Source organism: Rhopalosiphum padi, chromosome 3 (assembly GCF_020882245.1).
Source record: "Rhopalosiphum padi isolate XX-2018 chromosome 3, ASM2088224v1, whole genome shotgun sequence".
NCBI classification, from domain to species: domain Eukaryota; kingdom Metazoa; phylum Arthropoda; class Insecta; order Hemiptera; family Aphididae; genus Rhopalosiphum; species Rhopalosiphum padi.
This window is the reverse complement of record NC_083599.1, coordinates 43,848,106-43,920,194: the sequence shown is the minus strand read 5'-3', so window position 1 is coordinate 43,920,194 and position 72,089 is coordinate 43,848,106. Positions and strand designations below refer to the sequence as shown.

The 72,089-nt window shown below is 26.7% G+C and overlaps 3 protein-coding genes across 4 annotated transcripts; 1 reads left to right on the top strand and 2 right to left on the bottom strand.

The window, feature by feature from the left end:
* Nucleotides 1-23,054: 23,054 nt before the first annotated feature.
* Nucleotides 23,055-34,707, bottom strand: LOC132926561 (homeobox protein PKNOX2-like). The gene is made up of 9 exons (XM_060990931.1): nt 34,297-34,707; nt 31,153-31,311; nt 30,922-31,093; nt 29,606-29,830; nt 28,039-28,312; nt 27,384-27,526; nt 27,006-27,147; nt 26,833-26,934; nt 23,055-24,838 (listed from the first exon to the last, which is right to left on the bottom strand). Exons 2-9 carry the CDS (start codon nt 31,260-31,262, stop codon nt 24,732-24,734), a joined length of 1,275 nt encoding a protein of 424 aa, XP_060846914.1. The 5' UTR covers nt 31,263-31,311; nt 34,297-34,707; the 3' UTR covers nt 23,055-24,731.
* Nucleotides 34,708-38,749: 4,042 nt separating this feature from the next.
* Nucleotides 38,750-43,312, top strand: LOC132924464 (MKRN2 opposite strand protein). 2 transcript variants are annotated; one of them, XM_060988797.1, is made up of 5 exons: nt 38,750-38,911; nt 39,877-40,065; nt 40,440-40,517; nt 40,613-40,819; nt 42,978-43,312. In XM_060988797.1, the coding sequence occupies exons 2-5, from the start codon at nt 39,938-39,940 to the stop codon at nt 43,204-43,206; spliced, it is 642 nt and encodes a 213-aa protein (XP_060844780.1). In that variant the 5' UTR covers nt 38,750-38,911; nt 39,877-39,937; the 3' UTR covers nt 43,207-43,312. The 2 variants fall into 2 exon arrangements, with proteins under 2 accessions (XP_060844780.1, XP_060844781.1); XM_060988798.1 differs by having other exon boundaries at nt 38,753-38,878.
* A 337-nt stretch (nt 43,313-43,649) lies between these two features.
* On the bottom strand, nt 43,650-54,369 carry LOC132924465 (uncharacterized). Its single transcript, XM_060988799.1, has 3 exons — nt 54,206-54,369; nt 45,719-45,885; nt 43,650-44,383 (listed from the first exon to the last, which is right to left on the bottom strand). Exons 2-3 carry the CDS (start codon nt 45,864-45,866, stop codon nt 44,034-44,036), a joined length of 498 nt encoding a protein of 165 aa, XP_060844782.1. The 5' UTR covers nt 45,867-45,885; nt 54,206-54,369; the 3' UTR covers nt 43,650-44,033.
* Nucleotides 54,370-72,089: the final 17,720 nt, after the last annotated feature.

The window sequence follows — 72,089 nt, the reverse complement described above, 5'->3', positions numbered from 1 at the left end:
CTTTTTATGGAAATATGGATTTAATTAAAGGTGTTTTTTAGATTCTTTTAGGAACTTGATTAGAATTAACGGATATTTAGCATCATTTAAGATTCAATAGGTAGAAAAATAGAAGACTCATTTTAACGATCTAGTAACAAATGAATGTACTTCGGAATAACAAATTCTTCACAGGAAAGTGAAGATTTCCTTGATTTAGAAAAATCCAATAGCATCCGTTATATTACAGATGACGAAAATAGAAGAATGAGGTAGAGACTTCCAGTGATTTATTAGATTTTCTGAAGAATATTCACCGGTTTCCATATCGGTGTTACGGCTTTTTATGGAAATATGGATTTTTTTAAAGGTGTTTTTTAGATTCTTTTAGGAACTTGATTAGAATTAACGGATATTTAGCATCAGTTAAGATTCAATAGGTAGAAAAATAGAAGACTCACTTTAACGATCTGGTAACAAATGAATGTACTTCGGAATAACAAATTCTTCACAGGAAAGTGAAGATTTCCTTGATTTAGAAAAATCCAATAGCATCCGTTATATTACAGATGACGAAAATAGAAGAATGAGGTAGAGACTTCCAGTGATTTATTAGATTTTCTGAAGAATATTCACCGGTTTCCATATCGGTGTTACGGCTTTTTATGGAAATATGGATTTTATTAAAGGTGTTTTTTAGATTCTTTTAGGAACTTGATTAGAATTAACGGATATTTAGCATCAGTTAAGATTCAATAGGTAGAAAAATAGAAGACTCATTTTAACGACCTGGTAACAAATGAATGTACTTCGGAATAACCAAATTCTTCACAGGAAAGTGAAGATTTCCTAGATTTAGAAAAATCCAATAGCATCCGTTATATTACAGATGACAAAAATAGAAGAATGACGTAGAGACTTCCAGTAATGTATTTGGTTTTAGCGAATTACATGATTTCAATAGCATTCGTTATAATTATGCGGTAGAAAAATAGAAGAATCGAATAAAAAAGAAATGGAAACAGATGAATGTACTTTGGTTAAAACCAACAAATGGAAAGTGTAAATACTCTAGAATAAGAAGAATTCAATAGAATCTAATATAATAAAGTGTTAGAATAATAGAAGACTCAAATTAGGACAAACTGTAAACAAGTGAATGTTTTTCGGAAAGAACATCTACTGGAAAGCGAAGATACTCTTGAATTAGAAAAATCCAATAATAACCATTATATTAAAGATGTCGAAATATAGAAGAATGAAGTAGAGACTTTCAGTAATGTATTTGGTTTTTTTGAATTATATTCATCTGTTTCCTGGTCATATTTATTTGATTCTTAATTTGTCTACCATATAATCCTTATTATATTATCAATAACATTGTTTTAAATAAACAACTACAAAAACGTAACAAAGTAAAGGAATGCTCAAAAAACTACTTAAAAATTTTTTTACATATTAATTAGATTTTAAATTACATGTTTACTTTGTATTAACTAAATGTAATTCCAAATATAGGTTATGATCATCTACTCACTGACGGTTGAAGTCAACAACAAACAACATAAAGTCGAATACATAATAAGCAATGGAATAGACGATTATGGTAGAGACTTCCAGTGATGTATTTGTTTATTCCGAACAATATTCACCGATTTCCATATCGTTCTTATGGCTTTTTTATGGAAATATGGAGTATTTTTAAGGTGTTTTATGGTTTTTATTAGAAACTTGACTAGAATTTGCGAATATTTAGCATCAGAGTTAAGACACAAGAGTAAGATGACTCAAATAAAAACGAACTGGAAATCGACGACTGTACTTCGGAAATACAAACTGCTGGATAGTTTAAATTATCTAGAATTAGAAGAATTCAATAGCAATCGTTATAATTATGAGGTAGAAAATTAGATGAATCAAATAAAAAAGAAATAGAAACAGATGAATTTACTTTGGACAAAACCATCTAATGGATAGTGTAAGTACTCTAGAATTAGAAGAATTCAATAGAAACTAATATAATAAAGAGTTAGAATAATAGAAGACTCAAATTAGGACAAACTGGAAACAAGTGAATGTTTTTCGAAAAGAACATCTACTGGAAAGCGAAGATACTCTTGAATTAGAAAAATCCAATAATAACCGTTATATTAAAGATGTCGAAATATAGAAGAATGATGTAGAGACTTTCAGTAATGTATTTGGTTTTTTTGAATTATATTCATCTGTTTCCTGGTCATATTTATTTGATTCTTAATTTGTCTACCATATAATCCTTATTATCTTATCAATAACATTGTTTTAAATAAACAACTACAAAAACGTAACAAAGTAAAGGAATGCTCAAAAAACTACTTAAAAATTTTTTTACATATTAATTAGATTTTAAATTACTTGTTTACTTTGTATTAACTAAATGTAATTCCAAATATAGGTTATGATCATATACTCACTGACGGTTGAAGTCAACAACAAACAACATAAAGTCGAATACATAATAAGCAATGGAATAGACGATTATGGTAGAGACTTCCAGTGATGTATTTGTTTATTCCGAACAATATTCACCGATTTCCATATCGTTCTTATGGCTTTTTTTATGGAAATATGGAGTATTAAATAGAAACTAATATAAAAAAGAGGTAGAAAAATTGATGAATTAAAAAAAACGATCCAGTAACAAATTAATGTACTTCGGAAGAACCAAATTCTTCACAGGAAAGTGAAGATTTCCTTGATTTAGAAATATCCAATTGCATCCGTTATATTACAGATGACGAAAATAGAAGAATGAGGTAGAGACTTCCAGTGATTTATTAGATTTTCTGAAGAATATTCACCGGTTTCCATATCGGTGTTACGGCTTTTTATGGAAATATGGATTTAATTAAAGGTGTTTTTTAGATTCTTTTAGGAACTTGATTAGAATTAACGGATATTTAGCATCATTTAAGATTCAATAGGTAGAAAAATAGAAGACTCATTTTAACGATCTAGTAACAAATGAATGTACTTCGGAATAACAAATTCTTCACAGGAAAGTGAAGATTTCCTTGATTTAGAAAAATCCAATAGCATCCGTTATATTACAGATGACGAAAATAGAAGAATGAGGTAGAGACTTCCAGTGATTTATTAGATTTTCTGAAGAATATTCACCGGTTTCCATATCGGTGTTACGGCTTTTTATGGAAATATGGATTTTTTTAAAGGTGTTTTTTAGATTCTTTTAGGAACTTGATTAGAATTAACGGATATTTAGCATCAGTTAAGATTCAATAGGTAGAAAAATAGAAGACTCACTTTAACGATCTGGTAACAAATCAATGTACTTCGGAATAACAAATTCTTCACAGGAAAGTGAAGATTTCCTTGATTTAGAAAAATCCAATAGCATCCGTTATATTACAGATGACGAAAATAGAAGAATGAGGTAGAGACTTCTAGTGATTTATTAGATTTTCTGAAGAATATTCACCGGTTTCCATATCGGTGTTACGGCTTTTTATGGAAATATGGATTTTATTAAAGGTGTTTTTTAGATTCTTTTAGGAACTTGATTAGAATTAACGGATATTTAGCATCAGTTAAGATTCAATAGGTAGAAAAATAGAAGACTCATTTTAACGACCTGGTAACAAATGAATGTACTTCGGAATAACCAAATTCTTCACAGGAAAGTGAAGATTTCCTAGATTTAGAAAAATCCAATAGCATCCGTTATATTACAGATGACAAAAATAGAAGAATGACGTAGAGACTTCCAGTAATGTATTTGGTTTTAGCGAATTACATGATTTCAATAGCATTCGTTATAATTATGCGGTAGAAAAATAGAAGAATCGAATAAAAAAGAAATGGAAACAGATGAATGTACTTTGGTTAAAACCAACAAATGGAAAGTGTAAATACTCTAGAATAAGAAGAATTCAATAGAATCTAATATAATAAAGTGTTAGAATAATAGAAGACTCAAATTAGGACAAACTGTAAACAAGTGAATGTTTTTCGGAAAGAACATCTACTGGAAAGCGAAGATACTCTTGAATTAGAAAAATCCAATAATAACCATTATATTAAAGATGTCGAAATATAGAAGAATGAAGTAGAGACTTTCAGTAATGTATTTGGTTTTTTTGAATTATATTCATCTGTTTCCTGGTCATATTTATTTGATTCTTAATTTGTCTACCATATAATCCTTATTATATTATCAATAACATTGTTTTAAATAAACAACTACAAAAACGTAACAAAGTAAAGGAATGCTCAAAAAACTACTTAAAAATTTTTTTACATATTAATTAGATTTTAAATTACATGTTTACTTTGTATTAACTAAATGTAATTCCAAATATAGGTTATGATCATCTACTCACTGACGGTTGAAGTCAACAACAAACAACATAAAGTCGAATACATAATAAGCAATGGAATAGACGATTATGGTAGAGACTTCCAGTGATGTATTTGTTTATTCCGAACAATATTCACCGATTTCCATATCGTTCTTATGGCTTTTTTATGGAAATATGGAGTATTTTTAAGGTGTTTTATGGTTTTTATTAGAAACTTGACTAGAATTTGCGAATATTTAGCATCAGAGTTAAGACACAAGAGTAAGATGACTCAAATAAAAACGAACTGGAAATCGACGACTGTACTTCGGAAATACAAACTGCTGGATAGTTTAAATTATCTAGAATTAGAAGAATTCAATAGCAATCGTTATAATTATGAGGTAGAAAATTAGATGAATCAAATAAAAAAGAAATAGAAACAGATGAATTTACTTTGGACAAAACCATCTAATGGATAGTGTAAGTACTCTAGAATTAGAAGAATTCAATAGAAACTAATATAATAAAGAGTTAGAATAATAGAAGACTCAAATTAGGACAAACTGGAAACAAGTGAATGTTTTTCGGAAAGAACATCTACTGGAAAGCGAAGATACTCTTGAATTAGAAAAATCCAATAATAACCATTATATTAAAGATGTCGAAATATAGAAGAATAATGTAGAGACTTTCAGTAATGTATTTGGTTTTTTTGAATTATATTCATCTGTTTCCTGGTCATATTTATTTGATTCTTAATTTGTCTACCATATAATCCTTATTATCTTATCAATAACATTGTTTTAAATAAACAACTACAAAAACGTAACAAAGTAAAGGAATGCTCAAAAAACTACTTAAAAATTTTTTTACATATTAATTAGATTTTAAATTACTTGTTTACTTTGTATTAACTAAATGTAATTCCAAATATAGGTTATGATCATATACTCACTGACGGTTGAAGTCAACAACAAACAACATAAAGTCGAATACATAATAAGCAATGGAATAGACGATTATGGTAGAGACTTCCAGTGATGTATTTGTTTATTCCGAACAATATTCACCGATTTCCATATCGTTCTTATGGCTTTTTTTATGGAAATATGGAGTATTAAATAGAAACTAATATAAAAAAGAGGTAGAAAAATTGATGAATTAAAAAAAACGATCCAGTAACAAATTAATGTACTTCGGAAGAACCAAATTCTTCACAGGAAAGTGAAGATTTCCTTGATTTAGAAATATCCAATTGCATCCGTTATATTACAGATGACGAAAATAGAAGAATGAGGTAGAGACTTCCAGTGATTTATTAGATTTTCTGAAGAATATTCACCGGTTTCCATATCGGTGTTACGGCTTTTTATGGAAATATGGATTTAATTAAAGGTGTTTTTTAGATTCTTTTAGGAACTTGATTAGAATTAACGGATATTTAGCATCATTTAAGATTCAATAGGTAGAAAAATAGAAGACTCATTTTAACGATCTAGTAACAAATGAATGTACTTCGGAATAACAAATTCTTCACAGGAAAGTGAAGATTTCCTTGATTTAGAAAAATCCAATAGCATCCGTTATATTACAGATGACGAAAATAGAAGAATGAGGTAGAGACTTCCAGTGACTTATTAGATTTTCTGAAGAATATTCACCGGTTTCCATATCGGTGTTACGGCTTTTTATGGAAATATGGATTTTTTTAAAGGTGTTTTTTAGATTCTTTTAGGAACTTGATTAGAATTAACGGATATTTAGCATCAGTTAAGATTCAATAGGTAGAAAAATAGAAGACTCACTTTAACGATCTGGTAACAAATGAATGTACTTCGGAATAACAAATTCTTCACAGGAAAGTGAAGATTTCCTTGATTTAGAAAAATCCAATAGCATCCGTTATATTACAGATGACGAAAATAGAAGAATGAGGTAGAGACTTCCAGTGATTTATTAGATTTTCTGAAGAATATTCACCGGTTTCCATATCGGTGTTACGGCTTTTTATGGAAATATGGATTTTATTAAAGGTGTTTTTTAGATTCTTTTAGGAACTTGATTAGAATTAACGGATATTTAGCATCAGTTAAGATTCAATAGGTAGAAAAATAGAAGACTCATTTTAACGACCTGGTAACAAATGAATGTACTTCGGAATAACCAAATTCTTCACAGGAAAGTGAAGATTTCCTAGATTTAGAAAAATCCAATAGCATCCGTTATATTACAGATGACAAAAATAGAAGAATGACGTAGAGACTTCCAGTAATGTATTTGGTTTTAGCGAATTACATGATTTCAATAGCATTCGTTATAATTATGCGGTAGAAAAATAGAAGAATCGAATAAAAAAGAAATGGAAACAGATGAATGTACTTTGGTTAAAACCAACAAATGGAAAGTGTAAATACTCTAGAATAAGAAGAATTCAATAGAATCTAATATAATAAAGAGTTAGAATAATAGAAGACTCAAATTAGGACAAACTGGAAACAAGTGAATGTTTTTCGGAAAGAACATCTACTGGAAAGCGAAGATACTCTTGAATTAGAAAAATCCAATAATAACCGTTATATTAAAGATGTCGAAATATAGAAGAATGATGTAGAGACTTTCAGTAATGTATTTGGTTTTTTTGAATTATATTCATCTGTTTCCTGGTCATATTTATTTGATTCTTAATTTGTCTACCATATAATCCTTATTATCTTATCAATAACATTGTTTTAAATAAACAACTACAAAAACGTAACAAAGTAAAGGAATGCTCAAAAAACTACTTAAAAATTTTTTTACATATTAATTAGATTTTAAATTACTTGTTTACTTTGTATTAACTAAATGTAATTCCAAATATAGGTTATGATCATCTACTCACTGACGGTTGAAGTCAACAACAAACAACATAAAGTCGAATACATAATAAGCAATGGAATAGACGATTATGGTAGAGACTTCCAGTGATGTATTTATTTATTCCGAACAATATTCACCGATTTCCATATCGTTCTTATGGCTTTTTTTATGGAAAAATGGAGTATTTTTAAGGTGTTTTATGGTTTTTATTAGAAACTTGACTAGAATTTGCGAATATTTAGCATCAGAGTTAAGACACAAGAGTAAGATGACTCAAATAAAAACGAACTGGAAACCGACGACTGTACTTCGGAAAGACAAACTGCTGGATAGTTTAAATTATCTAGAATTAGAAGAATTCAATAGCAATCGTTATAATTATCTGGTAGAAAAATAGATGAATCAAATAAAAAAGAAATGGAAACAGCTGAATGTACTTTGGATAAAACCAACTAATGGATAGTGAAAGTACTCTACAATTAGAAGAATTAAATAGAAACTAATATAATAAAGAGGTAGAAAAATTGATGAATTAAAAAAAACGATCCAGTAACAAATTAATGTACTTCGGAAGAACCAAATTCTTCACAGGAAAGTGAAGATTTCCTTGATTTAGAAATATCCAATTGCATCCGTTATATTACAGATGACGAAAATAGAAGAATGAGGTAGAGACTTCCAGTGATTTATTAGATTTTCTGAAGAATATTCACCGGTTTCCATATCGGTGTTACGGCTTTTTATGGAAATATGGATTTTTTTAAAGGTGTTTTTTAGATTCTTTTAGGAACTTGATTAGAATTAACGGATATTTAGCATCAGTTAAGATTCAATAGGTAGAAAAATAGAAGACTCATTTTAACGACCTGGTAACAAATGAATGTACTTCGGAATAACAAATTCTTCACAGAAAAGTGAAGATTTCCTTGATTTAGAAAAATCCAATAGCATCCGTTATATTACAGATGACAAAAATAGAAGAATGACGTAGAGACTTCCAGTAATGTATTTGGTTTTAGCGAATTACATGATTTCAATAGCATTCGTTATAATTATGCGGTAGAAAAATAGAAGAATCGAATAAAAAAGAAATGGAAACAGATGAATGTACTTTGGTTAAAACCAACAAATGGAAAGTGTAAATACTCTAGAATAAGAAGAATTCAATAGAATCTAATATAATAAAGAGTTAGAATAATAGAAGACTCAAATTAGGACAAACTGGAAACAAGTGAATGTTTTTCGGAAAGAACATCTACTGGAAAGCGTAGATACTCTTGAATTAGAAAAATCCAATAATAACCGTTATATTAAAGATGTCGAAATATAGAAGAATGATGTAGAGACTTTCAGTAATGTATTTGGTTTTTTTGAATTATATTCATCTGTTTCCTGGTCATATTTATTTGATTCTTAATTTGTCTACCATATAATCCTTATTATCTTATCAATAACATTGTTTTAAATAAACAACTACAAAAACGTAACAAAGTAAAGGAATGCTCAAAAAACTACTTAAAAATTTTTTTACATATTAATTAGATTTTAAATTACTTGTTTACTTTGTATTAACTAAATGTAATTCCAAATATAGGTTATGATCATCTACTCACTGACGGTTGAAGTCAACAACAAACAACATAAAGTCGAATACATAATAAGCAATGGAATAGACGATTATGGTAGAGACTTCCAGTGATGTATTTATTTATTCCGAACAATATTCACCGATTTCCATATCGTTCTTATGGCTTTTTTTATGGAAAAATGGAGTATTTTTAAGGTGTTTTATGGTTTTTATTAGAAACTTGACTAGAATTTGCGAATATTTAGCATCAGAGTTAAGACACAAGAGTAAGATGACTCAAATAAAAACGAACTGGAAACCGACGACTGTACTTCGGAAAGACAAACTGCTGGATAGTTTAAATTATCTAGAATTAGAAGAATTCAATAGCAATCGTTATAATTATCTGGTAGAAAAATAGATGAATCAAATAAAAAAGAAATGGAAACAGCTGAATGTACTTTGGATAAAACCAACTAATGGATAGTGAAAGTACTCTACAATTAGAAGAATTAAATAGAAACTAATATAATAAAGAGGTAGAAAAATTGATGAATTAAAAAAAACGATCCAGTAACAAATTAATGTACTTCGGAAGAACCAAATTCTTCACAGGAAAGTGAAGATTTCCTTGATTTAGAAATATCCAATTGCATCCGTTATATTACAGATGACGAAAATAGAAGAATGAGGTAGAGACTTCCAGTGATTTATTAGATTTTCTGAAGAATATTCACCGGTTTCCATATCGGTGTTACGGCTTTTTATGGAAATATGGATTTAATTAAAGGTGTTTTTTAGATTCTTTTAGGAACTTGATTAGAATTAACGGATATTTAGCATCATTTAAGATTCAATAGGTAGAAAAATAGAAGACTCATTTTAACGATCTAGTAACAAATGAATGTACTTCGGAATAACAAATTCTTCACAGGAAAGTGAAGATTTCCTTGATTTAGAAAAATCCAATAGCATCCGTTATATTACAGATGACGAAAATAGAAGAATGAGGTAGAGACTTCCAGTGACTTATTAGATTTTCTGAAGAATATTCACCGGTTTCCATATCGGTGTTACGGCTTTTTATGGAAATATGGATTTTTTTAAAGGTGTTTTTTAGATTCTTTTAGGAACTTGATTAGAATTAACGGATATTTAGCATCAGTTAAGATTCAATAGGTAGAAAAATAGAAGACTCACTTTAACGATCTGGTAACAAATGAATGTACTTCGGAATAACAAATTCTTCACAGGAAAGTGAAGATTTCCTTGATTTAGAAAAATCCAATAGCATCCGTTATATTACAGATGACGAAAATAGAAGAATGAGGTAGAGACTTCCAGTGATTTATTAGATTTTCTGAAGAATATTCACCGGTTTCCATATCGGTGTTACGGCTTTTTATGGAAATATGGATTTTATTAAAGGTGTTTTTTAGATTCTTTTAGGAACTTGATTAGAATTAACGGATATTTAGCATCAGTTAAGATTCAATAGGTAGAAAAATAGAAGACTCATTTTAACGACCTGGTAACAAATGAATGTACTTCGGAATAACCAAATTCTTCACAGGAAAGTGAAGATTTCCTAGATTTAGAAAAATCCAATAGCATCCGTTATATTACAGATGACAAAAATAGAAGAATGACGTAGAGACTTCCAGTAATGTATTTGGTTTTAGCGAATTACATGATTTCAATAGCATTCGTTATAATTATGCGGTAGAAAAATAGAAGAATCGAATAAAAAAGAAATGGAAACAGATGAATGTACTTTGGTTAAAACCAACAAATGGAAAGTGTAAATACTCTAGAATAAGAAGAATTCAATAGAATCTAATATAATAAAGAGTTAGAATAATAGAAGACTCAAATTAGGACAAACTGGAAACAAGTGAATGTTTTTCGGAAAGAACATCTACTGGAAAGCGAAGATACTCTTGAATTAGAAAAATCCAATAATAACCGTTATATTAAAGATGTCGAAATATAGAAGAATGATGTAGAGACTTTCAGTAATGTATTTGGTTTTTTTGAATTATATTCATCTGTTTCCTGGTCATATTTATTTGATTCTTAATTTGTCTACCATATAATCCTTATTATCTTATCAATAACATTGTTTTAAATAAACAACTACAAAAACGTAACAAAGTAAAGGAATGCTCAAAAAACTACTTAAAAATTTTTTTACATATTAATTAGATTTTAAATTACTTGTTTACTTTGTATTAACTAAATGTAATTCCAAATATAGGTTATGATCATCTACTCACTGACGGTTGAAGTCAACAACAAACAACATAAAGTCGAATACATAATAAGCAATGGAATAGACGATTATGGTAGAGACTTCCAGTGATGTATTTATTTATTCCGAACAATATTCACCGATTTCCATATCGTTCTTATGGCTTTTTTTATGGAAAAATGGAGTATTTTTAAGGTGTTTTATGGTTTTTATTAGAAACTTGACTAGAATTTGCGAATATTTAGCATCAGAGTTAAGACACAAGAGTAAGATGACTCAAATAAAAACGAACTGGAAACCGACGACTGTACTTCGGAAAGACAAACTGCTGGATAGTTTAAATTATCTAGAATTAGAAGAATTCAATAGCAATCGTTATAATTATCTGGTAGAAAAATAGATGAATCAAATAAAAAAGAAATGGAAACAGCTGAATGTACTTTGGATAAAACCAACTAATGGATAGTGAAAGTACTCTACAATTAGAAGAATTAAATAGAAACTAATATAATAAAGAGGTAGAAAAATTGATGAATTAAAAAAAACGATCCAGTAACAAATTAATGTACTTCGGAAGAACCAAATTCTTCACAGGAAAGTGAAGATTTCCTTGATTTAGAAATATCCAATTGCATCCGTTATATTACAGATGACGAAAATAGAAGAATGAGGTAGAGACTTCCAGTGATTTATTAGATTTTCTGAAGAATATTCACCGGTTTCCATATCGGTGTTACGGCTTTTTATGGAAATATGGATTTTTTTAAAGGTGTTTTTTAGATTCTTTTAGGAACTTGATTAGAATTAACGGATATTTAGCATCAGTTAAGATTCAATAGGTAGAAAAATAGAAGACTCATTTTAACGACCTGGTAACAAATGAATGTACTTCGGAATAACAAATTCTTCACAGAAAAGTGAAGATTTCCTTGATTTAGAAAAATCCAATAGCATCCGTTATATTACAGATGACGAAAATAGAAGAATGAGGTAGAGACTTCCAGTGATTTATTAGATTTTCTGAAGAATATTCACCGGTTTCCATATCGGTGTTACGGCTTTTTATGGAAATATGGATTTTATTAAAGGTGTTTTTTAGATTCTTTTAGGAACTTGATTAGAATTAACGGATATTTAGCATCAGTTAAGATTCAATAGGTAGAAAAATAGAAGACTCATTTTAACGACCTGGTAACAAATGAATGTACTTCGGAATAACCAAATTCTTCACAGGAAAGTGAAGATTTCCTAGATTTAGAAAAATCCAATAGCATCCGTTATATTACAGATGACAAAAATAGAAGAATGACGTAGAGACTTCCAGTAATGTATTTGGTTTTAGCGAATTACATGATTTCAATAGCATTCGTTATAATTATGCGGTAGAAAAATAGAAGAATCGAATAAAAAAGAAATGGAAACAGATGAATGTACTTTGGTTAAAACCAACAAATGGAAAGTGTAAATACTCTAGAATAAGAAGAATTCAATAGAATCTAATATAATAAAGAGTTAGAATAATAGAAGACTCAAATTAGGACAAACTGGAAACAAGTGAATGTTTTTCGGAAAGAACATCTACTGGAAAGCGTAGATACTCTTGAATTAGAAAAATCCAATAATAACCGTTATATTAAAGATGTCGAAATATAGAAGAATGATGTAGAGACTTTCAGTAATGTATTTGGTTTTTTTGAATTATATTCATCTGTTTCCTGGTCATATTTATTTGATTCTTAATTTGTCTACCATATAATCCTTATTATCTTATCAATAACATTGTTTTAAATAAACAACTACAAAAACGTAACAAAGTAAAGGAATGCTCAAAAAACTACTTAAAAATTTTTTTACATATTAATTAGATTTTAAATTACTTGTTTACTTTGTATTAACTAAATGTAATTCCAAATATAGGTTATGATCATCTACTCACTGACGGTTGAAGTCAACAACAAACAACATAAAGTCGAATACATAATAAGCAATGGAATAGACGATTATGGTAGAGACTTCCAGTGATGTATTTGTTTATTCCGAACAATATTCACCGATTTCCATATCGTTCTTATGGCTTTTTTTATGGAAAAATGGAGTATTTTTAAGGTGTTTTATGGTTTTTATTAGAAACTTGACTAGAATTTGCGAATATTTAGCATCAGAGTTAAGACACAAGAGTAAGATGACTCAAATAAAAACGAACTGGAAACCGACGACTGTACCTCGGAAAGACAAACTGCTGGATAGTTTAAATTATCTAGAATTAGAAGAATTCAATAGCAATCGTTATAATTATCTGGTAGAAAAATAGATGAATCAAATAAAAAAGAAATGGAAACAGCTGAATGTACTTTGGATAAAACCAACTAATGGATAGTGAAAGTACTCTACAATTAGAAGAATTAAATAGAAACTAATATAATAAAGAGGTAGAAAAATTGATGAATTAAAAAAAACGATCCAGTAACAAATTAATGTACTTCGGAAGAACCAAATTCTTCACAGGAAAGTGAAGATTTCCTTGATTTAGAAATATCCAATTGCATCCGTTATATTACAGATGACGAAAATAGAAGAATGAGGTAGAGACTTCCAGTGATTTATTAGATTTTCTGAAGAATATTCACCGGTTTCCATATCGGTGTTACGGCTTTTTATGGAAATATGGATTTTTTTAAAGGTGTTTTTTAGATTCTTTTAGAAACTTGATTAGAATTAACGGATATTTAGCATCAGTTAAGATTCAATAGGTAGAAAAATAGAAGACTCATTTTAACGACCTGGTAACAAATGAATGTACTTCGGAATAACCAAATTCTTCACAGGAAAGCGAAGATACTCTTGAATTAGAAAAATCCAATAATAACCGTTATATTAAAGATGTCGAAATATAGAAGAATGATGTAGAGACTTTCAGTAATGTATTTGGTTTTTTTGAATTATATTCATCTGTTTCCTGGTCATATTTATTTGATTCTTAATTTGTCTACCACATAATCCTTATTATCTTATCAATAACATTGTTTTAAATAAACAACTACAAAAACGTAACAAAGTAAAGGAATGCTCAAAAAACTACTTAAAAATTTTTTTACATATTAATTAGATTTTAAATTACTTGTTTACTTTGTATTAACTAAATGTAATTCCAAATATAGGTTATGATCATCTACTCACTGACGGTTGAAGTCAACAACAAACAACATAAAGTCGAATACATAATAAGCAATGGAATAGACGATTATGGTGGAGACTTCCAGTGATGTATTTGTTTATTCCGAACAATATTCACCGATTTCCATATCGTTCTTATGGCTTTTTTTATGGAAATATGGAGTATTTTTAAGGTGTTTTATGGTTTTTATTAGAAACTTGACTAGAATTTGCGAATATTTAGCATCAGAGTTAAGACACAAGAGTTAGATGACTCAAATAAAAACGAACTGGAAACCGACGACTGTACTTCGGAAAGACAAACTGCTGGATAGTTTAAATTATCTAGAATTAGAAGAATTCAATAGCAATCGTTATAATTATGAGGTAGAAAAATAGTTGAATCAAATAAAAAAGAAATAGAAACAGATGAATTTACTTTGGACAAAACCATCTAATGGATAGTGTAAGTACTCTAGAATTAGAAGAATTCAATAAAATCTAATTTAATAAAGAGGTAGAAAAATAGAAGACTCGTTTAAACGAACTGGAAACAGATGAATGTACTTCGGATAAAACCAACTACTGGAAAGTTTAAATTATCTATAATAAGAAACATTCAATAGCATCTGTTATAAATATGAGGTAGAAAAATTGATGAATTAAAAAAAACGATCCAGTAACAAATGAATGTACATCGGAAAAAACAAATTCTTCACAGGAAAGTAAAGATTTCCTTGATTTAGAAAAATCCAATAGCATCCGTTATATTACAGATGACGAAAATAGAAGAATGAGGTAGAGACTTCCAGTGATTTATTAGATTTTCTGAAGAATATTCACCGGTTTCCATATCGGTGTTACGGCTTTTTATGGAAATATGGATTTTTTTAAAGGTGTTTTTTAGATTCTTTTAGGAACTTGATTAGAATTAACGGATATTTAGCATCAGTTAAGATTCAATAGGTAGAAAAATAGAAGACTCATTTTAACGACCTGGTAACAAATGAATGTACTTCGGAATAACCAAATTCTTCACAGGAAAGTGAAGATTTCCTAGATTTAGAAAAATCCAATAGCATCCGTTATATTACAGATGACAAAAATAGAAGAATGACGTAGAGACTTCCAGTAATGTATTTGGTTTTAGCGAATTACAAGAATTCAATAGCATTCGTTATAATTATGAGGTAGAAAAATAGATGAGTCGAATAAAAAAGAAATGGAAACAGATGAATGTACTTTGGATAAAACCAACAAATGGAAAGTGTAAATACTCTAGAATAAGAAGAATTCAATAGAATCTAATATAATAAAGTGTTAGAATAATAGAAGACACAAATTAGGACAAACTGGAAACAAGTGAATGTTTTTCGGTAAGAACATCTACTAGAAAGCGAAGATACTCTTGAATTAGAAAAATCCAATAGCATCCGTTATATTACAGATGACAAAAATAGAAGAATGACGTAGAGACTTCCAGTAATGTATTTGGTTTTAGCGAATTACAAGAATTCAATAGCATTCGTTATAATTATGAGGTAGAAAAATAGATGAGTCGAATAAAAAAGAAATGGAAACAGATGAATGTACTTTGGATAAAACCAACAAATGGAAAGTGTAAATACTCTAGAATAAGAAGAATTCAATAGAATCTAATATAATAAAGTGTTAGAATAATAGAAGACTCAAATTAGGACAAACTGGAAACAAGTGAATGTTTTTCGGTAAGAACATCTACTAGAAAGCGAAGATACTCTTGAATTAGAAAAATCCAATAGCATCCGTTATATTACAGATGACAAAAATAGAAGAATGACGTAGAGACTTCCAGTAATGTATTTGGTTTTAGCGAATTACAAGAATTCAATAGCATTCGTTATAATTATGAGGTAGAAAAATAGATGAGTCGAATAAAAAAGAAATGGAAACAGATGAATGTACTTTGGATAAAACCAACAAATGGAAAGTGTAAATACTCTAGAATAAGAAGAATTCAATAGAATCTAATATAATAAAGTGTTAAAATAATAGAAGACTCAAATTAGGACAAACTGTAAACAAGTGAATGTTTTTCGGAAAGAACATCTACTGGAAAGCGAAGATACTCTTGAATTAGAAAAATCCAATAATAACCATTATATTAAAGATGTCGAAATATAGAAGAATGAAGTAGAGACTTTCAGTAATGTATTTGGTTTTTTTGAATTATATTCATCTGTTTCCTGGTCATATTTATTTGATTCTTAATTTGTCTACCATATAATCCTTATTATCTTATCAATAACATTGTTTTAAATAAACAACTACAAAAACGTAACAAAGTAAAGGAATGCTCAAAAAACTACTTAAAAATTTTTTTACATATTAATTAGATTTTAAATTACTTGTTTACTTTGTATTAACTAAATGTAATTCCAAATATAGGTTATGATCATCTACTCACTGACGGTTGAAGTCAACAACAAACAACATAAAGTCGAATACATAATAAGCAATGGAATAGACGATTATGGTAGAGACTTCCAGTGATGTATTTGTTTATTCCGAACAATATTCACCGATTTCCATATCGTTCTTATGGCTTTTTTTATGGAAATATGGAGTATTTTTAAGGTGTTCTATGGTTTTTATTAGAAACTTGACTAGAATTTGCGAATATTTAGCATCAGAGTTAAGACACAAGAGTTAGATGACTCAAATAAAAACGAACTGGAAACCGACGACTGTACTTCGGAAAGACAAACTGCTGGATAGTTTAAATTATCTAGAATTAGAAGAATTCAATAGCAATCGTTATAATTATGAGGTAGAAAAATAGATGAATCAAATAAAAAAGATATAGAAACAGATGAATTTACTTTGGACAAAACCATCTAATGGATAGTGTAAGTACTCTAGAATTAGAAGAATTCAATAAAATCTAATTTAATAAAGAGGTAGAAAAATAGAAGACTCGTTTAAACGAACTGGAAACAGATGAATGTACTTCGGATAAAACCAACTACTGGAAAGTTTAAATTATCTATAATAAGAAACATTCAATAGCATCTGTTATAAATATGAGGTAGAAAAATTGATGAATTAAAAAAAACGATCCAGTAACAAATGAATGTACATCGGAAAAAACAAATTCTTCACAGGAAAGTAAAGATTTCCTTGATTTAGAAAAATCCAATAGCATCCGTTATATTACAGATGACGAAAATAGAAGAATGAGGTAGAGACTTCCAGTGATTTATTAGATTTTCTGAAGAATATTCACCGGTTTCCATATCGGTGTTACGGCTTTTTATGGAAATATGGATTTTTTTAAAGGTGTTTTTTAGATTCTTTTAGGAACTTGATTAGAATTAACGGATATTTAGCATCAGTTAAGATTCAATAGGTAGAAAAATAGAAGACTCATTTTAACGACCTGGTAACAAATGAATGTACTTCGGAATAACCAAATTCTTCACAGGAAAGTGAAGATTTCCTAGATTTAGAAAAATCCAATAGCATCCGTTATATTACAGATGACAAAAATAGAAGAATGACGTAGAGACTTCCAGTAATGTATTTGGTTTTAGCGAATTACAAGAATTCAATAGCATTCGTTATAATTATGAGGTAGAAAAATAGATGAGTCGAATAAAAAAGAAATGGAAACAGATGAATGTACTTTGGATAAAACCAACAAATGGAAAGTGTAAATACTCTAGAATAAGAAGAATTCAATAGAATCTAATATAATAAAGTGTTAGAATAATAGAAGACACAAATTAGGACAAACTGGAAACAAGTGAATGTTTTTCGGTAAGAACATCTACTAGAAAGCGAAGATACTCTTGAATTAGAAAAATCCAATAGCATCCGTTATATTACAGATGACAAAAATAGAAGAATGACGTAAAGACTTCCAGTAATGTATTTGGTTTTAGCGAATTACAAGAATTCAATAGCATTCGTTATAATTATGAGGTAGAAAAATAGATGAGTCGAATAAAAAAGAAATGGAAACAGATGAATGTACTTTGGATAAAACCAACAAATGGAAAGTGTAAATACTCTAGAATAAGAAGAATTCAATAGAATCTAATATAATAAAGTGTTAGAATAATAGAAGACTCAAATTAGGACAAACTGGAAACAAGTGAATGTTTTTCGGTAAGAACATCTACTAGAAAGCGAAGATACTCTTGAATTAGAAAAATCCAATAGCATCCGTTATATTACAGATGACAAAAATAGAAGAATGACGTAGAGACTTCCAGTAATGTATTTGGTTTTAGCGAATTACAAGAATTCAATAGCATTCGTTATAATTATGAGGTAGAAAAATAGATGAGTCGAATAAAAAAGAAATGGAAACAGATGAATGTACTTTGGATAAAACCAACAAATGGAAAGTGTAAATACTCTAGAATAAGAAGAATTCAATAGAATCTAATATAATAAAGTGTTAGAATAATAGAAGACTCAAATTAGGACAAACTGTAAACAAGTGAATGTTTTTCGGAAAGAACATCTACTGGAAAGCGAAGATACTCTTGAATTAGAAAAATCCAATAATAACCATTATATTAAAGATGTCGAAATATAGAAGAATGAAGTAGAGACTTTCAGTAATGTATTTGGTTTTTTTGAATTATATTCATCTGTTTCCTGGTCATATTTATTTGATTCTTAATTTGTCTACCATATAATCCTTATTATCTTATCAATAACATTGTTTTAAATAAACAACTACAAAAACGTAACAAAGTAAAGGAATGCTCAAAAAACTACTTAAAAATTTTTTTACATATTAATTAGATTTTAAATTACTTGTTTACTTTGTATTAACTAAATGTAATTCCAAATATAGGTTATGATCATCTACTCACTGACGGTTGAAGTCAACAACAAACAACATAAAGTCGAATACATAATAAGCAATGGAATAGACGATTATGGTAGAGACTTCCAGTGATGTATTTGTTTATTCCGAACAATATTCACCGATTTCCATAGCGTTCTTATGGCTTTTTTTATGGAAAAATGGAGTATTTTTAAGGTGTTTTATGGTTTTTATTAGAAACTTGACTAGAATTTGCGAATATTTAGCATCAGAGTTAAGACACAAGAGTAAGATGACTCAAATAAAAACGAACTGGAAACCGACGACTGTACTTCGGAAAGACAAACTGCTGGATAGTTTAAATTATCTAGAATTAGAAGAATTCAATAGCAATCGTTATAATTATCTGGTAGAAAAATAGATGAATCAAATAAAAAAGAAATGGAAACAGCTGAATGTACTTTGGATAAAACCAACTAATGGATAGTGAAAGTACTCTACAATTAGAAGAATTAAATAGAAACTAATATAATAAAGAGGTAGAAAAATTGATGAATTAAAAAAAACGATCCAGTAACAAATTAATGTACTTCGGAAGAACCAAATTCTTCACAGGAAAGTGAAGATTTCCTTGATTTAGAAATATCCAATTGCATCCGTTATATTACAGATGACGAAAATAGAAGAATGAGGTAGAGACTTCCAGTGATTTATTAGATTTTCTGAAGAATATTCACCGGTTTCCATATCGGTGTTACGGCTTTTTATGGAAATATGGATTTTTTTAAAGGTGTTTTTTAGATTCTTTTAGGAACTTGATTAGAATTAACGGATATTTAGCATCAGTTAAGATTCAATAGGTAGAAAAATAGAAGACTCATTTTAACGACCTGGTAACAAATGAATGAATGTACTTCGGAATAACCAAATTCTTCACAGGAAAGCGAAGATACTCTTGAATTAGAAAAATCCAATAATAACCGTTATATTAAAGATGTCGAAATATAGAAGAATGATGTAGAGACTTTCAGTAATGTATTTGGTTTTTTTTGAATTATATTCATCTGTTTCCTGGTCATATTTATTTGATTCTTAATTTGTCTACCATATAATCCTTATTATCTTATCAATAACATTGTTTTAAATAAACAACTACAAAAACGTAACAAAGTAAAGGAATGCTCAAAAAACTACTTAAAAATTTTTTTACATATTAATTAGATTTTAAATTACTTGTTTACTTTGTATTAACTAAATGTAATTCCAAATATAGGTTATGATCATCTACTCACTGACGGTTGAAGTCAACAACAAACAACATAAAGTCGAATACATAATAAGCAATGGAATAGACGATTATGGTAGAGACTTCCAGTGATGTATTTGTTTATTCCGAACAATATTCACCGATTTCCATATCGTTCTTATGGCTTTTTTTATGGAAAAATGGAGTATTTTTAAGGTGTTTTATGGTTTTTATTAGAAACTTGACTAGAATTTGCGAATATTTAGCATCAGAGTTAAGACACAAGAGTAAGATGACTCAAATAAAAACGAACTGGAAACCGACGACTGTACTTCGGAAAGACAAACTGCTGGATAGTTTAAATTATCTAGAATTAGAAGAATTCAATAGCAATCGTTATAATTATGAGGTAGAAAAATAGATGAATCAAATAAAAAAGAAATAGAAACAGATGAATTTACTTTGGACAAAACCATCTAATGGATAGTGTAAGTACTCTAGAATTAGAAGAATTCAATAAAATCTAATTTAATAAAGAGGTAGAAAAATTGATGAATTAAAAAAAACGATCCAGTAACAAATTAATGTACTTCGGAAGAACCAAATTCTTCACAGGAAAGTGAAGATTTCCTTGATTTAGAAATATCCAATTGCATCCGTTATATTACAGATGACGAAAATAGAAGAATGAGGTAGAGACTTCCAGTGATTTATTAGATTTTCTGAAGAATATTCACCGGTTTCCATATCGGTGTTACGGCTTTTTATGGAAATATGGATTTTTTTAAAGGTGTTTTTTAGATTCTTTTAGGAACTTGATTAGAATTAACGGATATTTAGCATCAGTTAAGATTCAATAGGTAGAAAAATAGAAGACTCATTTTAACGACCTGGTAACAAATGAATGTACTTCGGAATAACCAAATTCTTCACAGGAAAGTGAAGATTTCCTAGATTTAGAAAAATCCAATAGCATCCGTTATATTACAGATGACAAAAATAGAAGAATGACGTAGAGACTTCCAGTAATGTATTTGGTTTTAGCGAATTACAAGAATTCAATAGCATTCGTTATAATTATGAGGTAGAGAAATAGATGAATCGAATAAAAAAGAAATGGAAACAGATGAATGTACTTTGGATAAAACCAACAAATGGAAAGTGTAAATACTCTAGAATAAGAAGAATTCAATAGAATCTAATATAATAAAGAGTTAGAATAATAGAAGACTCAAATTAGGACAAACTGGAAACAAGTGAATGTTTTTCGGAAAGAACATCTACTGGAAAGCGAAGATACTCTTGAATTAGAAAAATCCAATAATAACCGTTATATCAAAGATGTCGAAATATAGAAGAATGATGTAGAGACTTTTAGTAATGTATTTGGTTTTTTTGAATTATATTCATCTGTTTCCTGGTCATATTTATTTGATTCTTAATTTAACCAAATTCTTCACAGGAAAGTGAAGATTTCCTTGATTTAGAAAAATCCAATAGCATCCGTAATATTACAGATGACAAAAATAGAAGAATGACGTAGAGACTTCCAGTAATGTATTTGGTTTTTCTGAATTATATACATCTGCTTCCTGTCGTTTAAATTTAAGTTTTTTTTTTTAACCTCTCAATTATAACTGATGCTATTGAATACTTCTAATTCTAGAGAATCTACACTTTCCAGTGATGTAGTTGTTTTTTCTGAAGTATATTCATGTTTCCTGGTCATATTTTTTTGTTTCTTAATTTTTCTACCCTATAATCATTATTATCTTATCAATATTATAACAAAAAAAAACTTTTAATTTTATTTATATAGTGACAAAGATTGCCACTATTTCTGTGATCACTTTATACACGTCCAGTGACATATGGAAATTTTAATAGTTACATTAATTAATAATTTGTTTTACAGTGCAATTATTAATTAACGTGTATTAATTAATACATATAATAAACATATTCAAGTACCTTAAATAAGTAGTATTACAGAATGTAATTTATGAATATTTTAGATCTTTTCAAATCTCTGTCTTCTAATGTTTTCCTGTGTTTGATCCTGGTGTCAACCAAAATATGTAAAACCAATTTAAAAATGCGTTTAACAATAATCTAAAATCAAGAATGTAAGATATTATTTACTATTAGGTGTATCTTATGTTACATAATACATACATCTTAATCACAAAAATATTTGAATAAATCATGCATTACATAAACACAGAAATTGTGAGTTTTATGAACCATTCACTTGATTTAAGAATTATTTCATACAAATTTCTCCGACAATTGAAAATCAGTCAATAGAATCATTAGTTGATGAAAAAAATACTAACAAATTGTATCCAACCGTAAAACTAGTAGTACAAAAATTTTATAAAATTATTATTATTATTGGTCATTTCCTAATTAAATTTGTGAATTTTAATTGATGAAATAATGAACATATTATTATGATGATCTAAACAAGTATGAGCTTTTAATTTTTAAATAGAATCTTACAAATTAAATTTTTTTCTAAAATATTAGTTCTTTAATCTTATCTTTTTGAAAACCGTTTTTTTTTCATTAACTATAGGTAATTTTGTATTTTTTTTATTAAACAATGAAATGGACCAATGGTAATATGTTATATACACTAACAATAATAATATACCAATGTACAAAACGGTTGTATACAGCTAATAGTGTTATATCCAAATGAAATATATGGTCATAGATGTATGACTTATTTTTATAGAGAAAGTTGTATGTATGTATTATTACAATTTAGTTTGTAACATATATATATATCAGATATCCATTATTAATCATACTGTAATTACATGCAATATTCATTATATCATTACTCAATTTACGATTTATTTCACATAAAACAATAAGCAAGTATAATTTTAAATGATGATATACTTATATGGTATTATATCAAACATAAAATACATGTATAATATAATTGATTTTACATTATCTACAATTATTTCAATGATGAAAAAAACATGTAAATATATCAGAAAAATTTAAAAAAAAATTATTTCATTTAAAAATCCATGATTTAAATATAATGATGAATTTATGTTAAGAATTACACTTTTTTAAAGGTTGCCACATAAACATTTATCTTGAATAATATGTAAAATATAATAAAAAAATAATAAATAAATAACAAAATATTTTTATCGAGTATTTGTTTAAAGAGAATTGTTTAATGTCTACTAAAATTATAATATATTACCTCAAATCTAAAACGATTAAAAGTTCACAAAAGATTACATATTATACTGAAGATGTATTATATAATATTTATTATAATAATTATGCAGACTTTTCCTAAAATATAATTAATTTGTTTACAATAATATATAGTATAAGACAAGAATGAGAATAAAAAATAAGTTAACATAGATTTCTAAAAATAATTGAGTAGGTATGAATATAAACAATTTTTCAAAAAAATGTATAATTAAGTAATGAAAGAGTTAAACCAACAAAAAAAGTTATAAATATACAATATAAGCAATTACATTTATGAAATAAGAATTAATTTTAAATGTATATATATTTAATATAGATAACAAATTAGTAAATTTGAAAATTTGCCATCCACTACAGATTGTATTATGGTTCTTTTAACATTTATTTTCAAAGCGTTAAAATATTGGCTGAGGAACACTGCTGCAATTTTATTATGAATAATTATTATAATAGGTGGAAATTGATCATAAAAGTAGTATTATTATTTCATTAATGATGTTCTAATCTTATGTAAAAAAAAAAAAGAACACATTAAAAATATAATTTTATAGTAATCGGGTTAACAAATTAATATTAAAAATATTAAGACAACTCAAGATTTTGAAATATAAATGAAATTACAATACATAGTCCATTTCAAATAAAAATATACTGATCACCTAACCAGTTTTTGTTTGACGACCCTATTTGTTAATAAGCTTAAACCCCATAGATTGTGGATGGGGGGATTAGGGTCACGAGCAATGCACAAACCGATATACTCTTATTTGGAATAGACTGTAATTTTATTTTTTAAATCATTAGCATTTAATATTATATTTCTATAATGTATTTAAATGATGCAATAACTCTAGTTAAATCTCAAACATTGTTATTCTAAATAAAATTTACTTTTGTACAAATTGTTTTTACAGTCATTGATTAGTTATTATTACTTATAATACTTATAAAGGCTTGGAACATTTATTTATTTAATAATAACACATTTTATCAATTGATTTATTGATAATTATAATCTTAATAAACCACTTAAGTACATTTAATACACTTTATGAAACATATCAATGTGTTTTCAATAAATTATATTATTTAAGTTATTAGTTAATTATCTCTCGTCTTCTAATATGTAAAATATATTAAATATATTTAACATTAACATTGACTGTATATAATATAATAATATGTACTTTTTACATACATATAAAATGATTACTGTTTCATATACATTGTACAATGTATTAAGATTATTCTTAAAACACTGACTAATCTGATTCATTAACACTATGTTGAGAAAAAATATCACTAATTTCTTCTTCTTCATCATCATCTTCTGCTTCACTTTCGCCAAAATTTGATTCATTTGAATTTTCTAAAAATGAAATATTAAAAATTATTTTTATTTTTAATATGATAATTCTTATTTTTATTAAAATACAATTTTTTTAATGCATCATTGATACATATTTGTAGAAGTATTGTGAAACAGATTTAAGTTATTGAGGTGTAATATATAATACATAATAAATGGTCATTTAATTCCAAAATCCTTTGGAAAGCAATATTAGTATAATAAATATGTCTTAGATGGTTATTTTAAATGTTTACTTTGAAACACAATAATTTCACTATCCAAAATAACATATATATATGTGTGTATGTGTGTGAGTGTGTATATATATCAAGTTTACACTTGATATTGATGTATAATTTTATGATTTAAATAACCTTTCTTTTATGTAAAATCAAATTTTAATGATTAGGTGTAGGTGTCATATGTAAAGTTCAATAAGAAAAATATAAACAAATTTAAATATATTATTATAAAGTTGATATAAATATTAATATATTTTATCTTATCATTTAAAATAAGTTTTTACTAAATTAATTATATACATTTAAAAAAAAATCTATTTACATTACATGAGTCTCGTGTTTATTAAGGGGACGCACTACACTACTACAGTGTGGCATAGTCAGTTATGCCCATTAGCCTTTTGTTTAATACATAGGTTTATTATAATAACTTATATAATAACAAATTATTTTTTATGTGTATATCAATGATGGATAAAGCTTAATTTAAACAACATATTAAACATGATATGAAGGTGGTATTAAATATTTACCACCATGCTTCTAAGGGTTAAGGGGGAGGAAAAAATATTTCTGAAATTTAAATAATAATACCTAACTACTTTACATAATAGATAAGTTTCTTAATCATACTAAAATAAATGTTAACTGGTGAAAGCTGAACCACAGAAAATATAATATTAAGAAGATTTAAAGCAGTGATTCTGTCTTGATCTAACAAACAGAAATTTATTGTTAAATCTATTCTATTCTACTTTCTTGTATATTAGATTCTTTTCTATTTTTAATTTGTGCTTTTTACTTTTTTTTTTTGTGATTTATTAGGACAAAATCAAAAATATGCGAAAGTCAATTTGAAGTAGACTTGAAAATAAATTTAAAACTATTTCCAACAGGACATGAACAGTTTTAAAAATTAAACAATTATTTTAATAGATACTATTATAATATTATTTGGAAATTAAACCATAAAAAGGTACATAAACAGATAGGTACCTACTCTTGAATGATTTGAAAGTATTCTCAACAAAAATAGTTATTTGCAGTCATTAAATTAATTAAATTACAACTTATTTAATATCTGCTAAGATCAAAAAAGCCAATTAAATTATATTATAAATTTAATAGTGACTAATAAATAACTACAGAATAATAATGAATGGTGCATACATTATATTTTTAATATTAAATAATTAAATAATATTAATAATTAACTAAACGTTGATAACGTTTTATAACAAATTAATTCTGTGTGTTTAAATTTATAATTATTAGTGATAATTGTTTATCAAACGTATTATATTTTATTGACTATAAAATTATTATACATTTTAAAAATAATATAAGCATCGTAGTTTTATTTCAACTATAAACAATATTAAATAAATTTCTATCTAAATGTTCCAAAACATCACCATGTCACCAACCATAAATCCTATAAACCTGGTTATACTGTTACACTGTATTTATACACTTAAGGTAAAAACAACATATGCATATGAACATGACATTGTGTTTTATTAACAAATAAATATAATTAGTATTGCAATATGTTGGCTTAAAAGCACTTTAAAATTTAAATTATTTACTAATACATCATTGTCCAAAAATAAGACTGTTTATATGAATTAAAATCTTTATATATTAATATATTTCCACTAAAATACACATATAAACACTCATTTATATGTAAACACAAGAAACATACAAATCCACTATCACTTATATAGCATATAAACATTTATTTCAGAAATTTGTGATATTATTTACCATTGACATTTTGAGATTGTAATAAATCATCAGCAGGCCATGAAAACTTGTTATTATCAACAATTGCAGACTTATCTTTAGAAAGAGTAAAGTTTTGTTCACCTATATTTTAAAATATATATATTATTAATTAAATTTAACTATACATTTATTATACATAATAATAAAAATACCAGCAATATCAGGGGTAGACGCATCAAGCATTGGTTGTAATATTCGTCTTCGTGCATTGATAAACCAATTATTTACTTGTAACAATGTTAAATTAGTCTGTGCGGCAATAATTTTTTTTTCATCTTCTGTTGGATAAGGATGCTGAAAATCAATATCTTTTATTCATTGAAATGTTTTTTATAAATCATAATTTATTATAATTAGTATTTTCTGAAATGTATATGGCATGATATTAGTATAGATAAAGATAAAGAATACAAATTATAATAATAATAATAATCACATAATAGGGTTATTAGGTATATAGAGAAACTAACTCATATTAAACTGTATTAAAAGTAATAATATTTATATATTGACATATTATTTGCCCTTACAATTAAATGTTGAAAAAGCCAAGATCGCATTACACTTGTAGCCTGTTTAGGGAGAATTCCTCTTTTTTGTTGCCTTTTCTTTTTACTCCCAAAGTAGTCATCTTCTTCATCACAAGAGCCACCACTAGTAGCTGATAAGGAACCTAAAATATATAAAATATATATGTTAATACAAAAACAGTAATTAATATAATTAATATATTATCAACACTTTATTATATACATTTTACCTAAGCTAAAGATATTCCTACAATTAACTGCTGCAAACCATCTAATACTAATATATATTAAATAGTATTTGTTAATAACTAATATATTTTTAATTCTAACATTTAGCAAAGGAAATATTTTGTTTAAATAATTATTTCATTCCTTATAAGTGAAAAAAATTCTTATTACATTTTTCTTAATAAACATTTGTATTATTGAAATATTTCATTACTTAATTATGTTTATCATCTATAAACAAGAATATTAATTAATGATTATGATAAAAATATTAAAATACATTTTATACAACTGTTAATTGTATTAAAAAAAAAGATAAAATTAATGTAAAAGTAATACTCAGAGATTGATAAAACATAAAAATATATAACAATTCATACTTTAATAAATGTTTTTAAGTATATACAAATAATAAATTATTACCTACCATGTAAAATAGAAACATTATTCTGTAATACATTTGTACCGATTGCTGATAATGGTGTTTTTTCTAAAGAAGAGTTTTGAAGTGTAGATTTAGTGACTGTCAAATCAAGTTGGGAAACATCTGAGACTTGAGATACATCTTTCATTTCTATGGATGTGGAGGATGGTATATTTGACAAAAGACAGGTAATGTTTTTTAAATCCATTATTGTTTTTGGTTTTATAGCATCGTTGTCTCCAGACTGCCGCACAGAAACTCCTGAAGAGGATATCACCTGTCAAACATCATTATAAACCTAAACCTAATGTACCATAATAAACTAATAAATAAAATAAATAACACTAATTATAGATAATATACATATATATCACAAATAGATGTGATGTACATTGATTCTGTATAGATAACTTTTAATAATGCATTTATATACTTCAACCAAAACTAACTAGTATGGTTATTGACTTAACTAAATATTTATTCAATGATTCAATTAAACTGAATTTCAATTCAAATTTCTATGTGTGTTTACTAAGGATATATTGAATGATGGACAAACTTATAATCAAAATATTTTTAAAAACATTTAAAATACATAATTTATGAATATTATTTAAAACATTATATTTTTTAAGAAACTATTTTAAATGTTTCTAATTGATAATCAATCAATCAATATTATTTTTTAAATGTATCATTCAACTTATGTATATTAAGTAATTCTTTAATTGAGCACTTATTATTTAAAAATCTATTGTGTTTTTAAAATATTTTTTTATATAATTTAGTCAAAATAAAACCACAAACATTTTTAAATTTTTTTAATTGCAACATACATTTTTAATTTCATATCCTGAAGTAGAATACTTTTTGTAATATTTTTATACATACAAATCATAAATCAGACGAGTAGTTTATGAGTTTTAATAATTTAAAATGTAGATAAACATAGAAGAAACATTTTTTCTGGATCTCCACTCTGCTCGCCTTAACTTAAAATACTTACAACTCATGAATTCGTTGTCTGAATTTTGATTTTCACAGATCAAAATACATCAAAAAATTCTGCTTCAGAATATTAAATTAAAAAAATATGTTATCATAAATATAAAAAGTTTTTAAATAATTAAAACAATAAAAAATATTAAACATCAAATATATATATGTGTGTGTGTGTGTTATGTGTTTTATATCAACTGCAAATTATGTAAAAACATATGTTCAAAATCATATTAAAATTTTGAAATAATGAGTGTTTTTCTATAAAAGAATTGCCCATATAATAACTACTACCACTGATTTTAAAATTAACAGATAATCAGCACAACAAAAATGTGAAAACTAGTTAATTGTAGTCAATAATGAAATACCCTACCATTGTATTAATTGGATGAGAGGTTGCTGTAACAGAAATCTTACCCTTATCAGCATAGTGATTGAACAGATGCATTGTAATAAAATAACCAATAAATTATGGTTCGGCAGGGTGGTAGACACATTTTTATATGTGTCGGCTTATCTGTATATTTTTAAGTCAATGATATTAAATCTATATAACAACTATATTTACCTGACTATGGTGTGGAGAATGGCATAATGGAGAATTGCTATTACTTGAGTTACCACTGCTATTATTTTCTATGTAACCCGATGTGTAATCAGAACGTAATAAATTTTCACTTTGCATTTTAATTTTTAGACATGTTATGTATCTACTACAAAAATCTTTGCACAATTCTTGAACTTTTTCTAGTTCCAATAAATGTATTCGTAATACTTGAATAGCTTTAATCATCTGAAAAAAAAAATAATTTTTAAGTAATGTTTAACCATTTAAATAATCTCAGATCATCAAAAAAAAATCTAATGAAATTTTACACATACCTACTTACATTGGAAATCATACATTAATCTATCACAGTATTGAATAGGGAATAAGCGTATGAATAGGGTATTTACGACTTTAAAAATGCTAAAAAAAATGCATCCAAAAATTTCAAAGACTTTAAAAAAATCAAATATAATATTATAAAATATGCGAAAAGTAAAATTATTCAATATTTATTCAAAATATAATTTATGATGATATTACATAATATATTATTTGATAATTTACTAGTAACTAATATTTTTTTAATAATAAAACAAAATTGTTGTTATTATATATGTGCCATACAATGTATACAAGTTGAATAAAAATTTGTAAAAATAAGAATCTGTTTTTGTTAGAAACAAAAGTGAATTTATAGCTAAAAATGTCTGAACATTCAAGACTGTGTGAAATATAGTTTAACATAACTACATCTACATTATATTGAATGGATTTATTATTTGATCGAGCATGACTAAAAGTAAAAAAAAATTACAAACATCCTAGCCTTAATTATGAGCCATTAAGCAAATATAAAGTATAATGGCACTAGACTCAAGAGTAATATGTAATATGGAAAATGGACTATGAATCTACCTCACATGTCAAACGTCTTACATTATTTAAAAATATATTTAATAAAATAAAAGTATAAAGTTGAATAATATATTTTTCTCGTGCTATTATTAGTGAATTTTAAGAGTACTAAATACAGGGAGCTCAACACAGATTATGGTTATGAGTAGTAAAAATAAAATGTTTTTGTCACTTAGTGTATAAAAGAACCTAATACAAAAGTTATTGTTCAATTTATAAAACTAAATCATACTATATTTTAAAAGCATACAATTAAACTGTTTTGAAAATAAATATAGGTACATTTATTTTTATTATTGATAAAAATAAGTATAAACTAAAATTAAACTTAATGTGGTATGAAGCTTAACATTAATAAAAAAATAAATGTACCTATTGATAACTATACATTTTTATTTAAAAGAATTTAATACACATACCAGTCCGTCTATTTCTGTATCATTAATTAAAAATGGTTTTCTATCCCTTTCTTGATGTTGAACAAATGCTTGTATATCCATATTAAAACTTTCAGAATTTGAAATTGCTGCTGACTGAGTGGCTTGTTCACATCTTTCAAAAAGTAATGCTAGTAAAGGAAAAAGTGGATGCCTGAAAAACAATAATATTAGAAAACAGAAATAAACAGATAATTATAACCGAAAAATTACTTATAAACAGCTCGCTTATCAGCTTCAAATATTGCTTGATCTGTTTGTTGAATATTATTATTGGCGATAGCCGTTAAATTAGATGTTACACTATCTGAGTATGAAACCATTATTAAGCTTTACATTTGTTTTCTTTTTCCATTATTATAAATTGAAAACCTACAAATTAAATAAAAAGTACATAAATACATTTACAAGTATAAAATTGTCTATAAATTATTCTTATTTAAATTCCTATAATGAAGATTAATCATGATCGTTTTTTTATTTTAAGCTATGTATTATAGAATGCACAGGTACCTAATGACTAATAAGTAAAATGTATAAAACACTAATGTGCCCACATGATTATATAAAATGTAAATAACTTAAAATTGGCACAAAATAATAGAATACGAGAGTGTTTTGTTTTTTTAATACATGAACAATCTATTGACATTAATTAAAAATTACTTGAAATAGTTAAAATAGTTAAATAACAATCTTAATAACATTCAAAGAAAATGTATTTTATTATAAACAATATGGAACAATGAAGGATCAACTGAATTATAACTTGTAGGTTTGGTGCAAATGTGTACAGGTTTCCAGCCTTAAGAATATAATTTATTTACATCATAGTATTATACTATTATGTAAAAATAATAAATAATGGATCAGAATAAAAAAAAAATGTCTTCTACTGTATCATAAAGGTCATGTTCAAATTCATACATAAATTAATTTGTAAATAATATATTATATTTGTAATACTACAGTTTATATAGTATTTGTATTTAATGCTATTCACTGAATACAGGTAGTTGAAACAATCAATATCATTAAAAGAATTAGAATTACTTTTCTCAAATAGAATGACAAATTTATATTAAGTCTATGAACGCTGAGACAATATTAAGTTTACTTGGAATAGCCACAACTATACGGTGGCTTAGGGGAGAAGGCTTAGTCCCCAAATATAAATTGAATTATACAGAGCTCGGATGTTTATATTTTAACATTTTATTCACGTAATCAGAATTATACCAAAATATGACTAATTGATAACAGGGTAATTCATGAAATCTAGATTTAAAATCTACAAATTCATCCTAGAAAATTTAAGAGCATATATTTGTATATGGCGATTATTTCTATATTTAGTAGCATACTTCTTATTTTCTAATTAGAAATAATTTTTAAAAAGTTCTATTTTATTATTATTTTGAATTTTTATGAAAACAGTTGAAAAAATATTAACGTTAATTGTTTTCAAATATGACTTTATGAACAATTATACATTGCATAAAATAATTTATGCAAATTTATATTTTATATGTACTTGCAGCTCAGTAAGTTTTACCTACAATTATATAGGTATGAAGAATAAACACTTTTTAGTTACACAACATATTTTTCACATTATTAAAATAATATATTTTATGTTTTATGTATTTGTTTTTGTAATTTTAATGTAAATAAATAATACATTAATACATTATTTTGAATTCGAAATAATATTTACCTTCTTACATAGAATTGTGAAAAAATAATCAATAATCATCTATCATATTTTAAAAATTTATCATATATTACTCAGTAATATATGACTAAACGTATATAATAGATTTATCTCATAACATTTCTAAGACTCCAAGGATATAACAAATATCATCAGAATAATTGTAAGTATACATATAATAACTGTTATCGAATTTAATCCTTTTCCATTTGTATTATATTGGTTGGCAGAAAAAGATTGTAATGAAAATATTCACTCTTTGACTTAAAATCAAGAATGGTATATCAAGGTGTTTTTCAAGAAGCTTATGAAAGATAAAACATAATTTGAAAATAACCAGAACACAAACAGTTCATTTTTAACATTTGGAATGAACTAAATTAATTTTTAGAATAAAATAAAATTATAACTTTAATTTTGTATTAAACTATAAGATAAAATATGAAATAAAATACCAGACTGGAATTTTTATCTCAATAGAAGAATAAATAAACTACTAAGTTTAAAGAGTGATTTAGAAAAAAATATTTTTCAATTAGATATGTTGTAGTATTTTCAATTGCTTGATAAATTTAAAATAAACATATCAAATAAATGTGATCAAAAATAAAGTATTTAACAATTTGTTATTAATTATTATGATGTCTTATAACTTTTATCTTAAAATGTGTTAAAATTATTTTACTAACTTAAAATAAAAAATTAAACTCAAACAAACATTATTAAAACAATTTTTTTGAAAGAATAATGTATAAATTAAGTACCTAAACTATTTGATAATATGTGATATTTTTTAGTTTACTTCTTATTTTACCCATACATTTCTTTTTGATAAAGCTTAAATATGGTACATTTTAAAAAAAAAATAATAATCAAATGGTAGAAAAAAAAAGTAAAATATTTGTATTCGAAGGTATGTGGACAAATTTTATTTAAAGACCTACAATCTATGGTTTAAACTAAAAAGTATATAATCATAAAAAATCGCAAAAAATAGGTTTCGAAATTTATAGTTTTTAACATCCAAGCTTTAAAAATAAGTAAAAAAAATGTTTTCTCTGATGATGCTGTAAGAATGTTTTTCAATTTGGCAAATACTTAAATTCGTCATACTATTTAAGACTTCTGTAACGATAACAACTTTTGCCCAAATGAGAACCATTTTTTTTTTTTTGTACTTTACACTATTAAGCTGTTAACACAGCTGTATTACACTATTAGGATTTTGCACTTATAAATTTAAATAATTAAAAACGTGGCCCTTCAATAAATAAATACATTAAAATAAAAATTGGAGGTGAATCATTCTGGATAAACATTACATATAACGTATATATAAATAAAGATACATATATACATATAATACATATCGTATACCGACATGACGGTAATTCGTTACTGTGCTAACCTACTCAAGAGTGGATGTCAGGTAATAGCACTAGTCAACTATAACAATTGTCTTGGACTCAGTGAATACATTGGTAGTCCTAACCAGAAAAAGTGGTGTTCTCGACAACATATTAAATTTGTTCAACGTGTCAAGACCACTACACAAACAGAAAATTATTGCGATCACCGCACCGCATCGTACGGGGACCACCGAAGTAGATACAACAGACTGGTGGACCATGTCGCATACTTACGGGCTACAGTCGTCTACAGTTGTCGGTAGACATCAACACGACAGCGGAAGTGCTCGGAGCCCCTGTTGGGCATGCGGTCGGTTGGACGGACGGCGCCGGATCCGGCGAACTGGGCGCACGCACGTTCACCGGGCGAAACGCCGTCGGACGAACGATGTGCCGGCAAGACGGAGATCGCGCGACGGCGACGCGTTACGCGCGTGCATGTGGAACGGCAACAATAACAATAATTACATCAATAATACCGTCATCGTCGTCGTCGTCGTTGTGCGGTAACGATGATAAAAATAATAATAATAATAATAATAACAACAACACCGACGACCGGACGACATGTACGTCGGACGCCGAGAGAGAGACGGAGAGATAAGGGATCCGCTAACGCTGGTTTTTTTTATTATCATCGTCGCCGCGAATCGCGATGTCGACGGGTAGAGCAGTGTGCTGTATAGTTCGGAGCGTCGTCGCGGCGAGCGCTCGGGTATTTATCTCTTTTTCCCCCTTTTTCTCCCTTGAAACGATAACGATAAATAATAAAAAAAAAAAAAAATAATAATAATAAAAATACCCAACGACGGAAAACAGTATACGCCGCCGAAGGTCGCCCGCCCGCCCGCTCACTCGCTCACGCTACTCGCCGCCATCCCATCCACCAGCTTCTGAGTTCTGACGACACGCACTCCACTCCGGTCGTTCAGCCGCGCGCAGACGTAATACGTTCGGTAATACAAATAATACAATTTAAGTGGTGCGCGTACCGGTGTCGTCGCGGCCGGCGGGAGGGTGACGGCCAGCGCGGTCCGACACTCCGACGGCGATTAAAGGGATCGAGCGCGCGCGCGCCGGCGACGAGGAGATGATGATCGTGTCCGGGACGACCCTTTTTGCTAAAATAACAACCGTTTCGCTTCGTCCGCAGTGTTCTTCGCTGCTGCTCAAACGGAAAAACAAAAATATGCGATTTTCGCGCTCACCCCGCCTACTCACCACCCGTCGTATTATGTCTCGGCGTTTCGCCGCGCAAACTGCCGAAACCTCCTCGCCGGTTCGTTTTCTCCTGTAGCATTATTACTGTTGTTACTGATTATTATTGTTAGGTACGAACGAAAGTTTCGTCTAAAGTAATACGATTTTTAACATTAGGCATAATACTATACGTGGGTAATATAATATATATGAATTATTTTTATCCATATAGGCGAAGATTTAGTCGAATTTTAGGGAATCTTATTTGTTTTCAAAAAATTGAAATGCATCGAGACGAGTGATTTAAAAATATAATATGTTTGGGCGGCCTATTTTTAATATTATCTTGTAATGCGATTAAGTACGAGGCGGTATTTTTATTAATCTATTTTCTCCTCTCTCATTTTGATAGACTTGTGACTGTCCGTGACTTCCACAGTTCCACGAGTATAATTAAAATGAACTATTTTTTGATAAAATTCAATAAAAAAACAAATACAAATTGTATTTGTTTTAAATTTTCTATAGATATACCTATTACAATTATATCTATTTTATTAATATTATCATTGATTATATATATATATATATATAGATGAGTGTTGACTTTATATAGGTAATCAATGATATTATTTATAATTATATCTTGATCTTTAAACTTTTATCTTTTATATTATGTTAATTAATAACGTTATTGATGATGAACGTAGCTCGTAGGTGTGAAAATATAATCTGTTAGCCGGTCGGTAAGCTTATAGGATGGTAGCATTGTGCCGGTGAGATAGGTCCACCGTAAACGAACGTTAAAATTGGACGTATCATACAGTATGAATCATGAATGTATGATTCATACTCATTCAAACACACTGTAGGGAACTCACCCAAACGCTCCAAACACTGCTTTTGTTAAGCAAGTAAAAAGATAATTCGCTCAACCCTATTACGCTCCATTTATACGCTCTGTGAACAAATCCACAGAACCACACACCCTAGCAATTAATGTTTTAAGCATTTGTGTTCTTTATCTTATAATTAAACATTATAAAAACGACCCCACGATATGGAGTTATGAGATATAAGTTAACTTAACTTAACCTATTTAAAATATTTTTTTATTTCCTAATGGCCAGCCACTATAGTATTCTGGTCAACATAATAAGAAATATTGATTCCAAAAAGTAAAATAATAAATATCAGTTATCTTTGGGTACCAATGTACCACTATAGCCTATAGGTCTATAGCTTGCAGGTTACTAGTTGACTATGAATTATGATAAAATTGTTGTAAATTAAAATTAGGCTAAGATGATCAAAAGCGTACACAAACACAATAGTCAATAATAAATTAATAACTAATAAGTATAAGAATGATAAGGATTTAAAAAATTATTGTGATCTGTTAAAAAGAAGAACAAAGTATATTATTTGGTATAGTTAATATACCTGTATAGTTATTAGTTATTATTTTATTAGTTAAATAATATTTATTATAATATTGGCCAGTTCTTTCAAAATTTTTTTTTTACAAATCCAATTTTAGTGCAATTAGTTGAAAGTGGGTGCGCAAATAAGTAAGTGTAAGCTCCTAGCTCATAAAAAATGTCTTGTGTATAAAAGCCGGTTACCAACAATAGCTAGGCTATATTGTACGAGTATTAATATTTAATAGCTAAGCTAGGTGCAAATAGAGTAGAACTTGGCGGGCTTAGCCCCCTTAGAATTCATAGCCCACCCAAAAACTAATGATTTAATTACATAATACATTAGAACGTTGTATTTTGTATTCATATGGCCATGTGGGTAGGAAACTATAAGCTTTAGAACACATGTCTAAAGTGTATTGGTTTCTTGGAATTATTCGGTAGTTTTTAAGACATCCAGAAAATGCTACGTAAATATGCACACAGTGGCGTATTTATGAATTGGAGCCCGTGCCCCCCTCCCCATCATTTACCATACCTATTAAAGTTATAGTTACAGTATAATGAATTTTTCTTTCATAAATTTAACATAAATAAAAATAAACGAAATCCATATTTTTCAAAATCGTGAATACATTTTTTTATATTTTTATTATACAAAAATAGTTTTGGGCTACTAAATTAAATTTATGTTGTTTTTATTTATAATTTATAAATAGATAACCATGGAAATTTGTAATTTTTCATAAAAATTCACATTGCAATTTATTAAATACATCATTTTTTTTTTAATTTAAGTTGTTAATACAAATATTTTTTATGAGCGATTGAAGATTAATTTGATCGATAACATTAGGATATTATAAATATTTAAACAAATATATTTACCTATTTAATTAATGAATACCTAACCATATTTATCTTAAATTGATTTTTATTAAAATAAAAAATATTTTTTGAAGACACCTAAATCATTCAACTATTACTTACATTTTTATTTTCTATTCTCAGAGGAGTTTTCAGTTTTTATTTTACTTGTTTAAGCTATTTATAAAAAATTGAAATATTTTTTTAGTGTTGATATTTGATTCTGCCAAACCTATGAAAACATAATACAAAATCCCAAAAATCTAAGATGTTCTTGAAATAACTCAAAAATATCGAAATACATAGACGTAATTTTTATTATAACTTCAATTGAAAAAACAAATTTTGAAAAAAAAATTGAAAAATTGATAACAATTATTACGAAGTTGAAAATTTATAAATTGTTTAATTTTATTTTTATAGCTTACAATTGAAAATGTAATACAGGGTACTTCACTAAAAATTATTACTGAAAATTGAAATCCAAAAGTTCTTAAAAATGAATTCTTACCTAAGTAAAACAATTTTTTTTCATAGAGTTTAATAAGAAGGAATGTTTGACTATATTAGATATTTAAATAAACAATAACAGTTTTAATTATTTTGTAGTAATTCAAAATTATTTTTTGCGTGTCCTTAAAGTTTTACATAGGTATATTAATCATTAAAATAAATAGTTGTAGATAATATAGCAATACTAGATACATAAATGCATGGTTAATTAATATTATACAAAGTGATTCATAAAACATGCATGCTCATCCCATTTTCCTTTTCAATAATGCTGTTATTTAGAATATTTAGTAATTTTTGAAATTTTTAAATACACTTAAAGACTTGAGTTCAAAATTATTTAGATTTGTTGTACTACTTATAAGGAGTGTCCTGTGGTATGAAGAGATACTTACAATTCTACTAACTTCTGTTTGACAACCTCCTTTTTTTACTGTAAATGATTTAGCAGGTAATTATTTTCTATTATAAATTAAATTTATATTTATAACACAAAAATATAATGATATGGTTATAAATAGTTATAATAATAATGGTTATAGGTATAGTTTATTTTATATACCTAATAAAAATTAATTATTAACATAGGTAGTCAATATTACTTATCATAAATACCTACTATCTTTAGTCTACATGTTGCTTGTTATGTTATCAATAATTATCACAATATCACATATCATTGACTATGTATCAGTTTCAAAATTTGTGCTTTTAATTTTGTAATTTACAATTTTTATTGTAACTATAGTTTCTTTTAAGTTTTATAATAATTGGTGAATACATACATAATACATAATATTATTTACTACATACTGGTTAGTAATATCAGACTATCTTAACTAAAATTGGTAAGAATAAAAATATTTAATCAAACAATTTTATTTTATTAAATCTTTCAAAATCATTAAAATTATAATTAGATTGGTAAGAGCTGTAGTTGTAAGAATTAAACCATAAAATATGAGTTACTCATATAACCTCTTTACTCGAGGAAAACATTATATTTGGCTTCGGACAGTCGCTGCATTTTTAATCTATGATAATTTAATGTCTTTATTTTTCTTCACTCTATATTAGGATAAACTAATACAAAAAATTTAATTTGGTTATTAAATTACTATTATTATATGAATTTAATTTATTAGGGTTTTTATTACTACATTTACATGTTAAAATTGTATACCTATATATTACACTTCATTTCAAATTAATTAAGAAATTGATTTTTATCAATGATTAAATTGATGAGATTATTTTTTTAATTGATTATCTTTCTATTTTAATTGAAATGTCGTATGTCATTATGTGCGTTAATTGTATATAATGTTATTTTAGATTAAACAATTTTTATTTGAACATAAAATGATAATCATAATATTATAGATAATAAATGAAAAATAACACGTAATAAGGACTATTAACCATGTTAATTATTTATATTAATTAGGTACTAAATATATTTTGAATTGGTTAAATATTTATTTTTACTTTAAATGTTTTACTGATTATTAGGTATATAATATTAATATTATTATATATATCCACTATTAAAACCTCTGCACAAATACCAGTGGAGATTACATCAATTTATATCAATTTGTTGATATTCAATTAAAATTCACCAATATTATATTATAATACTATTTTAGATATAAAAAGATATAAAAATAAATCTATTGCAAATTTATATCTATATAAATACAGTCTTTATATAAGAGTAAGAGTTCAAATCTAATTTCTACCTTTAATAATGAAATATTTTTATAAAATATATTTTTATATTGTTACCTAACATTTTTTGATTTTTTGATAGGTATTACAAATAATCAACAATTACAACATTTTCAGTGTAATTTTTTTTTCAACCAACTGTTATGAATAATGATTCTGGTATAATTAGCTTTCAACATTGTAATCATAAGAACATATACTGTATAAACATTCCAACTAATTGTCCTATTTGCAAAATATGTTTAAAAAATTTGCAAAACATTCCAATCAGGTAAACTATTAAATATTTTTTTCATTCTTTACGTTCTAATATCTGTGTAAATGGTCTAATGCATAATGCTTGCAATTTCTCATGTTTCCCTTTGATAAATTTAAATATATTGCAAATCTATGTCTAACATTTTTGTGTATAGGCCCCAGGAGTGGCGTGAAACCAGTACAATTGCACTACTTGGTACTCTACATGGGCGCCATTATTATTATACAGCTTTGTATTGAGTTTAAAATTTAAAATTACTAAAATAGTTTTAATATGCTTATAGTCTTTAATCTTTAATATATAGTACAAACTTGAAACTTGTATCAATGAGAAACAATTCTCCAAGACAAGTTTAAAATAAATACATTTTTATTTTTTATTTTAAGAGTTCCTTATCCTTTTGTAAGAGCATCTCAGCAACCATGCTCTATTATTGTGAAACCAACTTGTGGGGATTTTTTAAAGTAAGTGTATTTAAAATTATAGTTTTAATTTATTTAGAACAATTTAATTTGATATATTCACAATATAAAAAAAACCTATCTTACAATTTTACTAGTAACTACCAATTAATGGATGATTTACATATTGGAGTAACAACTTCAAGAGGTACTGTTATATCATATGATTGGGATGGAATCATTGAGGATACAGAAAACTGGCAAGGATGTTTAGTTGTGTTTCAACTAAATGACCATTGTATGGAAACACATTGGGATACTATATTAACAGATATAGTAAAAAATGAGTGCTGGAACAGTTCTAGGTTTGTTGATTTTAGATTAAAAATTAATTGAACTATCAATAGTATTAATTTTAAAAAAATAAAGGGAAAGAGTATTTGACAATTTTAATATATGAACACAATAAAAAATTATTTTTATTTTGTTTCATATACACAAAGTCACCGCCCCTTCTCCCCCCACACACACACTTGGTCCTATTAACTTTAGTCTTCAATATTTCATTAAAATAATTGCAAATAAATTTTTGGTTGGTTACTTTTTTTTTTGAATATTGTAAAATGTTATAATTATAGTTACTTTATTAACAAGATTAATCTGTTCTTTTTTTCAATTGAATTAGAGAAGAAAGAAAAGAAAATTTACAATACATTTATAGTTTTAAAAAAGAAATACATATATATTATAATAATATATATGATATAAATATAAGTATTTAGTATATTATACATAGTTAAAAAATATAAACTAATAGCTGAATAAAAAAAAATAATAATAATAAATCGATTTGCAATAAGCCTAAAAAAAAATTGTTTAAATTTCATAATATTTTATATTATTTTGTACTTAAAATTCTATTAAATTTAAAATTTAAATTCACAAGTTTAAAAATTTAATATAAGAATCCTATAAAGTTGTTTTTATTGATATTAAGTCAAGCAAAAGCCAAAGTTTTATGAATGTTTGAAAATCAAATTTTGATAAAATTTAGTATTTTAATAAAAAATAAAATTTTATCAAACATAAAATAAAATTGTGTCATAGAAATTAAAAATGTTCTATCATATATGATAGATTAATATATTATGTTTCCTGTGATACAGTTTATCTCATAAGTTGTTCTTACAGCAATTTAAAACTATTGAAAAAACATGTATAGTAGTTTTTTATAAGCAGTGTTTGGTGTTAAAATTATTTACAGCTCACTAAGAATAGGTTTTTTGTTTACAATAATACATCATCGAATTCAAATTTAAAACATCCGTTATAGTAATTCACTCAATACCTACTGTATAGAAGATAATACCGAATAGCCTTTTTTAGTTTTCTTTTCTATGAATGTCAATAAAAAAATTTAGATGAATAAAATAACTGAAATTTAATTAAAGGTTTTTTTTTTTTAAGTTTTTAATTAATTAATTAAAAAATTATTGAAAATACATAGCCAAAATATTTTATATTATAAGTTAGAATTATGATTAAATTCCGAAAATTTACAAATTGTTTTGTGGTTAAAAATGTATAAACAATTTTCATTTTATATTTAAGATATGAAAATATATTACAAGATTCCTCATACAATTTTACAATTTATATTAAAATTAAAATTTTCTGGAAAGTTGAATTAATTTTTAATTTAAAAATATTAAATATGCATACTAGGTATGATTTTTATTTATTAGCATTTGAAATTCAAATTTTGACAAAATTCATAGTAAAAATGTTTTGTACAATTAATTCAATAATCTTCATAAAGATACATTTTTATAAATACTTAAAAAACTTTTTATTGAATAATAGTTGCGTTAAACGCTAAACGTGTTATATGTTTTGAAATTATTACACGAATAGTTTTGTATTAAGCCATCAACTATTATAGGAATATTCTTCAGCGCCAATCTATGAAAAGGTTTTTTTTTATATTTTGATTTTGAAGTATATTATTGGCATTTTAATTTTGAATATGTTTTGTTAGTTTAGAAATCTTAGATAATATTATCTTTACATTTTTTGAAAGGTAACTCTAATATTCAAAATAACTGAGTAAAATAGAATTATTTTGATCTTCAATAAGATATGTTATGCTGATATGTGATAATAAGACAGAGTCAATACGTACTAGTACAACTTCACATAGGTGACCATAAGAGCTAAAGATCTTTAAAGTTGTAGGTAAATAGGTAAATCACACCTTTTTAATGCTTGGCCTTAGGGGAGGGGGAGATAATTTGTATTATATAATTTCATACAATGCTACTCTAGATGTCCAAAATTAATTGACTTGGTTTTTTTTTAATAACACTATATTTATTTTTATTTTAATTTTCCTATCATAGAATAAATAATAAACGCATTAAAAAAAAAAACTCCAGTAGGTATTGATGATTTTGTTTTTTGTTATAATACCTACGTTTTTAATGATTTAAACTTTAAAGTAGTGTTTTGTCTTTTACTCAATAGATACAACGAAGAGGATCACAATTGTTTTTCGTTCATAATAGCTTTTTTGAAACAGTTTAACACCTTCAAATCACCAGTACATCATATCGAAACGAGAGAAGACTTTGCAGAATTATATGTAGCTCCAACTACGATAAAAGCTTATAAATACATTTATCTTTACAGAAAAATAACAGAAAATGGTTTCTATATTTACAGTCAACCGTCGAATGAAATATTGTGTATATAATAAAATTGTATAATAATACAATTACTATACATATATTAAGTTTTCTTTTTTATGTTTAATATAAATATCATTTCATTTTTGTCATTAAATTCCATTAATTGGAGAATGGATACATTTTATTTTATTTGAAAGTATTGGTCATAAAAATCTCGAGTGCATATCAGAAACAATCTTTAAGTAGTCCAATGTAAACATTATATGAAACACTTCGTCGTCAAAAACACAAATATCCAGCTGATAGTTAAACTAGGGTTGAATATTGTGCCAATGTAACAATAATAGAATAATTGGTTTCTAACTTTCTAAGTGTTCCAATCCACCAATCATATATCCAATATATATATATATATATATATACAAGGTTTTATACTATGATTATTTTTGTGTTATAATATAGGTGACAGGTGTAATATTAGTAGATAGTAGGTAATAAAAAACATTGATTAATTAAAAACTTAGATTTTTTTTTCACGATTATACACTAGTAATTAATTAATAGGGAACTTTATCAAAAGTATAATCATAATATATATCATCATTATTATGACATTATTGACATTTTAATCTAGTAATATGTGTATATGTTTTATAGATACACGTATGTATATATATATATAAATATACAAATTGTACAACAGATTTTTTTTTAAAACATTTCGTATACAGTGAGTCGTGTTAAAAAAATAAAAAAAAAAATAAAAAAAAATATAGGTAGGTAATATTAATAATAATGAGAAGTGTGCGGGGCGATGTTGCGGGGATGATGACTGTAGTGCGAGGGGGTGTAGGGGTTGAGGATTAATGGATATTTCACATTTCCCTCGTCATCAATTTTTGGGTTTTTCCGTGGATGTGGTGGTGGTACTGTCAGCGCCGCCATCGGGTGATTCCGAGTTCTCAACTACAGTAAGCTCGGGATATTCGAGCTTAACACCAGGCTCGCAGTCGAACACAGGACAGCAGTCAGGGAAACTGGCTGTCTTGTTGGTCTTTTCAGATAGTTTGCACTTTGGGTTGGACTTGGGGTATGGACCGCAGTCTTCTACCAACTCTAACAGTCTGTCGGTGCCCTCGCCTTGTACGCAAGTGGAACGGCCGCAGAATGGTGATAACTCCCATGTGTGTCCTGGCTCCACGGTGGCGCATTTAGTCGATGCGAAACACAGTCCGGGAAAATCTGTAAGGGAAGATACACGTATTAAATAATTATCATTATGTATAGGTAATGTTATTTACAATGATGGAAAACAATAATGTTTCAATTGCAAGGTTCAATAAAGTTGTCAGTCTACCTTAACATTAGGTATTCGTTCAAAACTCACAGTTCCTTTTTCGGCCAGTACAATTTTTGTGAAGATTTACAATTATAACAACTGGACTTGGCTATTTTTAATTTAATATTATATCAAACAAGTAACAACTCTGAGTTATCTTTATTTCCAAAACACCAACTATAAAATAAATTAAACTTACTTTGAAGACTATAAAAATAGTAAACTTTGTCAAATAAAAATTAGTTTTTAATTTGACTAAGGTATTACATTAAAACATTTTATTGCAAATTATTTTATTAGATTTTCATACAACTTTACCAAATAAATATCGTATAATTATAAAAATAAAACTTAATCTTAATTTTCGATATATTCATAAAGGCATATTTTACTATCATAATACCTAATTATTATAATATAGGTATTATATGACTATATTAACTTTATTCGACTAGTGTGATCGGAAATTAAGTATAAAAATTGTCAAGTTCAGTTGTTATATTTGTTTATTTTAAAGAAAATTGTACTAATCAAAAAGGGAAGGGTACAGTTTGAATGAAAAGAGTAACACCCACTACTATAGCATTAATGATAATTATTAATTATCAGCTACGACCTACCAACAGATTGATATACTAATTGTATAATATGTCCTTATAATTTTATCTTATTCGTTTTAGTATGCTATTATAATTCTATATCAGATGCAGTGTCTATTATTATAATCAGCTACAATTAAAAACATCAATGTTCTTGAGATTTCTATTTTGATTTGCGAATAATTGAACCCGTATCAAAATATGATTTACTATTAATGGAAAGCGGTTACACTTCTGTTCGATTAAGGCCGTACCGCTGTTATTGTTTTATGGACAAACGAACCTTCACGTTGAACTGTGTATCTACTAAACTGGCAATAGTTTAGTAACAACCAAACATGGAGAAAATACCGCGGTGAAGTGATGCATTAATCAAATGTATAGATTATACGAAAATAGATAAAAAAAAAATTAATAACTATGCGTGGGACAAGGTTAAACGATTAATATCATATAAGGTGTTGAATTTGGATAGTTGCTGTGCAGCTATTAAATTCATCTTAAACAAATAGCCTATTCTAAATTAATTATATTACATTCCAAACAGTGTGATTGATTCTCCATAAACGTTATCTATTAGGATTTAGGAGTTAAGGCTAAATGCATTTAATCCGATGGATTTAAAATACTTTAACGAACCTCTTAAGACATCTGCTGGTATTAGCCTGCGGTAAATCCTGATCGATCCTTCGGCTTCCGGTGCAGGTGTCGATGATTTTTCGTCAGCTGCAAGTACAATCGCAGCCACTCCTAACACTACTGCCAAAACGCTCAGTCTGAATTCCATTTTGTTTCGATGGGCAATACTGAAAAGAATAAATATTTATTTCCACTTTTTTTCTTGTAATATTTTGTGACAACAATTCTAGAATATTTTTTTTTTAATTTCATTGTCAGAGGTAAAAAAAATCTACTAATATAAAATATTAAATTAAACATATATTTTTAAATATGATATACCTAAATATTTTGCATTTTCGATTACTAGTAAATTAGTAGAATATATAAATGTTAAGATTTTCTAACGTTTAAAATATTAACTTTTTGTGGATGATGACACTAATTATTACTATATGCATTATGCATGTTGCACACAAGTCACACATACTACATGAGAAATACCTACGCGGTAGCCAGTATTCGTATTCTAAGTATTTGAAATTAAATTAGTTATTGAGAGAAATCTAATAGTCACACCAAAATGTCGTGAACATGAATTGAATTAGTAGCTAGTGGAATAGCTTTAGACTATAGGTATGGCTATATAAAACATTCATATTCAATTAGATGGGTGTAAGAATAGAAATCAAAAATCGTGATTGGATATTATGATGAATACAAATATAAAGATTGAAGAGTTAACAATATACATATTTGTTGTCAATATTATTTCCAACCAATAATGTTAAGAAGAATAATAATTGCAATAAACATTATGTATACCTATTTCAGTTATTTCTTGTTATTCATTTATTACTGCCCCTATTATAGAGCAGGAAGAGTCGATCCTACGACTCCTACGGTCCGGACCATGGTCTTATTGGTCTTAGAATATAAGTTGACTGCTGAGACTTCCGAAAATTATACAAGGAAGGTTTCGTTAACTCAATATAACTTTTAATTTTCAGACAATAAATATTAAATTCATAATAAGATTCTATCAATAGATAAGAAAAAAAATCAACTTATTTAAATAGTTTTTGTTGAAGAAATAAGCAATTTAAAAGTTTGAACTGATTGAAGTAGGTATATTGCTTTTTTTAACATAACAATTGTATTAAAATATATTTGAACTTTTATCATATTGTAAGTAATATCTATAAGAACAAATAAATAACAAAAATATTATAGTAACCAAAGCTGATAATATAATTTTATTCACCACAGTAAAACTACAAGAAAAATAATTAAATAATTTTAATTTTTTAGAAACTCAGCGCAATGATATTTTATTCAACTGAAATATATATACCTAGGTAATACACATTTTTACTCAAGTAACTTAGTCATGTTTTAAAACAACTCGTTAAGCTTACATTGTAGTAAAAAGTAATTGGTTAAGTCAGAAGTTGTATGAGAAACAAAAACTTTAAACATTTAAACTAGTTAATGTCCAGCCTTGAACTTAATGATTATACTGCAGAGACATATTATGATGTAGTTTGTATATTTAAGTTTGAGCGTCTGAATGGTTCGAAAATGATAATTTAGAAGTTTGAAATCGACAATAATACCTAAATAGGTAGTCCGTTAATATAGATATAAATTTTAAATGTCATATTGATTACTTTTCACTATTTACTGTATTTGTTAAGTAGATGGAAAATTCTGACCGTTAACAATCGAAATTCTGCTTACCCTAAATTTTAATCTATACCCAATACGTCACGTTCGTTTTTTGATATAATAAATTATTATAAATAGCATTTGGTGAAATTGATCGAATGCGTTAAAATATAAAACTTATTATAGGACTAACGATCATAGTAGTAGAATACATATATTTATATGTGTTTAGCGTGTATATGTTATACTTTATATTTCTTACCTAGTTCCTGGCTAGTGGCTACCTATGTTATTAAATATATGCGCGCAAGTGTCATCCGACGATTCGCGGAATATACAGCGTCGATATTAAGTATAATATATTTTGCAGTAATGAACGATTACTTTCCCATCATTAATATTTATATATTATTACTATTATTCGCGTAATAATGCAGTGAAAGGTTATAACAATATACCGAAGTATAGGTACAATAATAATAATAATATTAGTATTTCATGTGTGTATGTAAACGATCCAGGTCTGAGTTGTTAAGCCCGTAAAATACGGTTATTTCGCTTCGATCTGTGTTTATTAGGTACAAATCTCTATGCAATATTGTCTTGAATGATATCTGTCCAAGAGCGTTTGTTCGAAAATTATCGTTTTGTAGTGAGTTGTTGCATTTTATATTTTTATCCATATCATATGTAGGTACCTATATTGAATTTACATTTTCTATGAAATATTAAGCACCAAATACAATTTTATCAATCACCGGTTCATTTAAAAAGTATATTACTATTATACATATTACATACATTGTACAGTTTAAATACTTATTAATAATAAAAAACTACCTATCTTACTACCTAGTCAATACTAGCGAACCCACATCTGGGTAAATAACTACTTATATTTATATTTTAGTGCCTCTTGATACTGGGTTACGCTAATCAATCGGTTCCTATTAAAATAACTCGATTTACCAAAACAGATCGGTTTAATACTATAAATATATTATACCATTTATTTGTATAATATATGTATGCACGCGCGTGGGCCTGTACACACATATATACTTAATATATTCGAATGCATGTGTGCACAACGCTTTCACTTCCAGGAGATAAAATCGAATCACGTCCACTTTCAAGGACTAACTGTATTATGCAACTTCCTTCAAGGTTTCAGTTTCACATTTAAATTAGTGAAATTATCGTCTGTTTCGAACTCGCTCGCTCGCGTTGCCGTATTTCTGCGGTTCACTGATCGTCCTCTCTTTCTGCTGTAGCGAGTTATAGACAAATTGATTTTTTCCCGTATTGGTAGGTATAAACCAAGTTTATTGTCATGTTTTTAACATCTCCGATGTTACGAAATCGACTTGAACAAAATCGTTTTCCGCCCGACCATGTATAATACACCTACCGTTCTGGTTTCACACTCGTTTCGACGCGGCTAAACTAATGGCATAAACTATATAATAACAGGTACAACATTGTTTATGTATGATTCTTGACATACGTTTATGGATAGGTAGGCAGTCAGGCCGGTACTTCTGTTTTGCCCGTAGGTGTGATTTAGATTTTAGATTGCAGTTTGCTGTAGAGAGGGTCCATTTATCTTCAATATCCGCTTCGAGTGTATTTTTCACTATACTACTTGTACATATCATATAATATGATTAAAATGGTTTTGTATCTTCTTTATAATATAAGTATTTATGTACAGTTAATACAGAAAAACCTCGTGAAGTATATTTTTAAATACGTGTGAGAGAATCAGAGAGGATCACAATATTTGCGCCACCTTTTTGAAACATATCGATTCGTTATCGCGAATAATCTCGGATACAATAACCTTTATAGCTTATTATAATATATTTTATTGTATAATGAGTAGGTGCTGACTGATTAAAGTATATATAATGATATTATACTTCATCGGATCGATGAATCCGTTTTGCCGGGCCTGCTCTATAATATTATCACGTTTCATGGTTCATATAATAGTTGTCTAAAATGATTGTGTCTCGATCCCAACAACGGATATGCGTTAAATTAGAAAGGTCAACTTTATATCGACAAGTCTGTGATGATGACCAACGTGCCGTAATGAATCGACCTATAGTATATTGAGTATTCCTTCGCACGCTGTATAAACATATATTAGTATATGAAATAGATATTATATAATATAATATTACTGCCTTATTTTGACGGGCAGTAGGAACTACCAAAAATGCAATTAATTTGACGATTATAATAGGCTACAGTTTTATTAGAGTTTATTGCATATTATTTTTGACTTAAACATTATCTCAATCCCAATACGCCATCAATTGATATGATAAATATTAAGACATAAAAATAGCATAAATTAAAAATTATTATTGATTTTAAAAATTATCTTCCCACATAAAATCTGCATAGTATACTTGACATCGACATTATTTTTTGGGCAATTTGGATAAAATTTAAAAACAAGCATAATATCTTATAGATACCATGTATTGTATGCGACCCCTTCGTGCGCCATACGGTATTCGTTGAATTATCACTTGCTGATAGGACCTTTCAGACTACATTATAACAAATAATAATAACAACAACAACTGTTGTAAATATGTAATACTCTACTATCGTGCACATATTATGTATACAATATATAATAGACAATATAGTAGGTATATGTATTTACATTGTAGGCGTAAGCCTAAAACGAGTGAGTATAAAATAATATTTTAATTAGGTATTATTTATTGTAGTAGTCTATACAAATATTCGATGATGACTTGCAAAAATGTTCTGGAGAATTTCTGCATTATGACATGATTATGATATATTATACAGGGACAGATGTGTTATCGAGGACGAATCCTCGGGGTCGCAGTCGATCAGTTTGCATCGTCGGCGGGCCGTGGCGACGAACGGTTTTTGTAATTTTGATTTCATTGTTATTCATTTCGTTCTTCTCGCCCCTTGAGATGCGGTCCAAACGACATTAACTAGAAAATCCGCAGAAAACCGTGTCCGGTTTCTCTTTCTAAACCCGGGCTCAAGAATCGGAACAGTTTCCGGTTCCATTAATCGTTTTATTTACGGTTGGTACGATTTGCGCGCGTTCTAATACCAAATTGCGAATGATAATTTGATGTATAATTAATATACGAGTATAATACAATAAAAATAATCGTCAACGCGATGGTAAATTTAAAGGTAAAGTTGGATTCACAGCTACGTCGTCTATCGTGTTGTGTTCAAAAGTTGAGCTCGGTCCAACCACAGTAGATCGTAATTAGTCATTAGTGAATGATACCAATGATACCACGATTAAAATGGTTAATCAGAATACGACACAAGGGACATGACATGACGACGTAGCTGTGAATCCGGTCGAAGTCGGAAACCGTATCGAGTATACTGTGGTATATTATACACATAAAAACGCGCGTTGAACCTTGGTCCAAATCCTATGTATGCCGTGATTATTGCGAAATACGTCATCGTCTCGCCACTCATTGTTGTTTCGTCGACTGATTATTATTATTACTCATCGTCGCACGCGATGTCGTCTTCGTTACGTATTATGATTTACAGGTAATTAGCGCACGTGTCCGGTCTCCGGCACTCAGCCGAAACCACCGATTTCGATTTTCAGTTTTCACGGCCATTATTATACGTAATATTTTCATTATTATCATTTGTTATTTTATTATGACATGATTTATGGCCGGCGTATTAAAAAAACATTTGAGTTGAAGATGAATAGATAGATCAGTGGTTGTATAAGGTTTTTACCATTTATATACTTTATTTTGATACATTATACAACGATGCAGTCGATGGTTGGAGGTTTTCCGATCGTTTTAACACCCCCGACAGTAAACGCATAATGAAACGAAAATCTCGAAAACATAACCATTTGGCTTGTCAATTTGGTACGTGTGACGTATTGACATTAGGTCATATTAAGAGAGAACATAGAACAAGATTAAATAAAAGTGAAAAAATATTAATTTATAATAATAACAACAATTTATCAACTTTGAATTGCCCAAATATATTTATTTTTCTCTTGAATATAGGCATACCACTGACTTATTAACACTTATGATAATTATAGTAAAAGTGTAAGACTATTTTTATTGTTGTTAGTCAATACTTCATCCCACTGTCTAAAGAATAAATAATTTTTAATTTTCATACAACTGTCTATATTGAGATTTCTACCGAAGCAAAGGCGCTATTTATTTTGAATTAAAATAGAAAGTGTTTTCCTGAAAAGCGTTTTGTTCGTAGGTGAATTAAATATCGAACAAGTGGTTCACTAATTATGCCCTATTAGTGTTTATTACCATTAGTTGGCTGTACCTCCGAATATAGGTAAATTATACCTATTTATCTGCATACTATCTATTGTTATGAATTCAGCAGGCGTATATCTAACAATTACAGGGCCATTGTAGAATAACTAGAATATAAATGGACTTTAAATTAATAATTAAATTATGTATTTATCTATAACCTATGTAAAATAAATAAAGTTATTGCGAATCGCAATCGTTGTTACGACTACAATTATGTTACATACATTGTCATTTTAAGATATAGATGAAATGTGTAACTTAGGCCAAACTCTTTGCCTATTCCATCAAATCCACCAGTAAGAGGTCAAGAGCAATATAACAATTAACAAAATATTAGAATATAAAAGATACATAAGCAGTAGCAGAGAAACGTCGAAATCCAATTATCGATTCATATATTAATATTATTTAGACTTATTCTAACTTTAAAATTATTCTAATTATAGATAATATTTTCCATTAAAAAATTAAACCAAATTAATTTTATTTAACTACATAATTATATTAGTCTTAAATAAATAACTACAGTAAACATACGGCGTTACACCGTATCATCAAGTAAAAATAATCTATTTGAAAAAAATTATTATTGCGTAAAGATTAAAAAAAAGTGTTTCAATAAAGGTACCTACTGCAGCAGTCGCGCAGACATAGTTTATTTGTATGAAATTTCGAAAACGTTGATTTGAATTGAATCGTTATGAAATATACTTAAATAATAACAATTAACAAGTACATGATAATCAGTAGGTATCACCTTCAAAGTAATCACCTGCGGTAATCATTATTGTTATTTGTTTGTAAAACGCCCTGCTGCTTACTGTTGATTAATGATATTTTAATGTTCCTTTATTCTCAATCAGGATATAATTTAAAAATTGAATGCTAACTATTTCAATTAGGTTAATGCAATAAATACATTATTATAAGTCAATTAATAATAAAAATAAAACCTTGTACATTTTGTTTAACATCGGATAATTATCATTATAATCACCTCATAGGTAAATAAATATTTTACAAAAAAAAAAAACGGTAATCATTATAATACGAGTATTCTAAACAACGTCTGACAAGTTTGAAAAGTATAATATTATTATAAATTATAATATGTACAATATTAATCCGTTATTTTATACTTTTGTTTTTCTTGGGTAAGTTATAAATTATAATAAGATATAGGTACCTATCATATCGTTAAAATATAAATTACATAATATGATAATGTTCTTATAAAAATAGATATTATGGTTTAGCTTAATTGAAAAATACATAAATGATTTTATATGAGTATTCGACTGTTTTTTTTTTAAATTGCAGACAATAAATAAAATAAAATATGAGTTTAATAGTCTATAACATTATAGAGGTACAATTCAATCATTTTCGGGAAAAAGATATAACTGATAACAAATATTTGTCATTGTTAATAGCGAAATGCTGGCACTACAAATACGTCAAGGTGCCTATGTTTAAATCAATTAATTTTATTATATCGGACGAGTGATTATATTAATTGTATCCGAAATTATAATTGAAATTAAAAGGTAATATTAGTGTTGACTAGAGTATAATATGACATACCTCACATCACATAATATTCTGAATTAAATATTTACGATTTCTCTATCTTAATATTACGCACATTAAAGCATCAAAAAAATAAAAATTCCAATTTTCTAAACAAATTTTTATACAATAAAATGTTTACGATCAGCTGCTAAAAATTGATTAATGTATGCTATCGGCAAACATCATATTGGCTTTATGGATTTACAATCATTGAGATAAATAGAAGGTAGGTATAATAATGTTATAAATTAAAGTACTAACAATTCTAAATCGTAAAGCATTATAATAATAATATAAAAGTGTAATACATATGTTGGGTTTAATCGTGGCTGACAACGCATTTCAAGAAAAATATATAAAGCACGCCTATAATAAAAGTAACTTTTACTATATCATTATCGCATGAAAATCTCGAGTATTTCAAATACAGCGACTCATAAGTAAAGCTAAAGATGCGTTTTTGTTTTCAAAAATCCACAGATTTATTGTAAAATTATTACCAATATAATTCACAGCTTATTATATGTTAATCGCTACATTTACCTCCCAAATATCCGGAAAAACTATTTCTTTTTAAATATATATAATGGTATAATATTACAATAATTTCCTTGCGAGAAGGGTTGATGATTATACCATAAGTTATAGATTATGGGATAGAGTTTATTCATGTTTATATATCTAATATAATTTTATTGTTGAATTTATGCGCAGAAAATATCATATCGAAGTCGATTAGATAGACGAAACCATGTTCTACACATCTGGACGATTTATATGAGTGTTATAATATAATAATATGTGATATCAATGGTAGTAAAAATTTCAAATTTATATTTTACTAACGTTAATAAACAATAATTATTAAAATAGCTTTAATAGTAGGTACAGTATACACTAATTATTATATACTTACGTTGACGAGAAGGTGTCTGTTGCCGAGTTATATAGCGGAGCTATATATTTATATGCGTAAGTCGAGTCCGGCGGTGTTGACCGGGCGGAACAGCTTCAAATGATATCTGTATGTAACAGGTATGGTGTGCAGCGGTTAGTGCTGTTTTAAATGAACCACCTCAAGACCCGGTCTGATTGTTTTATATAGGTACATTCAGGTGGCGGGGTGGTGGTGGTGGGGACAGTCGAAATCGCGGCGGCGGAAGAGGCCGCCTTCGCAGTGCATTATTATTATTAGGTATTATTATCATTTCTAGAGATCGGTCGCGGTGGGGAACTTTGAGACTTCACGTCGAGTTTTATGAACATAAAATATTATTTTATTTTTCATAGAAATTACGAAAATACTTACTCGCAAATACACGCAGATCAATGTATATACATTAATATAATTGCAGTTTGCATATGTATCATTTAGTATAGAATAACTTATTAAACCTTTATATATAGGGCTAACTTCAAATTCGTAGTTTTAAGTTTGGTTATAGTAACGTTGTAAACGATATTTTTATTACAGGCAAAGCGAAATGATTATTTTATAATTTTATCAGGTCCTACAGACAAACACTCTTATTAATTTTTATTGATATGCATACAACTCACTAATTTGTTTTGTATTAAGTAAGTTTACCATACCACTGAGTATTACTCGTATATTATTAAACATTTTAATTCTATAAATCAAAGTTAAATAACTTTAGTCTTCGTAGCAATTTTTTTTGGAAGAATCATACTTACGCTTCATGGTAAATTTAACTTTTTTATTCGCCCAAGATAGTTAACAACGTATTTATTGTTTGTTATTTTTTTGAAGAGTTTTTATTGATAGTATTTTGTTTTGCATACATTTTTATTAATTTGATATAGTATGTGGTTATTAGTAAGTAATTTTAATACACAATATTGTATTTGTATTTGCGTTCCACCTAATTTTGTCATGTATACATATCGGCTATCACCTATTTGTACATTCGTGTGTTTTTCTTATTATATTTTTCTCATCATTGTGCCAACTAGTTGTAGCTACCATTGCGTTTTCTACGCGTATTCATGAATTATTCATTAGTATATCAATTCCAGTTGGCTGGAGCTGCTTGTTTAAATTATGAATTATAATATTATTATTATGTATTACGTATAGACTTTTCAATGAAATGTAAAGATATTGTTCTATTGCAGTATTGCCGTGTAATATTTTTATTTATTTCATTTTTTTTTTGTACATTGTATTTTTACACTTATATACATATACACAGCATTTATATTATATAGATACCTTGTCCTATATATATTATACATTTTAATGTACACCATGTATAACTATGCAAATTAATGGAAATAAATATATTGAATTATTAAATAAAGTAAAGTCAAATTTATAAATCAATTAAATATATATAGATATACATATATTTAACCCTAATTATTTATTATTATTTCTAATGTACCTGTGCTTTAAATATTAATTATGTAATTTTTAATTTTTTAAATAACAATCAACTGTCTTGTTTAATATCCATCCTAATTAATATTATATGGTGTTTAGACAATAAAATATTTACATGTTTATCTCTACTAAATTATTAAATCAAGAAAAATATTTATTATTATTATTATTTTTATTTTCAATAAAATATTTATAAGAAATAAAATTGCGTCATTAAACTAAAAATATTTAATTAATTTTTAATATTTTAACCACGGTTATGGATATTTTAAGTATAAATGTAATTTCATCTTAGCGTATTATTTTTTTAAATGAATTACAATTTACAATAAAGTCACTTAAACTAGTAAAGTTAAAAAATAAAATAATAATAATAACTATCTAGTAGATACTTACCTAAGTTATTAATGGTATTATAATTAATGCCCACTTTTGTAATACATGGGTACACTAATAAAATAAGGATAAAATATTCTATCATTGGCGATAATCATAACAATAATAGTATAGCACTGTTACAAAAATTAAATAATAATAAATGTTTTACAATATTATATAATATATTTTTTTTAGCGTTTCAGCGTACTAGGTACCTTACTTGTTTATTTCTAAACCGTACAGAAACTTTTTTTACCCAATTATTTGTCATAGATATTATTGTTATATTATGCTCGGATAGACTTTTGTCATTATTTCGTTTTCAATGGAATTATTAATTATCATATTTTCCAGTTGTGGTATGAACCGAGAAAAAATGTCCAATAACGACCTTGGAGACAATGATTTATTCCCAATTATTTTATGTAGTAGTAACAACTATAAATATGGCATGGTTATTGAACAATCTATATTGTACAAATGACCCAGAATGTACTTAATCCGCATCATTGTTTGTTGTAATTTTTTTACAGCTCGTGGTTAATCTAAATAATTTCCTACAATATTTTCGGTGGTAATAGAAAAAAAAAACCGTTCTAGGTTTACGATTTTGTTTTCACACGTTTTCGCTAGGTGTACGTATCGTTTATTCCATTACAGATAATATTATTAACAGAATTAAGTACAGTCAAAAGTGCGTTGATTATAATTTATAGTTTATATTAGTTCAATATTACTATTACTTTTATGGTCGTTATGGATTATATGACAAAATAAAAATCTCATATATTATGTATCTATTCGTAATGCTTATGTAAATAACATAGGTACATCAAATTTAACCCTTGAACTAGAAATACTTAATGAAATTTTTAAAAATATTACGATTATTGTAGATTCTGAACGGAGTGATTTGTATTGATTTTCAATGGTATGAGTATTTTTTTTCTTCCTGTCGTCGTCTCATTGGGAAATAACGGTGCTTTGATTTTCAACTTAAGAAGTGATTTCTGGTAGCAAATTGAATCCAGTCGTTAATTTGTGGGTTAAAAATAACCAATAAATAATTAAAAATAAATATGGAAAAATGAAAATTTTTACGGCAAATTAGTAACCAATCAAAATCAATATTTTTTTTGTTTAATTCAAAATTGAATAAACTTAGATACTTGAAATTTTCATTGAATGTTTGTGTTAGAATTTTCTATGTAAATGGTAAAATATTTTTATACTTTTTGAACTATTTATAGACACTAAAAATTTGAAAAATTTTTAATTTTTTTTTCTATAAATATCGATAAAACAATTATGTATTTATGTTAGGCCATAAAGCTTAAAAAAGTAAAAAAATTTTCATAATTTGATAGTTTACCAATTAAAAAAATATCAAAAATACATAGTTGCAATATTTTTTTATAAACATTTAAAGTTTAATTTTGACGAAATTCATTAAACATTATAAGTTTTTGTTTAACTATTTTAATAAATAATAATACTACATAGCATGCTGCTGTCGTTGATCAATACATTTTCCTCAAACTATAGTCGTTTTAGTTCGCTCGATCCCTTTCCAAAGATAATACACATTATGTATAAATGTATAATGCATAAATAAATCATAAATGGAGTATACAAAAAATATCTTTTTCTTATGTTTTCAATATTGTTCAGTAGACGGATGTAGAATATGAAAACTTCTGAGGAATACTGCCTACTGGTTAATAAATCATTATGGGGGCTTCAGCTCCCCTTCACAAATATTTTTCTATTTTTTTCTGACTATATCTATAATAGTTCAATAGAACAATATGGGTTAGGTGAATAAACACGTAAGAAATAGAAACATTAAAATAAATTAATAAACAATATTATATAAAAAACATTATCATGATTGATTTTAATATTCGGCCGTAAATTGTTATTACCAGGAACGTTTGCTTACCCTACGCTTTTTACTCTGCAGCTGTTGTTTGATATTATACACTAGCTGGCTTGATCTCAATATTGTGCTCAGTACGGCAACATAATGATGGACAAATGATGCACCATGAGATTTAATGATAATATTTAAAAAAATGTAAGAACTCAATTTTATATTAATGGATTGCAATTATATTACACGAATAATTCTGTTATTTCTATACTTGATAAATATTATTTCAGTAGGTATATTTAAGAATTTTTAGGCACAGATATTGTCTTATGGATTATCGCATCGAATTGTGTCTATAAAATGCACTAGTCACTACCATAATATTATAAACTGCAACTCGTTGGCTATATAATTTAGTGAACCGGTTGCTGAGTGTTATGTTGCCCAGTCCTAAAGTCGTTATAATATTATAATATACCCGGTCGAATGATTTATTCACAACCACGTGTGCTGCATTATTATCGGACCTTCCGGTCGCGATCTTTCGTATCTACGGAGCAGTGCTGTTATGTACATATGTACCTATATAATATATACTTGTAGCTATATTGTGCATATATCTGTTTAAGTCAAAAGTTGTTTCACGACGGGTCTAGAGAGCTGCACGATTATAAAATGTTAGGTAGGTAATTAAATATAATGCTCCTTATTGCTCGTAATAAACGTGACCAATCCTAATATTAATAGGTACGTACATACAAACCAAAAAAAGTACCTACCATAAAACGAAAGGTTATTTGGATCGATACACCGCATATGTGATAGGTACCTATATGTACAAATACATATAAATAAATGATTTCTCGTATTGAAATGTATATTATGCGTCTACTTTCTCCTTTAGCTGCAGATATCGTGTTATTTTAAAAGTGACGAATTCAAACTTTTGGAACTTTTTGAATGCTAGCTGTATTAATATCATAACTCGAAGGGTACTGATACATCATATTCCATAAAGCCAAAAAAACTAAATTATGTATTTTTTTTGTACTGTACGCCTTATGTTAGACTACACATTACCGCGAGCCTTCACAGGTCATCAACTATCACTATGTCAATAATCATAATACAGAAGACTAACTGTTTAGAGTGTTGCATTAGCAAATGTTTTGATGGTTCCAATGTTTATCCAATGGGATAGGTACACTAAATCTATTATTTAAAATAAACCAATTTGTATTTTAGATTATTGCAAGATACGATTTTAAATTAAAAAAGATTTTTCTTTTAGTTTTTTTAGAATTTATTAAAGAAATATTTACATTTTTTAGAAATTAACATATTATTTTTAGATTATGAAAAAATAATTTTTACAAAGTTCAAATAAGTAACCAATGAAAATATATAGTATATACCTTATATACTCCATCCCTCTATAGCTCTATACTATAAGTAGTATTTATGATTGTTAGCTTTAAAATCTGCATCTGGAATTATATAAGTATATTGAAAATCTATTTAATATTTAATTATCAAGTATGTTGATTAAGAACAGTAATTGAAGACACACTCGAATTTATTGTCTCCGTCTTACAAACACGTAACGTAGATAATTTAGGTTTAGGTTTAAGTTCACGTTTAGTTTAATTAGTTTTAAATATTTTAATAATATAATTAATTTACCTATAATAAGATTTAAAGTTAACAACATTATCTGTTATGTTTGATGGTTTATGTTTTTCATTTTAAAATTAGTTATAAGTAAATAATAAAATATTATAATTATTAAAACATGCGTTTGGAAAGTCAATAGACAATAAGAGAAATCAGAGTCAATAAACATTTGTTTAATAATTCTCGATTTAAATTTTAAATTTATCAATTTTTAGTATATATTTTATCATCATCATTTTCTATAAACAAATATTGTTAGGATTTACATACCTATTTTATATTTTTTTTTAATATTAAATAATGTATAAGAAACTTAACGGTTTTTTTTTATTGAAATTGACTTACCTATACTAACATTTTAGATGCATAACGATAAATGTATTAGTTTTTACAAAGGATATGTGTTTTTATTATTATTATTTTGTATGTGTATGTGTGACTGCAGACGTTTATATACAAGAAAATAATCTTCAATTTTCTATTTAGACTGTAGAGGGTAGAAAATTGGGTCTGATTGGTACTTTGGGGGAGAGGGGAGAAGTATTAAAGTACATATAGTAATAGATAATTTTCAATACCTTTTAAAATAATTGGTAAAAAACTAAGCGGAAATGGAAATATTTACACAACAGTTGTCCTAAAATTTTTGTAATTTAAGAAGAAAATATAATCTTAGGGATATTTTGGTACCAATTATTAATATTACATACATTGAACGCCTATTTTTAGTGCATAAGTTCTTAGGCCCAAATATAATATAAGTTCTATAAATTTACATTTCCTCTTTTGTCTGGTTTTTGAATTTTGATATTAGAATAAATTTACCTATAATTAAATTAAAACCTAAAATACAATAGGTACCTCACATTATCTATGCTCTATAATTAGTTTTTTTACTTTTAAATAAACTTATAAGTAATCTTCAATTGTCTGATTATATCAACCTAAATTTATTTTAGAATTAAAATAATTAAATTTAAGTGTAGTAGATACATTTAATCTAAATAATCTGATAAGAAAAAAATAGAAGTAACGAAGAACGTAAATTATTTATTTATACATTACGTAAGTATGTGAATAACAAACACAACGAATGAGTATGCATCCTCTTTCAATGACACCGAAATCGGTTATAATTTCCTTACGAATATTCTCGAACGAATGATATAATAATATAATACCATATATATTAAAATGAAGTCACATAGACACCCGTCACCTGTATATCGCAAAAAACCGGTCAGTAAACAATTATTACATAACATTTTTTTTTCATTTGTTGTTTATCATCTGTAGCGCTTAAAAAGATTTGCAATTTGCTCACGCGTTCTTGGTATGTTTATTATATTGTTATTATCAGTGCGCATTGTATAGATTCAGCTGCGCGCTTTGTAAATTGAGTAATATTGTTCAAATAAAATAATACTGACTCACAGACTCACATGCAGTACCTGAATATTTGTCCACTAACAAACCGACACCGGGCACCGACATTTGGTTAATTATTTCGGTACATAATACATATTATATTATGTGGTTAGTGGATACCTATAAGCGATTTAAAGTGCTTAAGACCATGTGTTTGATGTCTACGTAACGTACCAATATTAACTTGATAAACCAAATTACAACTACCTACATCATCTTTCGGAATTAAATATAAAATGCATTTTTTATTTCAAATAAATAAACGAGTATAGATTTACGTATCAACACTTATAAATAACTTTATAATTGTTTATATAAGACTAAAATTTTTAGGAAATACAGGTAGGTACTAAAGACAATTAATTTTTAATACAGGATGTATCTTATAAATTATAAATTAAGTACTTAGCTAGGTGTTATCACTGGACAATTTCCCATATTCAAAATATTCATTGTTATTGCTTATATTCTTACATCTCAATTACTAAATGTAAATACTATTGTATTGATTGTAGTTTACTTTATCAAATAAGGAAAAAAATTAAGCACCTAAATATTTACATAAAGTTTATGAAAATAGTCTTCATTGTATTCAAAATATTTGTTAGCCTTTTGTATAAATATGTATTATTTATATATATTTTTTAGAGTTAGGGTGGTCTAAAGCCATTAGTTATAAAAATTGCAATTTTAATTAACTATTATAGCTTAACAATACTATATTATTTGATAATACAACCCGAAGGCTGTAAGACAGTTCCGCGAAAAAAAAACACGGAAATTTAGTCCCCCAAAAAAATAACCCCGTGAAAAAATGACTCATTATGAGATTTTGTAAGATTTTGCAAATTATTCTAAATATTAGTATTATGCCATTGCGTATAATACAGTTTATAACATACATAGTATATACAATATACGTACAATTTTTATGTCCCCCAAATAATGTTAAATTTGACTTAAATGATAAATTATTGTAGGTACCTACAAAAAAAAGATTCGGAGCACGGTGCCACGGTCTGTCTGTCATATCGATCAGATCTTGAAATTGTAATACACATTTATTGTGAATTTTCATTTATTTATTTATTATTGATATTTCAAAAAAATTTACCGTGATTGAAAAAATTTGTTTAATGTTTATAAATTAATGAAATTCTAATACACATTTATAATTAGGTAGAAACACAATCATTTTTATTATAGGGTTATTTTTCCGTGGTTATTTTTTCACGAGGTTATTTATTAGGTAAATCTGTAAGACATATCCCAAATATTAGTAAAGTTTAAGAATTTAAAAAGTTTTATAAATGTATAATATAAAATAAGTTATATTTTTTTATTAAACATATAAAATAATATATTTTTTATTAGTGGACATAAAAAATATGGACATTTTATTATGTACAAATATGAAATGAATAACAGTTTAAACTAAATTAAATAGTTAAATCGCAAAAAATTGTAGTTATTAATTAGGTTTCAGGAGTTTAAAATAATTCGAACCTATTATAGAAGTAAATTTTAAAAATGATCAATGGTCTTATGCTAAAAACATTATGAACGAAAACTTGAACGAGACAAATAAGAGTCCAAGACCCAATAATAAAAACTATGTTGACTTCAAAAACATTCTGAAAATAAAATTTATTTTACTAATAATTTTGAAATAATTAAAATCGTTCTAATTAAACGAGCTATAAAACAATAATGCCCGTTAAATATGGAATAGAAACTATTTTTTTTAGGGATTGAGAATTTTTTGAGAAGACAAAATGATGGCCCGAACATTACCTGTTATAGGCATAGTGTATGTTGCAATCGTTCGCTGTGAATAATTTTCTTCAAACGTATATTTCTCAGTTCTCTTATAATAACTAATATAATATGTTATATATGTATACATTTATTTAGACGGATTGACTTAAAATTATTATTGCACGTTTACACGAACTACGCACGGCTGTCTACAGTTGCAGTCATACAGATAATATATGCCGAGTAATGATGAGAGCTTGTGATAGTAGGCACATATATTGTCTGGTAATTATTATTATATTATCATTGCACTTATATCGCAACTGGAACATCTCGGCGGCAAATTGTTATATGTTTGACGTTTTGCAAATTGTTCATATAATACATATATTTAGTTGGTGTGGTACCTATACGTAATATTAATAAGTCTACCTATACGTTGTTTTTCATCTTGAGTTTTGCATATTAAACCAATTTTATTGCAATGACTTTCTTATGAAACATAATTTAGAGTATATTGGTAGATACTTTTTGAAATAATGCCAACCACTCGAAACGCGTATTTAGGCTGAGTTGAATAGTTAATATTTATATGTTCTTACTCGTCGCACGCGCTGCTGCTGCGTTTTCTCTAGTTTTTTCTAGTACACACTACGCAGTATACATATTGTTATTGTCATAAACATTTATTTTCTAATGTTTATACATTTTAACTATTTCTAACATTTGGTTTATGTAAGTATGTTAGATATTATATCCAATTTAATACATTTTTAGACAAGAAATTGATATCAGTGTAACCCCTTCTCTCTTGACATATTTAAACTAAGTCCTTGTATATAACTCGACTTGTTCATCTTGGCACTCAAAACTCGGTCGTTATATTTTTTGTTTTTTAAAAAAAACTATATACTTTTTAGATAAATATCTTTTTTAATCTTACGGGTTTTTGAGTGCCAAGATGAATTGGACGGGGTTATAACAAAAAAAACGTTGACATGCATTCAATGCGTGTACAATAATTAATCATTACAATATAAAGTATTACTAAGTTATTACTTATTAATAATTCCAGTTTTTACAGAAACAATCGTATAACGATGTACGATCAGTGCATTTATTTAGTAAGTAAATTGCTTTCTGATTAAAAAAAGACTAAAACAAGTGGATAGTCTACATTTGCGTACCAGTATTTTACCTTTTTTAATAACTTAGTTGCGTTTAAATTATTTTATAAATTATTAAATTTCTTTATTTTTACTTAGATATTACTTATTGTTAATGATATAAATATAATTAATAAATATCTAAGTATTAAGAGATCAAATGTAGAATTCAAAATATTAATAATAATAAAAAAAAGTTTATTTAAAAGATGTTTAAGTTTAAGAGTAAATCAATAAAATTACCATCGAGTTATATTGAATATTGAAAATAATGATTGACATGATACATCAATAATAATGATTTATATACATATATAGTCAATCTGAATCTATAAAATAGGATACAAGTTATTGATCTAATTTATTACTTGTAAAAGTTACCATTTTTAGGGATGCAAGTAGTTTGCAGCACGTACTACAATATAAAATATTATTGTTTATTTTTCTTGTATGAAGGAAGTTTTAACACATGTGCATAAGGTACACCACGTCACAAAATAGATTCAGTACTCTACCAATCCGTATACTAAACGTAGAAAAATAATAAGATCAATGAATACAGATATTTTAAAAGTATTGGAAGTTTTACAAACGAGCGTATACATAAAAAATAAATATGTTTAGTGTATAGAAAATAAATATATTTATGTAATATTTAACCTAACCCGCTTTTAAGTCTATGCCTCATTTTTAACTTTAATTTTACAGAACTTCCTGTGATTAATAAATTTAAATTATTTCCATAAAGGGAGTGTAGGGGAAGGGGAGAAACGTTTACGACTCAATTTGAAACTCGATTTTTTAAAACTATATACCTTTAGTAACTACGTACTGAATCCTAGTTACAAATCACTTACAGTTCAGTCAGGTGACCTAACCAACTTTGAACTTTGTATGCTTGTTGTATTATATATTTTTGTTCATATACAAAAATGTATATGTATAGTTGGGTTGTGAATTTATAGAATATATTATTTATATTATGGGTTATGAAATTCCACTACACTCGAATACTCTGCTTATTTAATATGTCGAACGTTGGAATGTTATATTATATCAACTAAAGCAAATTAGTATTTAATATACATTTATACTATTAAATGAGTACCATATTGTAATGTACAAATTCGAAAGCAAAAATGTTTGAATAACACCGCATCCGAACACGGTACCTAACCTATAGAGTATATAGGTTATTACATGCGTAATTATAAATATTTATATGGGTGTCCGCAGGACACCGTGTCCCATTATTTGTACGAGTACAATTGACCACAGAAAAATTAAACAAAGATTATTATTGAACACGGAAGAGTTAATCGAAGACTATTAAGTACAAGAAAATTGAGTGAGCTATAAAAATATTGTTTTAATTTTTTTTAATATCTGACTATATATATACACCATCATGTACTACCGTAATTTATTGCATGGTTGAGCCAATCCTTAGTTCCTCTCAAATGAAGTATGGAAATTCATTATAAATAAAAAAAATCACATGTAACCAATTTTAATGTAGGTACCTATCTACGACCTACCTATAATGGAGTCATCGAAACATTATTTAAGAGATATTGTTCAAAATATTTTAATCATTTAATACAGAACTCAGGAATTGTTAATTGTTATGCTATATTATTAATTATTATTAAATTATTAATTTTTTAAATTTATAAATTATTTGTCGGTACTTACATCTAGATTTATATTATTATGACCACAATATTATTTTTTAGTTTTTATTAATCAATTGAATATTTGAATTTATTTTTTATTAGTAAGTAACTACAAACAAAAATACAGTCGAGTTGCGATTACTCGAAGTTGAAGAGAGATAAAAATTTATTTCGAGATATGCAACTCAAATTTATATTAATTTATTGTATATGATTTATATTTATTATAGGGGAACAAAAAAATTCGAGTTCTCAAGTTTTTTGAGTTATTGCGACTCGACTGTATTTATTTATAGTAAGTATGTAATTTATATTATTGATATATAAATGTATTTAAGCTATAATTTATAATTATTTACAATTTAATTTGATATTTGTGTACAGTGTAGTCATTATTATCATTGCGATCAACATTTATGCGCAACATAATATTGATGGTAACATCAACGACGTTTACAGTGTTATTTTTAATAATTTAACTTGCTGGTGGGAAGGGGGAATTGTCCAAATTTGTTAAGAACTTTTTTATGCTTTTAGATTTTACAAGTACTACATATTAGTTTTTATTCATACAACTCCTTATGTATTTAATAAAAAAAAAATTTGATCAGTTAATTTTAACCAAATAACTCTATTTTATATTGTAGAATAATAATCATTAGACCAATAAATACATTATTATTGTATCTATATTGTTATCAATTTACATTTAAAATTATCATTTAAATTAAAATATTTATGTATAAGTTAAATGTTTATGAAGGTTATATACATTTAAAACTTTATAGGATTGAAAGGGGAGAGACATTCTTTAAACCTCCTCCACAACTATTCACAATTTTCTGTTTAATATAATATATATATATATACCTATACACTACCGAACGCACTAGAAACATTTTTACTAAATAATATAGCTTATTATATGTAATGTAATCACAGTGTCTGCGCAATACGACATCGTTAAGTTGTCGTAAATATATATAATGTATGATACATGTATAGTATTATAAAGTGTAACGTGTTGTAATCGATTTCCGTACGCATATATATATATATATATATATATATATACCTACATAGTACAAATACCTGAGTCTTGAACCATCTCAGCCCTAATATTATACGATTATCGGTGACACAATATATGCATTAATTTATTTTTTGTAGGTAGAAAACAAAACAAACACTCTAATCAAGTATATATGAAATGAATAATATTATATATAATACTGATGCAGTAAACGGTTAAAATTTAAAATTGGTGGTCATGTATACTCGTAGATTCGTGTTCGAGTACCCATTTTTATATTTTAATAGGTATTTTCAATACATACAAACTCAAACACGTACACGCACATCTATATATACACATTACATATATTTACCTGTGCACAGAGGCGTAGTCAAGATTTTATAAAGGTAGAGGTGAAGCGGTGAATATTATGTTGAAGTAACACATATACAAATAACTTTTTAAAAACTCGAATGACTTAAATTTAAAATTGATTTGTTTCATAATAATAAATAAGAAAAAAATACCTACACATTTATAAAAATAAATCCTAAGATCTCAAAAAGAGATGATGAAATCAGTCATATACACTTAAAAAAAACCCTTGATCTACTTGAAATATATATTTTAACTATATTATAAAATATTCAAAAAAAAAAAATGTAAATAATTATTGATGATCTCGTACTTAATAACAGTAATATCCAACATTTGTTGAAGCTAAATAAAAATTAAAAAAAGAAAATCATAAGACTGATTTGTTTTTAGTTTTAAAGAATTTTTTTAAGACTATTATCATCAAGTACCTGTATGTGTTGTCTCCGTCAAATTAACGCATACTATACCAAAAAATACGTTTAACTGTTCCAATTTTGTGTATTTAATTTAAACATTAGATTGAAATTACTTTGAAACGAGTAGTTTATAATCGGTTCTTAAATAAATTAAATTTTCAACTGAAATTTTCCTCGAAGAGTAAAGCTAGATCATGTGGAATCTAAATTGTAAATAATAGTATGATATATGTAATTTTTTTTAAATTATCAACTTTTATACTTGGACACTTATACAATAATAATAATTACATAGATTGTGAAACACAATTTTACCCTAAGTATCGAATATAAATTTATTAGCTGGTGGAGCGTACACCGCAACGAATTGTGTTCCAAAGACAAGTAACATATTATGTTTTTGAACAAATTGTGTCCTGGATGTAATTCGTGTAACATTTCCCCCTACAATTAATTTTTATAAATAATTCCTAAAGTAATATTACTAAAAAAGATTACATATTTAAATTTGACTAACAATTTAAAATTAAATGTATTTTTAAAATTTAACATAAAATAATAATACTACATATTATCATAAATCATATACAATTTATACACATATACATATTTATCATATTTAATTTAATATTTATGAAAAATATATTCATCGATAAATAATTTATCTAATAATGGGGTGGTGAATCTATGACACGCGTGTCAAAAGTGGCACGTTGGTCAAATTTTAATGGCACTCAAAAAATTTAAATTATTAAAAATTATGCTACTTATAACATTTTGGTTATAAGAAATTCAAAGAAACAATTTATATACATTTTAAAAAATATAATTTCTTTTGGGTCCGTAAGTAATTTTCAAAATCTTGATTGGTAAAATTTAGCACTGTACCAAAAACACTGTATTTTTACAAAAAATAATAATATATTTATAATATTAAATCAGTTTGTATACCACTGAGAAACACTAATATAAATATGTCTAATAATTCAACTGGGAAGACGCAATTTGTGTTACCTATTTATTTTAAGATAAGAGTGCAACGGAATTCAAGGGATTAATACGAAATTCGTGTGCACCGAGCTGGTTTTTCACCAAATATATATACTGCGAACATTACTGGCCACTGAACATATATCTGTTGACTTACACTTATACCCGTATTTAATATATCTACCTACTGCCAATACCATTATAATGGTATATTATATACATACTATTTAGGTCTATATAATAGCCAAAAGAAATATTTTGAATCAACTATAGAATTCACTGTAGAAAACTAGAAATGTAAATTATTGTGATTTTAGAAAGATATATATTTTAATTATTCATTTTTTTTTCGTCAGTTTTATCTTTCGTAATTTTTTCTGGCAGAAGAATGTTTTATCGTATTTATGTATATAATATAATATGCACGTTTATAATTGTATGTAGGTACCTACCTATATCCAAACGTTATTTTACATATTATAATTTATAGTTTTAAAGATCGTACGTCAAACTTCTTTTTTATGTTCACATTTTATCTATATAATGGAATTTTTTAATCTTACGACAAGTTCGTGTTAATTTACATTTTGTATTCAAACCTAATTTGTTGGTCGCATTTGTTATTGACTACATACATATATTCAGATTATATGACAGTTTGATAGGGACATCGTTTAGTGTTACTTATAATTTGCATCTAAATATTTATAATTATTCACTCGAAACGAGACGAGTCACGAGTGTCCTACACATTGTATCCTGCAGTATGACTTTTGCTACAGTATTATATGTGCCCAACAAATTGACAAGGTAGGTGCATAAAAACATAATATTGTTAAGTAAAACGTTTATGAGGTCTACTAAAATGCGATTATATAATGCAGTTTAATGTACCAACTGTAGAGATATTTTTAAATACGATTTACATCGTTTATCGTAAAATTATTTAGTTTTTATCTTGATTAATTTAAAAATATATATTAATTTAGATTCCAGCAACCATTTTTTAACTTTTTGACTATTTAAATAAGTACCTAAAATTAATAATATAATAAATCTTCTCTTTTCTTGTAACCAACACGGGCTGTGGTTTGTGTGTTCATATGAATACCAATATTAATTGTAAGCGATGAGTTGAAATGGAATAATTGATGTCTTGAATTGTTATGTTGTATCATTTTCACACACAGTTTTCTTCATAGATACCTACACTCTACAGCACGTTAATACTTCATTATCTATATAGGTAATCAGTAGGTATAATGAATTTAATGCAACGTGAACATCCCTAGAATAGTTTAATATGATGTCTTAAGTCTATTACATAATGTCATAGTTAGGTGAAATAATAACGAAATCGTTAAACTTTACTGCTTTACACAAAGGAATATAAAGGGAATAAAAGGATTTATTGTTTATCCTATTAGTTTTTTAAATTGTTACGAATGTTACGATATTTCAACACCGGGTATGATAAGGTATAAAATATGTTTATTCATAAATCTAATAATATGCATAATATAATAAAGGTATATTAATGTATTATATATTATATGAGGCGTAGCCGCAGTGGCTTTCAGGGTAAACGTCAATTTCAAAACAGTGTAGTTATAGAATATGTAGGTAACTTAACGCTACATCCACGGTTAATATTTTATTATTTCTTTGTTGTGGATTACTTAAACTTTGAAGCGCATAATATTAATATATTACCTATGTAAATACATATACTAATATATTAAATCTGTATAGATAATAATGGTAATAGTTAGGTATACTATAATATACAGCATACACGTTTTATACCACGAACGAAAGTAATGGGTTTTCCTATAAATGTTAATTTATTCATTTACAAGTATAAGCAACCTATATACGAATTACGAGTATTTTATTATACGTAATTATTGTAAGAATTCAATTTGCGGGTTTACCGATATACATACATTTTGTTTTGATCTATATAATATATTTTGTTCAAGATCCTATATGCGTTTCCACGGCCATCTGCATATTTTACCGATTGGCGATTAATTAAATAGTATTAAAAGGTGTTTAAATATGGGTGAATCTAGCACAGGTGCAGCTGCTAGAATCACCCTTATTTTTTGTAAAATGCCTTCTCTGGTCTGCCAAAAATAAATGAGATCACCGATACGCGTCTTAAATCTGATATCGAGTCATTATTTATTATTATTTTATGTATACATACATACATACATAATATAATATAATTATATTTAGGTTTTGAGTGGTTTTATTTCTGTTGATTTTTTGTTATATCACATGAGGTAGTAGGTTGTATGTTAGATGCTGCAAAAAAATTAGATTTAAAATTAATAAAATTAGATTTTATAAGTAATACGCACTTAAAGCTCTAATAATAATAGCCAATATTCTTGATATTTCATAGTCCGTTTCAATCGTATATTGGTACTTTACCATAACAACTTTTATTGAAATATTCTTGCAGAATCTAAAATTAATAACAAAATTTCTTTAATGCTTAATAAAATTAATTTCTACTATTATTTACAATTGATTTTTACACTTTATTTTGCCTTAATATATTATATAATACATAGTTTATTTATTTGAATTTATCTGATGCCTGATGGTATTCTAGCACTTATATATCAAAAATTTACACGTATTGTGTGTATGAACGATTTTTACAGCTATAAATAATCCTCCCTCATAACGAACGAAGCCCCCTTATTATTTAAGGAGTAAGAACTTGGTAATCTTAAGTTAATGCATCTTCATAGGATAAATGGCATTTTGATTTATTTAATAAAAATTATGGTAAATCGAAAATCATAAGTTTGGGATTTTATCCATATCCTACCTCTATAGAAAGATATTGAAATATTATTTTTATTATAAAATATGGTTTAACAATATTATTGAGAGCCTCAGAGGTTATATTAACTATTATTCCGTAGAAGTCATTACTCGTCGTACCTATATAATATTGCGCTAAAATTACAGCTTAATATATTGTATATAAATGAACGAGTAGGTACGAATGCACTATGTATTGCTCAACTTCAAAAGTAAACATGTCTTTTTATTAAGAAATTATTTCACGTATATTTTTCATACACGAGATGTGTTAGATTTGAAAAAAAGATTTATTCGATAACGATTCGACGTGTCTATTGTGTGTATTTATATTGTGAAATAATGTAGTACTGTATACATATTACACATGCGAACTATAAAGGTTCACCGCGCGGTGCACAAGTAATAACACCTAATGAATAATGATGATTGTTATCTAACATTATTATATTACCACATTTTACAAAAAATCAACTAATAAGGTACACATCGTATTAATAATACAGTCTACGTAGCTATTATCTATCCAATGACAACAATATTTAAGCTGAGTTACACGGGAAATCCGAAAACATTCGCTCGACATAATTATATTTTAAATATTCATTAAAGTAGGTTTGAGTACTTACAGTAGATATACGTCCTATATAGTATATACGCAGTGAACGTATATCGAAAATTATATCGATCTCTGTAAACAAACTGAGTAATTTATGGTTTATGCAATGTTTTTAGAAATTTTAACAAGGATCATTATGCATATATTATACTTATATTGTATTATTACGTAGGATACGTCG

What these genes read in the sequence shown, in the direction of transcription:
- LOC132926561 (XM_060990931.1), bottom strand. Translation starts at nt 31,262, where the DNA reads ATGGTTTCATACTCAGATAGTGTAACATCTAATTTAACGGCTATCGCC. An exon ending in GATAAGCGAGCTGTTTATAA is followed by an intron (nt 31,094 to 31,152) that starts GTAATTTTTCGG and finishes ATTGTTTTTCAG; the next exon opens with GCATCCACTTTTTCCTTTAC. An exon ending in ATACAGAAATAGACGGACTG is followed by an intron (nt 29,831 to 30,921) that starts GTATGTGTATTA and finishes TTTTTTTTTCAG; the next exon opens with ATGATTAAAGCTATTCAAGT.
- LOC132924464 (XM_060988797.1), top strand. Translation starts at nt 39,938, where the DNA reads ATGAATAATGATTCTGGTATAATTAGCTTTCAACATTGTAATCATAAG. An exon ending in TTGCAAAACATTCCAATCAG is followed by an intron (nt 40,066 to 40,439) that starts GTAAACTATTAA and finishes TTTTATTTTAAG; the next exon opens with AGTTCCTTATCCTTTTGTAA. An exon ending in ACTTGTGGGGATTTTTTAAA is followed by an intron (nt 40,518 to 40,612) that starts GTAAGTGTATTT and finishes CAATTTTACTAG; the next exon opens with TAACTACCAATTAATGGATG.
- LOC132924465 (XM_060988799.1), bottom strand. Translation starts at nt 45,866, where the DNA reads ATGGAATTCAGACTGAGCGTTTTGGCAGTAGTGTTAGGAGTGGCTGCG. An exon ending in ACCAGCAGATGTCTTAAGAG is followed by an intron (nt 44,384 to 45,718) that starts GTTCGTTAAAGT and finishes CTTCCCTTACAG; the next exon opens with ATTTTCCCGGACTGTGTTTC.